Raw genomic sequence first — 72,089 nt, 5'->3', positions numbered from 1 at the left:
GCGGTTTGTAAGAATCCAAGGGAAAAAGACAAAGCCTAGCCATTCGCTCCTCTTTCGTGCAGATCAAGGTGCTGCTGTATTATTTATGTCCGGAAAGGTTAACACTCAACTGTGGTTAATGAGCAAAGTCAGCCTACATGAGAACACTTCATGATAGGGTCAGCATCACCTTATAAAACTTAACGACAGCAAAGCCAGCTTTATTGCTTTTCTTGAAAGGGGGAAAGCCCTCCACCACCTCAATGAAGTTGGTGGAATCTGCTCCTGGGCAAAAGAAAAAAATGTTCTCTCCAAAGCTTGTTTATGAGAGAAGATTACTGGACTGTGAAAGAGTTTAATTTAAAGAGTAGGGTGGGGAGACAGGAGTGTCTGCAAAAGTGAGGAAAAGACAGCTCTGGCTGATATCCATATTACACTTGGAAGGGCAAGAAATGAGCTTGTGGATCAATGAAGCCAGGTTTTCAAGGGCTAAACCACAAAGGTAGGGAACAGAATGTTGATTCTGTGATGGGGAGTGCTTTCCCCATATGCTTCAGACATTCCCCAAAGTTATCATCACCTGCCCTTCTCCCTCCTCTCTATTTTCAGGCAGAACCATTCTATAAATACTTCGCTTTGCTTCTGAAACACTAAAGCACAGCACTGCGAATTATAAACCTTCAGTGTACAGAGGTGTCTGTAGTTATCACCTGTGGATCTTGCACTTACATAAATCAGGGGTCTAGATGAGTTGCTCCCCCTTCTTTCAATTCAGTGTGTTGTGATGTATTCCCCGTCAGGGGCATTGATGGAATCTAGTGTCTAATTTTAACTAAAGTGTCAGAAAATGAACACACGACTTTGAAAGTTTCCTGCAAAGAAACAGCAGTTGGAAGATTTGCTGGTCTTGGACAGGAGAACAGACCTAGTGCCAGTTAACAACCACAAAGACCCAGGCAAGTACACCGATACATGTTGATGCTCCCACCACTGGAATCAACTGAGGGTTGGCTGAGGAGCTCCACTGATCTTGGCTGGACTCACCTGTCTGGGGCTCCACAGCGGTCAGCTTACCTGGGACTCCAGCAGCTGTCAGCTCATCTGCTACACAGGGCCTCGTACTGGGATCGGTCAACTTGCCCAGGCTTGTTTTCCTCACAGTGTTGGTGTAGATGCAAGAGAGTAAGCTCCAATGCCCAAGCCCATCTGCAGCCCCTTCTTGTGTCATGTCTGCTAATCTGCCACTGACCAAAAGCAACAGGGAAATGGGAAATGGCTGGGCTGATGAGCAGCCCACCACAAGAACAAGCTCTTGGTCAGCTACACTGCAAAGTGACACAGTGGTGAGGTGATGTGATCACTTCAGAGAAGTCAGCTAAAGGGGAAAAAAAATTGAAATGATGAAGAAGATTACTGTTTAAAATATGTATTTATATCCACTATCATTAACTATCATTAAATGGTCCCAAGTGCACATTGTACCTGAAGTTGTCATAACTAGCAGGACATGAAAACTTTAAGCATTCAGAACCCAGAAACAAACTTCTGCAATTGCCTCAGCAATAGCCTAGGTCATGTAGTACCCAATCCAGTGTTTTTAAAAATGCGACTAAACTACAATAAAGAAGGATCTTTAAAGCCTTCTTAGAGGAAGCAAAAGGCCACACATCTTTTTTCTAGTTCTTCCTTCTATTGTGAAAATAACTGAAATCAGATGTGGAAAAGAATATGGCCGCACACAGAAATGAATTACTTTGTCAGCCAATGATATTAAAAGATGCATAGAAAATATTGTTAAAGGTTAGAAGAAATGTGTCTGGAACAAGAGTGGGAGGTTTTAAGACTTGCGGATGAAAAGATGTTATCTAAATGAATGGTATTGCTAGGTTCTATTTCCATAATGGCTGTAGAAGAACTGATTTTGTGAGTCAATAAAAAAAAGAGGCATGAAAGAAAACAGATTCTCCACAGAAAATGACATCCTGAAAACTGAATATTACCTCCAGTGGAGCAGGTGGTTTGATTGGAGGAAAAAAAGGATTCCAAAGTCAGGCTGTAGAGTTGTCCCATGTGTGAAATTCATTTAGTTCATTTTTCCTTAACAAGCTACTGTGGCAGAGAAGTAGAAGGCAGAATTTCATAGGGCAGTACTTGCAAACCTGAAAGTGCGTATGGTTCACCTGGGGATGTTGTTAAAATGCAGATTGTAATTCAGGAGGGCTGGCCTGTACTGGGATTGTGCATTTCTAACAAGTTCCCAGGTGATCCGGCACTGCTGGTCCATGAACTACTCTTGGAATAGTGAGAGCGTAAAGAAATACAAAATGTTAGGGTTGGTATTTATTGTATAAAAATAAGACCATTGACAATATAATAAAATCTTCAGGTTATTTGGTATGGATCATGCAAATCATTTTCACAGAGAGGTTTGCTGGTCACATTGTGTCCATGTCCTAAAGAGCTGTCGTATATGAAGATGTGCTGCTAATTTTACCTTTACAAAAATACCATATTTTCCAATTTCTGACCTTTTAAATAATGACAAATAGTTGTTGGTAGAATTCTATCCAGCAGGAAATAAATAAATACATCTAATCTATTTCTTTATGCAAAAGTGGCAATTTAACAATGAATGGGAAAGTAACTGCTCTTCAGAAAGCTTTGTGCTGTGAAGAGAACATTGTGAAAACAGATGTTTTCATTATGATGAGTTTTTGTTGAAATGACAAAGTACCACCCACAAAAACTTTCTTATTTTCACACTAAAGAATTTGGAAACTGAATTTTCTAATATTTAAGTCATTTACGTAGTGAATTTTGAACACATTTGCTAAAAATGTAAAAACATCAACTTCTAATTTCTTTGCACGAAAACTAATTTGGTATCAGAGAATATCGAAAATGTTAGCTGAATTTTCACAAATACTTTTGCATAATTGGTGAATAAGACTGAATAATTGTAAGGAACATGGCTGTGCTTTGGTCAAGGACAGACCAAGGTTAACATCCAGAGTGACTTAGCGAGTTTAGAGCACAGGTGTGTAACTCCACTTGTTATCACAGCCATGTAGCCATAACATAGGAAAGCCATCCCTTGGCTCTAAGTCGCTATTGTCTGTAAAAGGTATAATTGCCCTGCTGACACTGCACAGGTGCACTGGCGCCCAGAGAAAGAGAGAGACAGTCAGAGCTGTCCATCTTTGCAGACAGAGCAGAGGCCAGGACACAGGTCAGCTCGCTAGTGCCCAGAGAAAGAGTTAAGTTGCTGACACTGAAGGCAAGGGAGAACCAGCCATGCAGTTGTGTGTGTGGGAGCCACTAAGCAGCTGAGACAGGACAGACAGAGTCAGAAAGCTGTTGACAACTGCTGCTGAATAAAATCATCTTTCACCTGCCTATGGCCCCCTGAGTGTTCTTTCTGCTCATCTACGCACTCCCTCAAACCTCAGCATGGGCTGGAACCTGACCCTGGCCATGACAATAATGAATACTATAATTTAGTAAGAGAGACCAATGGTGCATGCCTTCCATATGAATCTATGAAGGATCTTTTTTTCCCTCTGATAGAAATTAAAATCAAGCAAGCAAACAAACCCAACTTAGAACTGGACCCTCCAATGAGTATACTACAAAGTCCTAAACCAAGATTTGAAAACAAAGTATTTTCAAGTGCATTGTTCTCACTAATACTAGTAAAGTGTAAAAAGAGCTTAGTAAGAATAACATTTTATCATTAATAACACAATTACTTAAAAAGCATTGTTTCTTTTTTATCTTATACTTCATAATTTACATTTTGTATGTATTTTCACATATATAAAACATTGATACATCTGAATAACCTATGCAAATACACATATATTTTAGGGGGCTGTTTACTGTTTTTAACATACGGGTCATGTAACCCAAAAAGAGCAGAAGACACTGATGTAACTTAACACCTTTATAGACTGTAAACTCTGTGTGGCTATTTTCTTTTCTTTTTCTTTTTTTTTTTGAGACAGAGTCTTGCTCTGTCACCCATGCTGGAGTGCAGTGGTGTGATCTCGGCTCACTGTAAGCTCCACCTCCCAGGTTCATGCCATTCTTCTGCCTCAGCCTCCCCAGCAACTGGGACCCGCCACCACACCCGGCTAATTTGTTTGTATTTTTAGTAGAGACGGGGTTTCACCATGTTAGCCATGATGGTCTCGATCGCCTGACCTCGTGATCCACCCGCCTTGGCCTCCCATAGTGCTGGGACTACATGTGTGGCTATTTTCATTCATTCATTCAATGAATATTCACTACACACAAACATTGGCTTAATGAGTATTGATTGCATTTATATTCTAAAAGACATTTCAGCTAAGGGTGATTGGATTTTGTTAGCAATATGCAAAAAATACGAATGGGCTATTCTCATGGAAAGAAGAAAAAAGTTATCCTTTAGGTTGGATCAAGCAGCTGTGCCATGGAATGCCAAGAGTCTGTATCATCCCCGTAGCATTTATTGCATCCCTGACATGCCTGGTGAAGAAGTGTGAGCCAACGAAAGGATTTGTCCCTGGAGATCTTAAGATCTTAACACGATTCACAGCTGGATCCCTACTGCTGACTCATGAGATCCACCCTCTGGAGCTGGCATTCTTCAGCGGAGCTGTGCAGAAAAGCTGAAAGGCCCAGTCAGAAGATTTGTATAAATGTTGCTTCATTTTTCTGCTTAAGAGCTTATCTTTTCCTTTAGAAAAAGAGTTTCTGAGGAATTCTTATCATGAAAACAGTTTGTATAAGCTGCCTCTTGTGAAACCATTGCTGTGGTTTCGCTAAGATAAGTCCTATTGTACATGATCAGCAGTTTAAAGAATTCCCAATGAGAAAACTGAATGAAGGGAGATATTTGGCTCTTATTTAAGGAGAAGTAGAAATTACTTTCTTTGTATTAGAAAGAATCTGAGGCAGAACCATGCTTTCGGGATAAAGAAAAGGGTGTTTTTTCTCTCTCCTTCTAATTTTGATTTAGGGAAGAGAAGTAAAAGAGCTACTGTTGAAAAAAGGGAGTTGAAACCCAGGAGGAACTAAGTCATCAGCAGGCTCTAAATGAGGCTGGAGATAACAGCTGAGAGAAGCCACAAAGCTTTGCAATATAAATCTAGCCTGAAGGTCCAGCTCCCCACATCAGCCTCGAGGCATTCACGTCAAATTAGAACATTTCGATCAATACGGCTATGTGGGAGGATTTAGATTTAATGATGATTAATAACAAACATATACGGAGTTAACAAAATGTTTCTCTAAGTGTTGATTTTTAAAGAATAAGCCACTTTATTGTTTATTGTTCTTTCAAGTCAGCAATTTTCAAAGTATATTATGTAATTACTAATTAATTATACATTTGTTAGCATGGACTTGAGAAAACAACAAAATGTGAATCTCAGGAAAAAATCTTTCCTGATAGAGTGCCCAACAGGGCACTTACTGCCATTTGGTGGCAATGTATACTGATTGTAGGAAAAGAGCCTACAGGTTTTTTTTAATCCCAATTTTGTATACAGAGATTCATATTTCCACCCACTCTTGTCCTATTTTCTAAGATAATATGGGTTTTCAAAAGCTACAAAGATGAAGACAGCAATGTTAACTGATTCAACAAATCATTACGGAGCATCTACTCAGTGTCAGGCACTATTATAGGCACTGGGGATACAGAGATGGCCTAAAAAGTTGATGACCATGCTCTCATAGTATCCAATATCTGATAAGAAAATGGACAACGAATGAATGGATGAATAAAATAATTTCTGATGTTGTTAAGTGCTATATGAAAATAAAACAGGGTAAGCTGGTAAGGCGTGACTGGGAGAAGGGCTCAGGGAAGAAGATCTCTTTGAGGAGCTGACGTTTGGACTAAATTACAAAATGGAATTGAACTTTGCAAAGATCTGAGAGAAGAACATTCCAAGCAGAGGGAACAGAAAATATGAAGGCCCCAAACGGAGTGCAACTGTTTATTTTTAGTGAGCCAAGGAGAGATTGGTAACAGGTCAATTCAGATAGAAAGGCAGGTCCTAGATTGTGTAAGGCCAGTTTGAACTTTATTTCAAATTTTTGAATATTCATTTTAAATGTATTATGAAACTTTATTCTAAGGACAATGGAAAGCTGTGAGAAATGGAAAAAAGACACAATATTTTGCAGCGTTTCCCTTCAAGCATTGGACTCTGTTTTCCCAGCTCTGCCATCTGAACTAGACTTGTGGCTAGTTTTGACCTCAGAATGGCAAAAGCGATATGTTAATTCCAAAGTCTCAGCCTCAAGAGTTCCTGTAGCTTCTACTTTCACCTCTTGAAACAATTCTGCCATTATGTAAGAAATCCCCAGCCGAACTACTAAATGGTAAGTGACCACATGGAAGAACTGCCCAGCTAAGCCCAATCTATATTGCTGATCCACAGAATTATGATAAATAATAATTGGCTGTTTTAAGCATCTAAGCTTGGGGATGGTTTGCAATAGATAACAAACAGGAACCATAAGAGAATTTTAATCCTAGGAATGACATGATCTGATTTATATTTTAAAAGTTTACTTGGGTAGGTCACATTCAAAGAGAAACATTGAGAATCTAAAATATTGAGAGAGAAACACCAGGATTCCAAGGGAAATACTTGTCCAAATGGGATGGATACATTGTCTGGGGGCTGGATAGAATGTTCTCATTGAGAAATGATCACTGCGGAGTTTACTACAGCTAGGATACATGGCTCATAGCAACTGTTGTTGCAACATTAAAGTTGAACTGATAGAATCTAACCCTCTGTCTGAGCAGAGCAAGGTTTCCTAGGGCCCCTGAAAGCCTCACTTCTCTGAATGAAACTCCCTTTGCAGACAGGTTGCATTTTTGTAGACACTGATGAAGCCACTAGGAGAGGTAAGCACAAGAGTAGAGTTTAAAGTATAAGAATCAGCAATTTGTTTCTGGCTATGGTCATGATGGAGTAATGGATAGCGGTCTTACCCTCCTGCTTTAAATAGCTATAAAACTGAACAAACGTTGCTGAGAGAAACTAAAGAAGACATAGACAGAGAGAGAGTTATACAATGTTCATATTTTCCCCAAATTGATCTCTACATTCAACACAATCGCAGTGAAAATTCTACCAGGCATTTGTTTTTTAGAAATTGATAAGCCCATTCTAAAATGTGTATGGAAATACAAAAGTCTGGAATAGGATCAATCTTGCTAAAAAAAAAACAACAACAACAGTAGAGAATTTTATGCAATTTAATTTCAAACTGTAGTGTAAAGTTACAATAATCAAGTAGGTGTGGTATTAGCATAGGATAAATAAATAAATATATCAATAAAACACACTAAAGGGTCCAGAAATAAACTCACACTTATATAGGCAATTGATTTTTTAAAAATATGTCAAAGCTATTCAATGAGGAGAAACAAAGTTTTCTTTAACAAATGGTAATGCAACAACTAGATTTTCATGTGGAAAAATGAGTGTCTTGGCCTCTATTTCACCTTAAAGGAAACCAAAATATTTCTCCCCAAAATAGGGAGGATTGTTAAGTGAAAGACACTGTAAACACAGAGGGAACACTCTGCCTTAGCCTCTACTTGCCTGAAGGCAGAAGGGAAATCCTTCCTTGCTGAAGACAGCACTTGCTTATCAGCCCAGAGAAGACACCAGCAGGCACCAGATGAATCTGGGAACAGATTTTACTTCCAACATTGTCCTGCCTTTTAAAGATGGAAACTGTTCTCTCCTTTGTCTTGTCACTACAGAATTTGTGACTGTTTGTTGAAACACTGTTTAGGCAAGGCTTCTGAGATACTGCCTTGACAGGGATACTTTTGAACTGAGGCCTCTCCTACATGACGAGCACAGCATGTGTCAATAGACTTCTGCGGGTTTTTCTCTTGTTAATCTGACATTTGTTTTCAGAAGAATGTCTCAACTAAGAACATATGAGGGTTAACAATACATATATTTTTTCTTTCCTACAACATCACATATAAAAACCATCTAAATAGATAACTAACATAAACAGAAAAACTCAGATCATAAAGTTGCTAAGAGAAAACATGGGAGAAATCTTGACTTGGGATAAGCAAATCTTTTTACGTACAGAAAACAATGACCATATGAATTTCATCAGAATTAAAAACTTCAATATAAAGTTTATGTCTGTAAAAAAATACCGTTATGACAATTAAAAAGCAAAGCACAGACTAGGGTAAGATATTCACAATACATATGTTTGATAATGAGCTTTTACCCAAAATACATGAAGAACTCTTGCAACTCGACAATAAAGAGACAACCCAGAATTTTTAAAAATCGACAAAAGATGCAAATAGATACTTCACAAATGAAGATATTCAATAACAACATGAAAATCTGTCCAATATCCTTCATTATCAAGGCAATACAAATTAAAACCCCAATGAGATACTACTTCACACTCACCAGAATGGCTAAAATTTAAAAGGCTAACAACACCAAATGATGGCAAAGATATGAAGCAACTAGAACTCTCAAACATTGTTGGTAGGTATTTAAAATGGTTCAATCACTTTGGAAAACTGCTGAGAGTTTCTAATTAAGCACCTATCAATTATATGATCCAGAAATTCTTCTTCTAGGTATTTACACAAGAGAAATTGAAACATATATCCACAAAAAGAATTATAAAGTGTTCATCGCAATTTATTCATAGCTCTAAATTAGTAACAACCTAAATCTCTATCAAAAGGAGAATGAATAAGCAAAATGCAGTATAGTTGTACCTCAGTATCTATGAGGGTTTTGTTCCAGGGTCTCCTGCAGATACCAAAATCCACAGATGCCCAAGTCCCTGATATAAAATGACATCATATTTGTGTATAACCTATGCAAATCCTCTCAAATAAGTCATCTCTAGATTACTTATAATACCCAATACTTATAATACTTAATATAAATGCTACATAAATAGTTGTTATACTGTATCATTTAGGGAATCATGACAAAAAAGGTATGTATATGTTCATTACAGATGTAATTTTTTCCAAATATTTTCTATCACGGTTGGTTGAATCCATGAATGTGGAACCCACAAAGGGCCAACTGTATATTTATACAATAACATATTCTGAGATAAAAGGGGACAAACAACTGATCCGTCAACAACATGAATGACTTTCAAAAGCACTTTGCTCAGCAAAAGAAGCCAGGCACAGAGAGGATGTAAACTAAAACAGGTAGTGAACTATGGTGTTCAGAAATCAGAATTGTGTAGCTGATCTGTGGAGGGACAGAGCAGAGATTCACTGTGAAGGGGTATGTGGGTTAACTGGATCATGGTTTTTGTGGACTTTACAGGATGCATGCAGCTGGCATCTGCTAGGCTTCTAGGGAGGCCTCAGGAAGCTCACAATCATGGCAGAAGGTAAAAGAAGGAGCAGGCATGTCACATGGCAAAGCAGGAGAGAGAAAGGGAGTAGAGGAGAGAGAGGAAGAGGGAGAGAGAGAAAGGAGGGAGAGGAAGGGAGAGAGAGAGCATGAGAGTGAGAGGGCAAGAGAGGTGGGGAACGTGCCAAGCCCTTTTAAATGGCCAGATCTTGCAATAACTCATTATTGGGGAAAACAGCACCAAACCGTGAGGGATCTGCCCCCATGATCCAAACACCTCCCAGCAGGCCCTACTTCCATTGGGGATTACAGTTCAACATGAGATTTGAGTGGGGACAAATATCCAAACTATATCAGAAGGTATTTGTTAGGATTCCTTGAAAACAGAAAGGTTTTCTTAGGATTTAATGTTTTGATTTCTAAGAGGTTTTATCTGACCTTTACAGATGTGGGATACAGGGTTAATAGCCCTCAGGCAGCCTGCCCTACCTCATATAAATAGATTATTTATCTACTCTGGCTGGGCACTATGTTAAATACTGGATTATCTCATTCCACCTTCACAACAACCCTCTTCTTACAGATGAGGAGACTGGGGTTTAGTGAGGCGAATTAACTTCCCAGTGTCCTCCAGCTAGGCAGTGACAGGCGGTGACTTGAACCCATTCCACTATTCTACTTGCTCTACCAACCCCTGTCCCTCTCAGGAGTGACTGGGCCCAGACAGACAGGAAAAGCCACAGCACCAGTAGTAGAGAAACTGGAACAGTTGTTAGCAGAGGCGGCGTGTCAGGGAAGCAAAACCATACTGCAGAGAGAAAAAGGGTTGCAGATGCTGGGATTTAAAAGAGCTGACAATGGAAATGCTGTCAGGAGCATCACAATTGCTGGCCCAAGCCGGCTCCATGAGATGTGGTAACAGTAGGATCAGAGAGAGGTTTTCCTTGGCAGTTACTGGAGAATGAAGAGTTGGGGGCGGGGTGAAAGAGAGATTTGGAATTATAATAGAAAGGGGAAAATCACCTGCAGAAAATCCTTTTCTGCTCTGGAGCAAACTCTATAAGGAAGCTTGTGGCAGCCATGGAAATGGGGCAGGGCCATGTTTCTGAACAGAGCTAGTGCTCAATAAGAGCAATTTCCAGCAGGAGAACTGGGTGTGGGAAAAGCCCTTGAAAACCTCTGTGTCTGGTTTGTTTGTGAACCTGATGACACAGCTGAAGACTGCCCCAGGGCACAGAATTGTGGTGAAACCTGACCGTGTCTTAGAGACTCCAGGGGCGCTGAGCACTGAGGGATATTGAGTTGGGATTTTGGGGTTCAGAATGGAATGAATTTTTACATCTATCCACTTGTAAAATGATGTAGGGTACATATACCTACAACAGTCTTAGTAGGAACTGAGTGGAGAGGAGGGGATTCTGGGCTCCCCACCTAAGCTTTTGGGGTCTGAGAATTAGTGGTGTTTTTGCCCCGTGGTACTGTGAATTATCTTCTCTCTTAAATGATCTTATCTCTTAATTACCAGTGATGAGCTTGCTCTGCTTTTGGTAGAACATTCGCCTTTTCCCTAGTTGACATTCAGAGTCTGTAGAATTCCAGGCACTAATGAGCTGACTCAACACTCCTCGATATTGGAGAACCCACAACCAACATGTCTGGTAAAGCCCAGATTCTTCCATGCTCATTTGAAAATGGTAATGAGATGCCAAGAGCTCATCAGGGAACCTCCCTGGTAAACATCTCTGCGAGCAGAATGAGGGTCTCAGTGGTAGCTGACTCACCCCATCTCTCCTGCTAAGGCTCTCCCTTCCCTGTCACAGCAGAGATGGAGCAGTCAGCAGCTGCACTGCCTGTGAACATGAAGGTGGGGACTTTCCATCTTATTCTGTAAGCTTTGTTCACATAATGTCCTTTCTGAAGCTACAAGGGAAATTTCCATACTAGCTCTCTTGGTATGACAGTTGCCATTCCCTTCATAAATCCGCCCTAAGATTCCACAAGATGGTGCTTGGGTCTCGTTTTAAGTTGCCTCAACAACCCAAAGAATCACAACTGCTGAAAAGTGGGATCCTGGGATCATTAATAGTTGCAACTAGCTCCCCAGCCAGTCAACCCAGTCCATCCCAGAAGGATCTCTTGACTGCCTCCTGGGCTACACAGACTGTGTTTGGGCTAGAAAATGGCCACTGTATGGTTCCCCTGCCCCTCCTCCCATCCATCTCTCCACCCATGTCCAGTCTTGTCCTTCAGTGATACCATAATGACCTTCTCTTCTCCACCTATGTGGAAAATGTGAGGAGCAACCTCTACACCCAGGCCTGGCCTTGCGGCCTCTAGTTTTGACACTGATGTCTCTTTCTCCTCTCTCTAGGCATGTCTGTGTGTCTAGATCTGATTCCACCTGAGTGATTTCCAGCCTCCCTGTTGGCAGCATGGTTTATATTTAGGTTTAGCTGCAAATGGACAGACCGTTGATGCAAGGCCGCCTTCCCCTCTTGGGGTGTGCTCTGCTTTGTCTTCCTGACATTCCCTCTAGGAAGGACACCATGGGGAGCTTTCCCAGAGAAAAGTGTTGTCTTAATGGGCAGGAGAGAGAAAATCATGGCAAGAGGTGGGGGGAGTGATTAGTAGCTAAAGGAAAGGGTAGAGAAAATAGAAAATAGGGAAAGTAAGAAAAGAAGCATTAGGAGCTGCCTAAGCACAAACTACCCATCTCAAAAGGAAAAAAAAAAAAAAAAGATATACATAGGGGAAAAAAATTCCCCGTGTCTTTGGAATTTGAATTGTGATATAGACTCAATCATTCAAACTTAATTGAATATCTACTATGAATCTGCACAGTCCCTGCTCTTGAGAGTTTATGCTCAACAGAGGAAATACATTTAACTAAACATTACAATGCAGGAAAGAAGAGAGGGTTGTGTAAACTGCTGTGGAAGCCCAGAGCCAAACTGAAGGGGTTAAAGGGGAAGCACTCCAGGAACTCACATTAGAACTGGGTCTGCAAGGATTTTACCGAGTTGAGAAGAAGTGAAAATGTTTTGAGGTGAGGAAATAGCATGAGAAAAGCATGGAGGTACAATCAGGGAAAGGCAGGCAGTTTGTTGTGACTGGAGCACATAAGATTTGCTGGAAAGGTGGAAAGAAGAAAGGAATGGAAGGAGTATGAGGCAAGGAAGCCAACATCTGGAAACTGGAAAGCAGCATGCACCATATTAAGGGTTTGGGACTTTTATCTTGCAGGGAATGGGGATGTGGCAAAAGTTTGTAAGCAAAGGAGTGACAATGAATATATGTGTTTTGGAAAGATAAATGTGACAATATGGCTTGGAAGCAAGAGAAGTTTTAAGGCAGGGAACTTATATACTAAACATATACTAACATATATAATAATATAGATATACTAGGAGTTGGCAGGAGAAAATACCTCTTCAAAATTAAGACAGGGCCAGAGAGTCTGAACTGGAGGGAACTGATTCTTGAGGTTCAGCTGAGGAGCTAGTGTCATGATTTGTTGTCCAACCAGATGTGTGAGTAGTGAGGGAGAAAGAGGAAAGGAAACCTTGGGCACTTGTGTAGATCTCTGTGCCATGAATCAAAATCTGAAATACAGAAAGAGGAGTTGGTGTTTGGGGATATTACGAGTTGACTTTTGCCCATGAGAAAATAGCTCTGGAGTTCCAGAGTTGAGAAGCATTCCATTTTTGGTGAACAAACATGCCATACCTCACTCCCATTTCTGTGTCTTTTTTCCATCAGCCCCCACCCAAGAGCAAACTGAAGAACAGGCAAATGTGAATGTTCTTTGTCTCTAAATAATTCACTCCCCTAGTAGCTGAGAAGACATGTGTGTTTCAAGCCTCACCAGTTTTCCAAGGCATCATGCAGCCTTTGCTATATGAACACAATCCTTTCCTTTTTTGTCTTCCCCACACCACCTCCTCACCCCTAGATGTCAGGAGGAATTCCAAAAGGAAAAGAAAGAAAAGGAGGGTATACTGCCACAGCCTCATGCAAGAGCAATTAGGAAATGCGTCTACAAAGTAGAAAGTAGGGTTTTTTTAAAGTCTGTTTCTCTTGGAACAGTCAGCAGGGATGAAGCAGATTACCTTAAATTCAAGAAAGGCATCTCAGGAAGCCATTCTTCTTTCCAGGAATTTGGGAACTATGCTGCAAAGAGGTAATCTCCCCAACTGTACCCTGACACTGGGAAGGGATACTTTCTCTCTTGGAGCCATTTCCCTTCACTCCCATGGAGTCGTTGCCTTGAATAGGTTCCTTTAGGGCTTTGACCAATGCCTAGGAAATGAGAATCCAGGTGGAAAATTATACATTGCTAGTCTTTACCTCAAGATCAATGCCTCAGTATGGTTCATGCTGATTTTTGCTTATCTGTTGTTGTGGGAAACAGGAGGACCAGAGAGACCTTGGGGTGTATACAGGAGGATCTTTACTGAGTGCACTCAGACCCAAATTCCTTTGTGCCCTAGCTTCTTAGATAGTGTTTATCAAGGCTTTTCCTGGGTCTGGGCTGTGCCTGTTACTGCCTCTGCGATAAGTCAGCCTAATACAGGAAAGCTTATTTCTCTTTTTTTAATTTAATTTTTTTCTTTCTTTAATTTCCCACCTCACTGTAACAGAAGAGTCCTCACTTAGCTGACTTGTCTCTTTACCCATACTAACATCACATGTGTGGCATTTGATAGTACCTGGGATCAAGGAAGGAGTGAATTTAGTTTTTTCAAGTTGTATAGAAGTAATACTGTTTAAATATTAATGGATGATATTTTCCCTCACCTCCTACCACCCAACTGACTCTATCCCACCCTACATTCAGGCAGCCAGGCCATTCAACATCCATTTTCTTGGGAAAGAGAATTAATAGCAGAAAGCAGGAAGATGGGGGGCAAAAAACACCAGGACTCTTCTAAACTTTTGAGCTTTAAATGTGTAGGCCTTAGGAAATAAGATAAGATTCATGTCACAGATGAAATAAATAAATATATATATACATATATATATAATATTTCCCAGGCTAGAGAGGGGAGGTGTGCAAGAAAGGATAATGAAATGAGTAAATTATGGGTACATATTTGCTGGTGGATTCCTAAGAAAGAGGGAGGAGGGGCAATAACCTAGCTGAGCTCTGCTTGTTCAAAGAAATGGGAACTTTGCCCAGGATCCTGAAATTTAAGGGAGCAAAAGTATGAGATAGTGATGTTTAAATATTTTACCTGTTTCAAATCCCCCCTCCACTCTCAGCAAATGTGACCCCTTTCCCTTCACCTGTCTAGCCTGAGATCAGCTTAGTTCTGCCAGACTTGCCCCTTGCCACTCCCATCAGCCAGGCAGAAGAGATGGTTGAAATGGGAGACCCAAAGTAAGGAGGAGATAGAACTTGCTGTGCCTGAGACCTGTATCCTTTCCCTCCCATTCTTTCCTCACAACCCGTTACCTCTGTTGATTGGAGGGCAGGTCCATGCTGCTTGCCCACATCACTGTTTATGACTCTGTTCTCAGGTATTTTCATGGGTACCATGGCTGGAACTGACCCTGGGAGCTTTCTCTAGTTAGCCCAGATGATGAACTAACTATGCTGGGATAGGTGCCAACCCTCAGCTCAGCTTCCCATAAGACGATGGGTTTCCTTGCCCCAAGAGAGGTTCTGTGATATCCCAACAGTACCAGGTTTTTAGGTGTTAGGCAGTTGGTTTCCTAGACAACTCCTGCAAAGAGCTATACCCCAAACCCAGACTGTTTGTTTGTTCCCTAAGTTACAAGGTCATTTCTCACCCTTGATCTATGAAAAGGCTGAAATAGCAGAGGGCAGGGTGCCCTGGCACCAACATGCCTCTCATGGATTGATGGCTGATGGGGGCATGTCCTTTCTCTTCTTTTGTTGACCTGAAGCTCTTTTATTTCCTGCAAAAAGCTATTCCCTAACCCATGTTATTGGGGGAATCCGCCCCCAATAATTCTTCATGGGTTGTTTCCTATTTTCCCTAAGTGTCGGCTGGTCTGAGAAATAAAGGGAAAGCGCACAAAAGAGGGAAATTTTAAAGCTGGGTGTCTGGGGGAGACATCACCTGTCAGCAGGTTCGGTGATGCCCCCAAGCCACAAAACCAACAAGTTTTTATTCGTGATTTTAAAAAGGGGAGGGAGTGTATGAATAGGGTGTGGGTCACAGAGATCACATGCTTCACAAGGTAATAAAATATCACAAGGCAAATGGAGGCAGGGTGAGATCACAGGACCGGGGGGAAATTAAAATTGCTAATGAAGTTTCGGGCACACATTGTCATTGATAACATCTTATCAGGAGACAGGATTTGAGAGCAGACAACCAGTCTGACCAAAATTTATTAGGCGGGAATTTCCTCGTCCTAATAAGCCTGGGAGCACTATGGGAGATTGGGGCTTATTTCATCCCTTATCTACAACCATAAAAGACAGACATTCCCAAAGCAGCCATTTCAGAGACCTCCCCTTGGGAATGCATTCCCTTTCTCAGGGATGTTTCCTGCTGAGAGAAAGAATTCAGTGATATTTCTCCTATTTGCTTTTGAAAGAAGAGAAATATGGCTCTGTTCCGCCCAGCCCACAGGCAGCCAGACTTTAAGATTATCTCCCTTGTTCCCTGAAAATCACTGTTATCCTGTTCTTAAGGTGCCCAGGTTTCATATAGTTCAAATACACATGCTCTACAAACAATTTGTAAAGTTAACGCAATCATCACAGGGTCCTGAGGTGACATTCATCCTCAGCTTATGAAGATGATGGGATTAAGAGATTAAAGTAAAGACAGGCATAGGAAATCACAAGAGTATTGATTGGGGAAGTGATAAGTGTCCATGAAATCTTCACAATTTATGTTCAGAGATTGCAGTAAAGACAGGCGTAAGAAATTATGAAAGTATTAATTTGGGGAACTAATAAATGTCCATGAAATCTTCACAATTTATGTTCTGCCATGGCTTCAGCCAGTCCCTCTATTCGGGCTCCCTGACTTCCTGCAACACCATGTCAAGTAATGTTGAGCAATTTGTTGCAAGCCTGTTATATTGCTAATAATGACTGGGAGGTACTCAACTGGCAGGACTATGCACTTAAAAAATTAAGAAGTCATGAAATGTAGATGAAATAGCACAGGCTCTGAACCTGTATTTCCATGCTAGCTCTGGTCTTTATTACCTGTCTAATCAAATGTGGGCAAATTTACTTCCCAGTCTCCATTCTCACATCTACAAAATAAGCAAAATTATCATCACTAGGACTGTAGTGAAGGTCACATGAGATAATGTCCCTAGTATGTTTGGCACTATAACTGATGTCCTCAAAATTATTAAGTTGATGCTAGAGAAGCATGCTTCAATCTGTGCACAATTTCTCCCTCTCCCAGGGTGTCATGCAGTTTCTCTGCACTAATTAATTTCTGCCATGTGATGTGTAGAACTATGTAACTGGCCTCATCATGACCCACTTTACTCCTCTATAAAGCTGCATACTTTAAGGAACTGTTAGGAGTTATATATAATCATTTATCTGGGGACTTGATTCCTTATCTGGTAACCTTTCCCAGCCAGAACCCAACCCATATTCTGGGAGAAAGTGACAAAGGCCTATGAGCAGTAGGTGTTAGAAGGTCCAATCACCACAGCTCACATAGATTGGGAACAGAAGTTCTCTGGGTTTGGAGGGAAAAAAACGTTCATGGCTTTGAAACCAGAGATTATTTCAAATTTTAGTTCTACCACTTAGGAGTTGTGTGACCTTTGAAAAGTCACTTTCTTTGAGTCTCAGTTTCCTAAATTCAAATTAGGGTAACAGGGTATGGTGAAGATTAGAGATAACATTCCTGGCCCATAGGAGCTCCTTCATAACCAAGGCTATTATTATTTCTGTATAGGCCAGGCTCCTCTGACCCTTGTTGGGAGTCTGTTTGATGCTAACAGTCAGGAACACAGTTGCACAATTGTGAATAAGCTTGTTCTCTAATCACTGAACCAGCAAGTTCAAGCAAGTAAAAGGAAGTCACCAGATAGCAGTGGTTCTCAACCCTGGCTGCACATTAGAATCATCTAGGGAGCGCTTAAGCTCTGATGCCCTCACTACACCCCAGACTAATCATGTCAGGCTATAAAGAAGGAGGGGTCAGGCCCAGGAATCAGTATTTTTAATGTTCCCTGGCCAATACCAATGTGCAGTCAGGGTTGAAAATCACCAGGCTGCTTCTTCAACATTATTGTGCATATTTAACACCTAGGAAAATAATTAAAATGCAGAATCTGATTGAGAAGATCTGGGAGGGGGCCTAGATTCTCCATCTCTAATGGGCTCCCAGGTGATGCTGATGCTACTGAATGACAAGGGCTAAAGGAAGACTTGCTCTCATCATCAAAATAGAATGGCTGAGAGCCTGTCATTTTGGGAAGAGACAGAAAAACTATAAATTGTCCTCTTGCTCTCCAACAGTAGAGTGGCCTGGGAGCCATTTAAAGAAGAGGTGTGTAGCTCTATATCTACAAGTAGTCCATAGGAGTATTACTGTTATGACAAAGCCCAAGTTGATGGCCATAATTATGACCCTGAGTCTCTGAAAAAAAGTTACACTGGGTGTAGGAGCATTTGTTTAAGAGGACAAGGAAATGTATTTGTCTTAGTCAGTTCAGACTGCTGTAACAAAGTACCATAGACTAGGTGGCTTACAAACACCAGCAATTTTATTTCTCTTAGTTCTGAAGGCTGGAAGTCCAAGACCAGGGTGCCAGAATGGTGGGAATCTGGTGAGGGATGTTTTCCATGTTACAGACTGCTGACTGCTCCTTATATCCTCACATGGTGGAAAGAGGGTGAGAGAGTTCTTTGGAATCCCTTTTATAGGGATATTAATCCCAATCATGAGGGCTCCACCTCATGACCTAAGTATTTCCCCCAGATCCCACTTCCTGATACCATTACCTTGACAGTTAGGATTTCAACATATGAATTTGTGGGAGACAAAAACATTCAGTCCAATGCAGTATTACACATTGTAGAGACTCTTAAACAAAAACTTATCTCCAATTCTAAGAGGTAAGCTATAGACAAATCTTCCTCTGAGAAATAATTAATATCTCACTGATGCCAATTACTGAGCTTACCACTCAGGTGTCACTCAAAAGGCACCTGACTGTTCAACCCTAGTCAGTAACTGAGGTAGCAGCATTATTGTTCCCAATTATTCACTCTCTCTATAAAAGGATTATAGTTTCTACCCCATATGACTTTTTTTGGCCAATAGAATATGAGCAGATGAAACATGCTACATGCTACTTCCAACCAGAAGTTCCAAGGGCCATCACCTGGTTTCTTTTGTTGCTCTTTTCTCTCTACCATAAGATTCCTTCTCCCTGGACTCCTAGGTCCAAGAATGAGGAAGACACAGCAGGGGTTACAGCTGACATGTACAGGAGTGAAAAATAAGCATTGGTTATTATAAGCCATTGAGATGTTGGGGATATTTGTTACCACAGTGTAGCCTAGTGAAAACTGACTAACATGTGAGACATGGAGACAGGGCTGCAGAACACAGAGCAGGTCCACATGGGGGGTTATGGCACGAAACAGCTATGAATGTCATCAGTTGTGAAAGTGGCTCAACATATATAGATCCTGGAGGACTCTTCATATATAAATGGGGGCACAAGGAGAATACAGATACCTCTTGGTAGATCTGGGGAGGTTTCTTAGAGAAAACACTCTCCTTGAAATGAAGGGAGGATATAGCAGGACAATAAGAGGGAGCTTGAGGGTGGGTCTGGAAGCAATTAATATAGTGAATTATTCTAATTCACTATATTTGGTGAATAAGAGGGCTTGAGTAGATGTTAGATTTGAAGCCCAACTTCAGAATTAGATCGTGGGAGGGGACAGAGGGAGGACAAGAAGTGGCTGAGGGTGTTGATGAAGAGTGACAAGTTTGTTTCTTTAGTAACACCAGGTCTTCAGGATGTCTCTTTTCTGATCTCCATGGATAAGGCATCTGAGGCCACTTTCAACTTCTTCTCTTTAGGTATAGTTCAGACTGGGGAGGAGTCCAGGGGCCCGACTGGCCAGATTCTAGGGCATTGATTTGGCATTTCTTTGTTCTATCTCTGATTCCATTTTCTCTGGTGCTGATGGATGTGGTATGGAGAACAACAAGGACACTGAATTCTCTTGCCTAGAAAAGTTAGGCAGTCCAGGACCTACTCCAGCTCACTCAAGTTCTGCCTGGGTCCTAGGTAGAAACCCTAGCTGTCATGAAGTATCACTCTGCTTGGCCCACTATTGTCCTATGCGTGTATCTCCCTTGGAGACCTCCTCTGCAGAGAGAAGTCGTTAATGCAGGCAGGCTTCAAGTATTCCTGGATCCTCTCACCAAAACTCTTTAATACCATTTTAATTCCAAATCTCTCTCTGACCTCTAAGACTACTCATGCCTGCCATCCTTATAACTATCAGCTGATATTCTGATGCATTTTCAGCCAGAGTCGAGTCTTAAAGAATTGTGTGTGTGCATGTCTTTTAAGAGCACTACGGCATGCTCTAATTATGCCAATGTAGGGATTATTCCATAAACCCTCCTCACCAGTTTATCAGAATCCAAATGGGAACATAAGATCTGAAAACAGGTGAATGCAGCTCAGCTATTCTGGACATCTTATTTCACAAAAATAGTGAAACTAAAGTGGGCATGTAGGAAAGAGTAAATCCTACAGAAGTAGAAAAGGTGACAGAAAAAGATCAAGTACAAAGGAAAGGAAAGTTTTAAAATGAGAAAATCAGCCAGGGACCTAATGACTTTAGCATCTCTGTCTATGTCTTTAACCTCATCACTCCTTCATTTGATGAAGCAGCCAATTTTAGCTTGCTAAGGCGCTCAGGCTGAGGAGAATGTTTCTTTGTGTTTCAAGCTAACAGAAAAGAGTCTTGCAAAATCATTTTCTTTTCCTTCTCTGCATGTAAAATCCATTATAAAGCTGGAGGCCATCTTTCTACTCTAGAGAAAAGAAAGTATTTACAAAGAAGGCAGAAGAATGTCTTCACACATATCACAAAAGAACAGGCTAATTAAAGCCCTGAATGAGAGAGAGTTCTGTGAGCTTGTTTCTGTCAGGAACAAAAAAGCCTGGCCATTGACCAGCTTTCTTTAGACAAGGAACCAAACTAGAGTCACAGAGATAAGAAAATAGAAGGGCAGGGTCAGAATTCAACATCCACCAGCTTGTCCTCTGCCATCTTCCTCCAGGCCTCTGCCATGAGGGTGCCAGATAGAATAGCCATGGGAAGCAGGCAGCAGAATTCTCCGGGTACTGGCAAAGATGTTGGATCATCCAGAGCAATTAGAAAGAGAGACACAGCCAAATTCAGTCTCCATTTATACAGCCACTTACCTTTGCTTCTGTATTCCTCATTTGTTTTCTACTTGTTTTTTATTTTTTTTAATCCTCAAAAATACATTTCTCTTACTTCCTCCTAATCACTACTAACTTAAGATTAACAGGGAAGGCTCTTCTCCAATTTAACTACAGTCTCCAAAGGTCAGTACGTTGGGTACTATGTTAGTGATGCCTCGGGAGTGGAGGCAGCAGTGCTTTGGGCTGTGAGATGGGGAAGAGACTGCAGTTGAATGTGAGGAGAAGATCCTAAAGAGGCAAGATTTGCTGGGTGGCAGTGGGGCACTGGGTTGGGAAGTTAAAGGACATCTGAGTCACATGTCAAGGTAGAAAGCTGGCTTACCATCTCATACCAATGGAGAGGTCATTGTTATGGCAAAGGAATGTGTCTCGAGGAGTCTGATCCCATTTTTTGATGTTTGGCTCCTGACAACTTTTAAGCTACCCCTCCCTCTTCCCCATATACCTACATAAGAAGGCCTGGGCATTCCCTCCTTTGGTGAGGGTAAAAGATTCAGATCAAGCACTCTCATCTCTGCCTCGGAACTTTCAAGCCAGACCCACCCACTAACCACAATAAAAACGCTTTCCTGGCTCCCTCAAGCTATTTCAGACGTGCGTGAGAGGACTGCCCTGCTCTCCTCAGAGACCTCAGTTATGTCATCCAAACCTTTTCAAACCCCCTTGTTTTGTGTGGCATCATCTGTTTCAATACCCAAACCAAATTTTGGGCAGGCATCTACCTACCTCTGCAGGTAATCATTACAGAATAGACCTAGGAAATACCTGGTATTCTCATCATTTATTGTGGTATCTGGCAACACTTCAGAAAAGCTGGGCCAAGTTAATGAGTAAAAGACAAGGCTAGAAGTTGATATCATTTATAGGGGATAGACTGTAAATGGGAGTGGATTATAGTGGTCTTAATCCCAGTTTATTAGTCAGGGTCTATCGCCTAGGTCACTCTCATGAATCTGGGCTGTCTACAAAATCACATGCTATAAACATGTAAAATGTAAGCTTGGAATGTTGGCCATGGCTCTAGGATGACTCCTGGGCAACAACCACTGTTGTCTCACTTGTTCTGACCCACACTAGTTCTCCCTGCTTTTGAAGCCTCCATCTGGTTCTCTCTCTGCCTCCAATTTTTATTTTATATGGTCTTGATTTGATGACTTGCTGTCGATACAGTAGCCTGACTTCAGCCGGTATTCCCATTCATATTTCATCTAGAATTTGGTTTTTGCTGCCACTCATCAAGGCTCTAGGTAAGCAATACCTCTACACACACACACATACACACACACACACACACACACACACACACACACCCCAGGGATTGGGTATGAATGGATTAGATGGATAGGGAGCTAGTGAGAATGAAAAGATATTGAGATATATTCAGAATCTAAACTTACCAGATATCTTAAGTACCCCCACCCTAGCTAGGGTTTATAAATCAGGTTATACATTATGAGGAAATTACATGAGTACAGAATCTAGTAGTGCCATCTTGTTTTCTCTGAAGTTAGAGCAGGACAGCTGATATGGGTCGAATTTGTGTCTCCACACAAATCTCGTATCAAATTGTAATCCCCAGTGTTGGAGAAGGGGCCTGGTAGGAGGTGACTGGATCATGGGGGCAGATTTCCCCCTTGCTGTTCTCATGATAGTGAATGAGTTCTCACAAGATCTGGTTGTTTAAAAGTGTGTAGCACTTCCCCTTTCCTGTCTTCCTCCTGCTCTGGCCATGTGAAGATGTGCCTCCTTCCTCTTTGCTTTCTGCAATGATGGTAAGTTTTCTGAGACTTCCCCAGCCATGCCTCCTGTACAGCCTGTGGAAGTGTGAGTCAACTGAACCTCTTTTCTTTATAAATTACCCAGTCTCAGGTAGTTCTTTAGAGCTATGCAAAAATAGACTAATACAACAGCTAAGATCATTGATGAGAGAGTGGTTCTGTCAAAAAACAGGAGAAGAGCCCTTGGTTCAGTAGTGTCCACTTTTCAGTTAATCAAGAATTGTGGCTAACTGTGAAGTGTGGTTGAAAATATTAAATCCAAGTTATATATAAATCAGCACAAAATATGCTCTGTGATGGTAGAGACAGCTAAATTGGAAATTCCAGTTTGAGTGTTGCCTGTCTCTCTCTCCCTCTCTCTCTCTCTAGCACCTCATTTTTCTGTACCTTTGTTTCCTTATCTATAAATTGGTAAGTTTAGACCAATCTCTAAGGTTCTTCAAACTCTAAACCTTTAGTGGATATGTTAGTCAGGATAGTCTAGCCTATGTGACAGTAACAAAAACTGAGAATTCTTGTGACTTAAAACTTAAAGTTTATTTCTCATTCATATAAAATCCACTACGGTTCTTGGGACTGTCCAAGGAAGTTCACATACAAAGATGTGACAAAAAGCTGACAAAAGCTTCATTGTTTTTGACAGGCTTCCAAGGTCTTTGCAGCAAGCATAAGAGATAAACTGAAGGTCAAGCACTAGCTTTTAAATGCCCTGACTTAGGTATGACATATATCACTTCCACTCACAGCCTAGTAACAGCTGGCTCTGCCCAAGGGTGCGGCAGCGTGGAAGAGCACGTAGATATTCAATCTTTGCTGTGGTGGTTCTAGGACTCTCATTCATTATGGGCTCATATCACGTATGGCCCTGTTACCATGACACAGAGATATTCCAATGACCATAGGCGATACCTCCAAGAAGGAGCTGCCATCTTCCAGAAATGGCTCAGGACTCACAAACACACTAGCATGTCAATGGCCCCAAACAGCTAATCACCAACAGGGCAAAACCAGTCTAAACACGAGGTCTTCTAACAATGCGAGAGGAAATGCACAGATGATTTGTTTGACACCAGTAGGAGGTGGGAAGAGGATCCTGTGTGAAGCTAACAGACCACTGTGACCTAGTATGTTAGGCCAGAAAAGTGGACCAAAAATAAGTTGTTTGTAGAGTTCTTTCTGAGGCAACAAAACAGATTCCAGATGCAAACTAAACAAGCTGGAGGCAAAGACAGCGTCTGCACCCAACAAACATGTGTTTACTGGTTGACTACCTGGCTGGCTTTCTGAAACTCAGCAGTAAAGATATATTTCCTCCATACTCCAAGGTGAGTTGAAGAATCTCAGTTGTCTTCCACAGAGCTTGTAAAGCTTTGGTGAATTTCAGGGGATGAGGGGTTCTTTTCAGAATGAATCCAATTGCAGGAGAGGAAAAGGAGGGTTGGAATAAATCCATCTGGGACCTGGGGCTGCCATGAGTGGGTCATAGATTATGCAGGTGTCCTCCTTCCATACCCTGGAATAAATCTCACTGGTCACTGCCTTTATAATTAGAACAAATTTGGCTTCAGAAGGCATTAAAGGGCCCAAGAGATATGCAGAGGAAAGGAAGAAAAATGGAGTGATCATCCAGGTAGCAATTCTGTTTTTCTTTAGGCTGAGGGTTCAACCATCTCTTCATCTTCCAAAAGATCCACTGGGGAATGTTTTCAAAGGGTAACCTCCTCTTTGCTTTACCAAAGGGGCTATCTAGAAAAATAGCTGTCTCACTTGGTAACATCCAATTCATCTAGATGACTCCACATATAGCTTCTCTCAGGGAAGTCACTTTTACAAGGCAGGGGTAAGATTCTCAGATGCCAGGCCATTGAGTAGTATTTGCTGAGGCAGCAGGTTCCTATACTCTCTAATTTCCTTACCTCCCCCTGCCCGTTCTGTACCCCAACTCTTCAGAAGATCCCTCATCCACTGGAAGCACAGCTGGGAAGGCCTGAGGTTAAGCCATGCCTAATTCATGTGGACTACTTCTCGGAAGTCTGTTAAGAAGTGTCCTGGGTGATCATTCATTCTAGCAAATAAAAGGGCCAGCATTAACTAGCTTAATTCTCTAAGGAAACCTTGGTGGTCAGAGGAGTTTATCTTAGAAGTCACAACTCAATTTTTGTTTTCCAGACAGCCCTCTTGAACTCATGTCAGTCTGATAGTGTGAATAAGAACCATTTGCTGCACAAGTTAGATTTCAGTCACTATACTACATGCTTTCAATACTTTATGTGACTTAATCCTTCTAACAACCCTATATAGAAGGTAGATCCTTTTTTTTTTTTTTTTTTTTTTTTTTTTTTTTTTGAGATGGAGTCTCACTCTGTCTCCCAGGTTGGTGTGCAATGGTGCCATCTCGGCTCACTGCAACCAGGTAGGTCCTTCTTAAAGATAAGACACTGATGCTAGTGGAGGTGTTTGGAGGTATAGTGACTGGCTTGGGTTGCAGGGCTGGCATTACAGAGGAGCCCTCCTTCCTACTAAGAAGTGGAGCTGGGATTTGAACTCACCTCTGCCTGATTCCAAGACCAGTGCTCTTTATACCATATTATTTGCCAAAAATAGTAAGACAGAGTGTAACGCAAGAGGGTTGCTAGGCCTTCTCAACTTTCCCACAGAGCGTCAGGCAGCCATGAATTCACAAGTGCTCCAGCTGAGATAGGAGAATAAAGAGGTTGAGAGCCAGGATGTTGCCCAGCAAATGGCTGGCATGAGAAGATGCAGTGGCAGCAATGCCTTTCAGGAGCAGACTGGTTAACAAGCCTATGAGAAGTACCCCAGGCCCCTACAGAAACCTGGGGACCACTTACAGGATGGAGACCCTGCATAAGCAAGTGAGGCAAGAGCCCATGAAATCTAGGTTAGTGTCCTTACTGCAATACCACTAATTCTTATGGGAGAGTAATTCCCAGGGAAATTGGGGCCATGAAAACAAACAAACACACTTAGAACCGTCTAACTGGAAGAAGCTTACAAATTCTTTAGTTCAGGGGTTTTTGGGAGGCCAAGGCAGGTAGACCGCCTGAGGTCAGGAATTCGACACCAGCCTGGCCAACATAGTGAAACCCTGTCTCTACTAAAAATAAAAAAAAAAGTACCTGGGCATGGTGGCAGGTGCCTGTAATCCCAGCTACTTGGGAGGCTGAGGCAGAAGAATCACTTGAACCTGAGAGGCAGAGGTTGCAGTGAGCCAAGATCGCACCATTGCACTCCAGCCTGGGCAACAAGAATGAAACTCCATCTCAAAAAAAAAAAAAAAAATAGCGCCTTTATTATTTTTCTAATAAGTTTTAAGTGGAACCTCAGTATATTAAAAAAATTTAAAAACCTGAAGCCTGCTTCACCCCCCTTTATTCCTCCATGGGGGCCACTGAACTAATCTGATCCTCTCATTTTGCAGGTGAGGAACCAGGCCCTGGGAGAAGAACAGCGAGGTGCTCCAGGTCACGGTGCCAGCCAGATCAGGTCTTTTTACTCCTAGGTAAGGAGTCTTTTCTATGCACTACACAGGCCACTGAGCCAATGGCTGTTCGCTATGAGAGGCTGTCCTGTGGGCCTGGGAGGAGTTTCCTAACTATACCTGGCCTGTCCTCTAGAGCCATGTTTCTCAAAGTGTGGTTCATGGTCAAGGATGGTCCACAGTCAAGTGGTGGGCTATGAAGATGGCAAAGAGATGGGAAAATACGAGTGCTCTTGGCAATTCTGATGAGAAATGATGCAGAGCTCTATAGACTTTCATTTTTGTGTATGAATATTAGCTGGTTCTTAATAACACACCAAGCATGCAACTAGATTTCAGAAAGCTAAAGGTATGTATTTACGAACTAAAATGAGTCTCCTGGGGACTCTGATTCAGTAGATCCCCAGAGTCTGGCATTCTCACTCTATCTGGCACGTAGCTGAAGCTCCTATTACGCGGGTAGATACACAGGGAGCTGGGATTCCTGGAACTTTGAGGAATATCTGTGTTATCAACATGGCATCATTTGTCATCTTGAGCGGGTCATAATTTCAACTGCTGATCTTCTTGAATGAATGAAGATATTTGCAGACTCACACTTGTTAATCATTTTGTGTTTAACTTGTCTAGTATTACTTATTTGTTGTTATTATGTTCTCCAACACCTTGTTATCACCAAGTATTTTTTCCACTTGAGATGGGACCAAATCAGACAGATGGTCTTGTCTCCATTTTGGGGGCTGGGCTCCAGAGAGAAAAGAACTCCAACTACAAATACCTGTGTAAACAGCCAGTAGTCTGGTTTGACAAAAAAAAACAAAAACAAAAACAAAAACAAAAAAACACACACACAAAAAAAACAAGAAAAACAAGGAAGTCATTTGAACCAAAATGGAAACCCATTTCAGCCACTGAAGTCCTGAGAAAAGAAGCTCTGATGTCAAGAGCCACAGCCTTGCCAGGCCAGCAGCCTATACTCCTGGGGAAGGATGATGGAGTCACAGAGTGAATCTTGGTGGCTTCAAAGTATAACTTTCTGCAGAGCACACAACCATGCCTGTACCTGCAGAAAGAAAGAATCAGTCACACGCGGGAAGAGCCCTCCTCCCACTCTTTGCAATGCTTTCTGTCCCCAACTCTATCCCCTGCCCATACTTCGCTCATTACCCCCATGCCATCTGGTTTCCATTCCCATGTTTTGAGCCAAATGGCGTTCTTGCAAACCTTACCACTCACCTCTTGACTGCTAAACACAACCGTCTGTACTAGGTCCCTGTTATAAGGGTTGAGTCATGTGCTCCAAAAAGAAATGTTGAAGTTCTAACCCCTAGTACCTCAGAATGTGACCTGATTTGCAGATGTAATTAGTTAAGATGAGGTCATACTTGAGCATGGTGGGCCCTTAATCCAATATGACTGATGTCCTTATAAGAGAACTCCATGTAAAGACATGGAAACATATGGGGAGAAGACTCATGTGAAGAGATTGGAGTTCTGCTGGCTGTTACAGCCAAGGAACACCTGGGGTCACCAGAAGCCAAGAAGAGGCAAGGGAATCACCTTTCCTACGGGTTTTGGAGGGAATGTGGTCCTGCCAACACCTTTATATTGGACTTTCAGGTTGCAGAACTGTGAGAGAATAAATTTCTGTTGCTTTAGGCCATCCAGTTTATGGTACTTTTTGAAGGCAGCCCTGAGAAACTAATACAAGTCCTCATTTTGTATTTTCAACCTTTTCTATTTACTGCTCCTTTATCAAAACTTGCCTTCATCTTGACCTCCTCACCCCGGCATTATCTCACTTCGCAATTATTCTGTTCGTTTCTCCTCTCTGACTCATATCTCCAGATGTCTCATTCCTAAATGCATACATATGCTCCCTATACTTCTGCACTCAAACTTTGCTCTTTTTGTGCAAAGCTTCTCCTAGGTTTCACCTGTCACACTCATGGAGATGACTCTCCAATTGAGATCATTCATTTATTGGGCACCTGCTGTATGTGAAGCATAGAGTTAGATGTCACAATGACTCAGCTATAGGGCCAGTGGAATATTTAGTTTCAGTTTCCAGTCCTCCAGCTCCATATTACCTACAGCTCTATCTGGCACCTCCACCCTAATTCACCAGCCTCCCGGAACTGTCCGTCTACTTGCTTTACTCTTTTGCTTAATTGCTGCATTAGTGTCCTATCCCTTCAGGCTGGTGACCTTGGATTCATCTTTTATTGTTCCTTTTCCCATAACACTCAATCAATTATCATGTCCCCTAGATTCTACCATTACCTTCTCCCTCCATAACCACTCTTGTTTAAACCCACATCAATCCTCATCTGAAATATTCTGGCAATTTACTCTTCAGTATCCCTCCCTCCCATCTTTCTCCCTTCTGAGTCATCTTATGAGAATAATTACTCTTCCACAAGCACAGCTGTGATTAGACATTCCTTTACCAAACCCCCAATGACTCCCCACTGACTGACAAATTAAGTGTAAATTGCTCACCCAGTTCTTAAGGTCTTTTATGACAAAGCCCTGCTCGACCTTATCCCCTGATCCTTCCCTCCTGGACCTCATATATCAATCAGATTAGATGACTTCTGGCCCTTCTCCATCTTCATATTTCTGTTTATGCCATTCCCTTTACCTAAAAAGTGTAGAATTCTTTTCCCCATTCCTCTAACCCAAATGGATGAAATTCTATCTATCATTCTTCATGGCTCCCTTGAAAACCATCATGGCCCTTCCACCAGGTGAGATCTCTACCCTCTTTGACCTCCTATCTTTCATGGTTTGTACCTCTCTTGGGCTGACTGTATTCGTATCACTTGTATTCTTGTCTTGTCCCCACAGTTGGACTGTGGGGTCCATCCAGCATGATAGATGCATGGAGAACATACCAGAAATGGGCAGTGTGGGTTCTGTTCCAATTTTATTGAGTTGCTAACACTCTAGGAATGGCAACACCCTGGGACATAATAATATTCCCAAAGGTGTTATTGAACCAAACTGCGGTTCGCTTGCCCAGAGTAAGGACAAATGTTTATAATGAGGTTTGTAGTGGGAAAAAGGAAGGCACTTGTTTGTGGGGCACCAAGCAAGGAGAATCCAGCAGCTCATGCTTAACACCTGACATCCCTGATGGCTTGTAAGTAGGAGCTTTAAACGACAGGGGTAAACTTTAGGAAAGCAGAAGTTATAGGCAAAATTGTAAATCAATATATGGTGGTTACACATTAGTTCTGCTTAAAAAGGGCAGGATATCTTAAAGCAGGGTCTTACAGATCATCAGTAGATTGAAATATTTTCTGATTGTAGTTGGTTAAGGAAGAGAAGTTTTGTTTAAAATTTGGAGTCAGCAGAAAAGAATTTAGCTGTGGCTCATAGGTGTGACTTTCTCTAGGCACCTCAGGAAAAAATTTAGAACAAAGAATGGAGTTCAGGGTTTAGTCTTCAGTTTCTTGCTAACACATAAACCTCCTTTTCTGATGTCTATGTGTTAGCGGGTCTATTTGGCAGGGGTCTGGGTTTTTGAAGAACAACTCAGGGACTTATGTTAAGATGTTATGTTTAGTTTTTATAAGGAACCAGACATTCCATGATTTTAATTTTTTTAGCTATTGTTTTAATCTTTTTTTTTAATTGTTAAGTTGTTTATTTATATTTTTAGGGCCAGTTACATGCCTGGAAGGAGTTTAAGATTTTTAAGAAGTTTTATGGGAACGTCAGGACCTTAAGTGAGCTCCCTGCTGTGTTTTAAAAGCTCTTCGTTAAAACGCAGAAGACTTGACATGGACCTGAGATGCTACAGTGACCTGTCCTTTTGAGATTTAGTGGTACTTGAAAGGAAAGGAGAATCTAATTTTTAAAAAAAAAAGTTATCTTACAGGTAACTGACATCTTCACAGCATAAAATCATAAAAATAACAGCCAATATGTGTATACCACATACTATATGCCAGACATTGTTCTAAATGTGCCACATATATCAATTCATTTGCTCCTCATAAAACCCCTTTGCTGATGAGGAAACTGAGTGCAAAAGGGTTACATATCTTGCCTGAAATCACAGCTAATTAGTGAATGAACCAGCCCCAGTAGACTGACTTCACATGCTTGTTCCAAACCACTGCTTTATCATTGCTGTGCTGTAGGGACAGGAAGGGAATCCCCTCCCCGGAGCTGTGCTGAGGCCCCAGGACACATCCTGCCTTTGACCTTGCATGGTTCCATCTAAGAAGCCACCTCACATGTAGAATAGTGTCCCTGAACAGAGGATGAACATGATGGGAATGACCACTCAGGAAGTGTGTAAAGGGTATGGGGCTCAGATGCTCTGAAGAAACATCCCCAGCATGTCTTGAGGCTGAGGTGGCAGCCTCACCTGGGTCTATTCCTCTACACCTACCACCTGGCCCTCCCTTTTCCACCCCCTTCCAAAGGGCCACAGTGAGTACTAGGATGTAACATTGTGCTAAAGCCACACATCTGGCTCTTTGGCCCCATCCCTTCTCCATTTCCCACTCATGATCTCCTCTACTTAAGAAATGCCATGTCAGAAGATGAAGCATGGCAGGGTGGAGTATACAGATACCAGGATGGGTAGGCAGGCTGGCATTGGGGAGTACTCTACTCCACTCACCCCTTAGACCACACCAGCTAGTGTGAACTGAGCTCCCATTTGGTGCCAAACACTAGTCTAAGTACTTTGTATGCATTAACTTATTAACCTTCACAGTAACCACTTACCGAGTTGGTGCTCTCTCTCTCTCTCTCTTTCTTTTTCTTTCTCATTTTACATATCAGAAACCTGGGGCACAGGAAAGTACAGTGATTTTTACAAGATCACACAGTTAGTTAGTGGAAGAGTCAGGATTTGAACACTTTCAGAGTCCTTGCTCTTAACCACTAACCTGACTGAATGCCCTCCCCAAAAAGGATGTGGTTGGAGGTATGTGAAATCACCCTGTAGAGCAGTCGTTCTCAACCTGGCTGTACTTTAGAATCAGTTAAACCGCTTTCCAAAATACCAGCGGCCAGCCACTGCCTCCAGAAATTTTGATCCCCTTGGTCCAGAATGGTATCTGAATGTCAATATTTTTTACAGCTACCCTGTGGATGCTAATGCATTGGACTGGGAGTTGTTTGGTCATCCATGTAAAGTGCATTCATTCTCTCGTTCATCCCTTTGGTCATCAAGTGTCATATGTGCCAACATGCAAGAAAACTAAATCCACCGCTGAAAAGAGTGCCACAGAGTTTTAGCCAACATAGACATATGAGCTTCCAGAAGTATAGACAATATAATCAAAACATATTTAACATTAATTTAGTTATACGTTTACATACATTTAAAATCATACATTACACAGAGTAGTGATTTGTTTTAGATATGTTGCTTTTTCTATTCTCATACTCCACAAAATGATTGGGTTTTTTTGTTTTTGCTTTTGTTTTTGTTTTTTAATTTTGAGATGGAGTTTCACTCTTGTTGCCCAGACCAGAGTGCAGTGGTGCAATCTCAACTCACTGCAACCTCTGCCTCCTGGGTTCAAGTGATTCTCCTGCCTCAGCCTCCCGAGTAGCTGGGATTACAGGTGCCCGTCACCATGTCCGGCTAATTTTTTGTATTTTTAATAGAGATGGGGTTTCACCATATTGGCTAGGCCAGTCTAGAACTCCTGACCTCCGGTAATCGCCCACCTTGGTCTCCCAAAGTGCTAGGATTACAGGCGTGAACTAATGCGCCCAGCCCCACGAAACAATTTTATTCAAACTTCTCATACGTGTCTACCACATTCGTGTCTTCACATCACTGAAGTCATGTTTAGTGTCATCTCCAAAGTGTTCTGGTACACATCATCCACAATTCTGTTTATTGATTGAAATCAGCAGTTCTTTAATATATGTGTGATGTGGTCACTGGAAATTTCATCCCCATGTCACAAAAATATACATTTGTATAACATCAGGACAGTTGGTTGGTTGTGTGTGTTGTGGGTAGGGCAGGAGTCACCTGGGTGGGTAGGTTTACCTCAGCTGCCTTCTGATTGATCTGCACTTTGTTCTGATCAGTTGTTAGATATTTCAAATGTTACCACTGCTTTTGATCATATTCTTGATTTTTACAATTTAGCAACTCCTTGCCATATTGCCCTTTAAAGTGAACCTCAAATGGCTTATTTACGGCCACACTTGCAAGTGTGAGGTCACACGCGTGGCAATGATTGCAAAAATTGTACTGAATGTCCTTACCTCTAACTTCTTTTTATTTTTTTAAATGATTCTATCAGAGGTGACCTCTAAGATGTTGTTTGGGGCAGTTGCTCCAGTGTTCTGGATTCAAAATAAGGTAACTGAAGATATGTTCCAGCATGTGAAAGACTCTGTAAGGATTCCATTATAAGATGACTGATTTATTCCAAAAGGTCATTCAGAGAATGAGGGATCTCACCTTTCATCCAAGGTAGAGTTTTATTGAACGCCAAATGATGAGGAAGTCATTGTTATTTACATTTCTACCTGCAAGGTGCTAACAGGCATCGCACTTAGGCCTCCGCTTTGAGTTCCTTTCCCTTCTTTTGGTATCCTCAGACTCCGAAAAGTGGCAGAGGCACAAGATATGTCCTCCTCCTCCTCCTCACACCTTCGCCCCTGCTCCTTTCTGCCAGGTGTCTGCATTCTGCCAGCTCCCTGTCTCAGCGGGACTGAGAGGCAGCCAGGCAACTTCTGGAAGGCACCGTGTTTGAACAGGGATGAGACAAACCTCCTTAAGCTGCTTATTCTAAGTTGGGGATTGTTCCTCCTAGTCAATTGATACTGGAAATAATTACTTCTTAGAATCTTTGAAAACTGAATGTGTAAAGAGAAATTAAAATCTAATTAAATGGATGTAGGCAGTTCTGTCTGAGCTGACAACTCTAAAGCCACTGCAGTTTGTTGAAGGTTACATTATCTCTCTGTCCCTGGATACTTCGGGCTCTGCTTGGCTCTGAGCCCAGTGCTCCCTCTCCCACACCCTTTTGTCTGCCCTGTCCTGGGCCCAGGAGTCTCATTGTTCTTGGGCAGAAATGCTGGCTAAAATAGGCCATCTGGGCGGGAGTTGCTGAAGGGCTTCCTGCAGAGGATGGGGGTTCTCTCTGATCTCGAAGCTTCAGATCAATGCTTTGCAACAGGGGTGCTTCTGGCATTGCAGCAGGATAGTTCTGTTTCATGCATCTCTGGCAGGAGGAGGGGGCCATGCCACCCCAGGTTGAGAGCCACTGCCTTGAGCCAGCTCTATTCAGCCACCAGCATGTAGCTGGCAGCCAATAACAATGAGCCTTAGACCCTCAGCTTCAGTGTGACAATCTCATAGACAGTGCTGCCCCAAGTGTGGTCTTTACCAATCTTCCATGAGACACATTACCAATCTTCCATGAGACCTCTGAGTAAGTGGCTAGAAGTTTTTATTGCAATTTGACATTGCCACATTTCCATTGCATCTTAAGGATTAGAAAATCAGTTTGTAATGGATTGGAGGAAAAAAACATGGGCCATCACCACAGATTGTTTGAGAAGTTCTGTCCTAGAACCTTCTGGCCTATTCTGGATGCTATTCTTTCTAACTCCAACTTCTCCACACTCATGATGACAGGCTTTGTTTTGACATTTGAACATGGTTTCTCTGGCTTTATTTGGTATGTGGTTCTTTCCTCCTGTATTAGTCTGTTTTCACACTGCTGATAAAGACATACCCAAGACTAGACAATTTACAAAAGAAAGAGGTTTATTGGACTTACAGTTCCACGTGGCTGGGGAGGTCTCACAATCATGGGGGAAGGCAAAAGGCATGTCTCACATGGCGGCAGACAAGAAAAGAATGCTTATGCAGGGAAACTCCCATTTATGAAACAATCAGATCTTGTGAGACTTACTCACTATCACAAGAACAGCATGAGAAAGACCCACCCCCATAATTCAGTTATCTCCCAGTGGGTCCCTCAAACAACACGTGGGAATTACGGGAGCTACAAGATGAGATTTGGGTGGAGACACAGCCAAACCATATCATTTTACCCCGGCCCCTCCCAAATCTCTTATCTTCACATTTCAAAACCAATCATGCCTTCTCAACAGTCCCCCAAAGTCTTAACTCATTTCAGCATTAACTCAAAAGTCAAAAGTCCAAAGTCCAAAGTCTCATCTGAAACAAGGCAAGTCCCTTCTGCCTATAAGCGAGTAAAATCAAAAGCAAGTTAGTTACTTCCTAGGTACAATGGGGGTACAGGCATTTGGTAAATACAGCCATTCCAAATGGGAGAAATTGGCCAAAACAAAGGGACTACAGGCCCCATGCAAGTCTGAAATCCAGTGGGGCAGTCAAATCTTAAAACTCCAAAATGATCTCCTTTGACTCCAGGTCTCACATCCAGGTCATGCTGATGCAAGAGGTGGGTTTCTATAGTCTTGGGAAGCCCCACCCCTGTGGCTTTGCAGGGTACAACCTCCCTCCCAGCTGCTTTCACAGGCTTGCATTGAGTGTCTGGCTTTTCCAGATGAAAGATACAAGCTGTTGAAAGAGCTACCATTTTGGGGTCTGGAGGATGGTGGCCCTCTTCTCACAGCTCCACTAGGTGGTGCCTAAGTAGGGACTCTGTGTGGGGGCTCCAACCCCACATTTCCCTTCCACACTGCCCTAGCAGAGGTTCTCCATGAGGGCCCCACCCTTGCAGTAAACTTCTGCCTGGGCACCAGGCATTTCCATACATCCTCTGAAATCTAGGTGGAGGTTCCCAAACCCCAGTTCTTGAATTCTGGGCACTTGCAGGCTCAAGACCATGTGGAAGCTGCCAAGGCTTGCGGCTTGCAACCTGTGAGGTCATGGCCTGAGCTCTATGTTGGCCCCTTTCAGCCAAGGCTGGAGCAGCTGGGATGCAGGGCACCAAGTCCCTACGCTGCATACAGTATGGGAACCCTGGACCCAGCCCATGAAACCACTTTTTACTCCTAGGCCTGTGATGGGAAGGGCTGCTGTGAAGACCTCTGACCTGCCCTGGAGAGAGACATTTTCCCCATTGTGTTGGTGATTAACATTTGGCTCCTCATTACTTATGCAAATTTTTGCAGCTGGCTTGAATTTCTCCTTAGAAAATGGGATTTTCTTTCTTATTGCATTGTCGATCTACAAATATTCTAAAGTTTATGCTCTGCTTCCCTTATAAAGCTGAATGAATGCCTTTAACAGCACCCAAGTCATCTCTCGAATGCTTTGCTCCTTAGAAATTTCTTTTGTGAGATACCCTAAATCATCTCTCTCAAGTTCAAAGTTCCACAAATCTCTAGGGCAGGAGCAAAATGCTGCCAGTCTCTTTGCTAAAACATAACAAGAGTCACCTTTGCTCTAGTTCCCAACAACTTCCTCATTTCCATCTGAGACCAACTCAGCCTGTACTTTATTGTCCATATCATTATCAGCATTTTGGGTAAAACCATTCGACAATTCTCTAGGAAGTTCCAAGCTTTCCCACATTTTCCTGTCTTCTTCTGAGCCTTCCAAACTGTTCCAACCCCTACCTGCTACCCAGTTCCAAAGTGGCTTCCACATTTTCAGGTATCTTTTCGGCAGCACCCTACTCGGCTGGTACCAATTTACTGTATTAGTCTATTTTCACACTGCTAATAAAGACATACCCGAAACTGGTCAATTAACAAAAGAAGGAGGTTTTTTGGACTTATAGTTCCACATGGCTGGGGAGGAATCATGGCGGAAGGTGAAAGGCACATATCATATGGCAGCAGATAAGAGAATAACACTTGTGCAGGGAAATTTACTCTTTTTAAAACCATCAGATCTCGTGAGACTTATTCACTATCACGAGAACAGCACAGGAAAGACCGGCCCTCATGATTCAATTATCTCCCACCAGGTCCTCCCACAACAAGTGGGAATTATGGGAGCTACAAGATGAGATTTGGGTGGGGACAGAGAGCCAAACCGTATCACCTCCCCTGGGCACATTCTTCCACTGAGGCATTTTTGATGACGAGAAAGAGACTCATTCACATCACCTGGAGAAAAGGTGGGGTGGGATGGGGACTGTCGTCACTCATGTGGAGAGAAGCTGAGTGTATGTATTAGTCAAGGTTCTCTAGAGGGACAGAACTAATGGAATATATATATATAAAAAATATATATAATAATGATTTTATATATATATATATATATATAATCACAAGGTCTCAAAATAGGTCGTCTGCAGGCTGAGGAGTAAGGAGAGCCAGTCCGAATTCCAAAACTGAAAAACTTAGAGTCTGATGTTCGAGGGCAGGAAGCATCCAGCACAGGAGAAAGATGTAGGCTGGGAGGCCAGGCCAGTCTCTCTTTTCACATTTTTCTGCCTGTTTATATTCTAGCCATGCTGGCAGCTGACTAAATGATGCCCACACAGATTAAGGGTGGGTCTGCCTTTCCCAGCCCACTGAGTCAAATGTTAATCTCCTTTGGCAACACCCTCACAGACACGCCCAGGATCGATACTTTGTATCCTTCAATCCAATCAAGTTAACACTCAGTATTAACCATCACAGTGTGTCTCTATGAGTGTTGACCAGGGAGGTGAGAGCAGAGAGCAGCTGCTGGCCTCAGCTCTCTCCTCTAAGCATCCCTGTGCTCTGTCCTCCACCGCTTCACGCCCCAGCTGCCTCCTTGTATGCTCTGCGCGTGGTTTCTACTCTTCCCCACTCTGCCCTGCCTTGACACTTCTTGGCCTTTTCCAACCTCATGACCTCAGCTCTACCTGCCAACAACTCCAGCTCTGACATCATCTAGGTGAAGGTAACAGGAGAGGGAATCTGATGGGCTCTGGTCACCTTTCCCTGCCAGGCCTCAGTCTGGACAGATTCATGGATTGACTGTGCTTGAGCCAGGTGCCCTTGTCTGGGCCCATTGGTTTTCTCAGAATAGGGAGGGGAACAGAGCCACTTGGTCAAATACAGACCCCTAAGCAGCAGGGGCTGCAGAGGTGCAGTTTCTCTTGAAAACATCCTGGGCTCAGTCTGTTGAAAACACTCTTGCTTCATCTCCTAGTACCCAAACTGGGTGATGTCAGATAGTCTGACTGACTCCTGGCCCACCCCAGTCCTTGTGAGAGGAAGACTGGACTGGTAGGTACTGGACTCCTGCAGGGGCATCATCTATCAGATTTTGTAACTCCATGAAAGGCACACTTGTGGACATTTCTGTCATTGGAACCATCCCAGCTCTAAGGCTTAGCTGGTGAAAGGGGTGTAGGAGACGCCGGCAGCATTCCCCACTACCCAGCCATAGTGTGGTAGATGACTCCACAGGGGTTAATTGGTTTCTGGCTGATGAAATCACAGCAGAGTTATCCATTGTTGAAGCTCTTCAACAGCATAACAGTTATTACTCCCTGGGCACTTCCCCATTCCCTTCTGAGCCATTTCATTTTCTCGGTCTTGTCGGAAATGAGCATTTGCATCAACATGTCGGTGCCCCCTTGTAATAATGCAATAATATTATTGTTTTCACATGACTGTTAGGAGCAGTGCTGCAGAGGCTGCCACACAGGCCTACCCACTCACTGGCCAAGCCCTGTCTGGGGCCCAGGGCCTCACTTAGTGGTACGCCTGGGTGGAGAGGTCATTCTACCACCACGGACCTCTCCAGTGGCTGGCGGGTGACCTCTCCACCGGCATGGGTGCTTCCATCCCCACGACCAGGCCCTAAGCATCTAGATCTCAACCCATGCCCTTCTGTTGAGCCTGGACAAAGCACATAGTGGGTAGAAGACTGGAAAGAAGGTGATCTCTTCCACACTGTTCAAGCACATTCTGGCCCTTAGTGGAAGCTCAAGGGCTCCTGCAGTCCATTTCTGGAGTAGGGCACTGCAGCTTCTAGCCCCTGGAGATAAGACTGAGGATCCAGGTCGGACTTAGAGCCTAGGGACAAAAGTAGAAGGACTCCTGTACTATGTCTGGGTTGCAGGGACCTGCAGAAAGCTCTGGCTACCAGCCAAGTGTGGTAGGTGTGGTCTGCTCGCTGGCCTTGTCCCCTGTGCATAGACAGACACCTCAGAGGAGGGTGTCCTGCTGTAGAAGCCGGATTGCCACAGATAAAGAAGTCCAAGATCCTGGCTCCTGCATCCCATGCCTTTCTCTCCTCCTCCTTCTCCCTCTCCTCCCCCTCTTCTCCCTCCTCCTTCTCTCCCCCTTTCCCCTCCTCCTCCTCCCCCCTTCTCCTCTCCCTGTCCTTCTCCTCCCCCTCCTCCTCCCTCCCTCCTCCTCCCCATACTCCTCTTCCTCCCCCTCCTCTTCATCCCCCTCCTACCCCTCCTTCTCCTCCCTCTTCTCTCTCTCTGTATCTTTCCACATTACGGATAGTTAGCAACCACTTCTTGCCCCACCTCCCTTCTCCTGGCTTGGACAGAGTTAAAAACTAGATTACTTTTGCCATTTCTTGGACCAGTATCTTCCATTCTTATTCCTTCCCACTAGAAGGACATTAGTCCTGGGACAATCTCTTAGAAACTACCATCTCCTCAAATCATGCCCTTATGAAATTCAATGCCTGACCTTCATATAATGACCTGCACTTTCCCTGATTTTCCTCATACAGAAGTGAAATAGGTACTAAGAGATGGCTGGAGAGAATGCTGTTGCTATAAATTGCCAACCTGAAATGAGGCCATCTAGGTAGCTTCTCTAAAACTGTGAGGCAGAGAGGAGTGAAGGGGCCTGAGCATCCAGGGGCGCTATTCCCGGACATGCAGCCTTACTGTCAAGCAGTTGCTCTCTGTCTTGCCACATGGGAGGCACATTGGAGGGTTCATACAACTCTGCCAAGTACTTAATAAAGCAGCCAGTGTCAAGGGCTAGTGGCTGGAAGTACACCGCGGCTCTGTGGTGGTATTTTTTTAGCCCAGCCCTCTGCTCTTTCGCATCAGACTAACAGAGACGGGAAGGTCACAGTGCTCTGCAAGGGAGCCGTCTCCAAGGACAGGAGCTAGTCAAGGACACTTGGGCCAGGTAATCTGTTACCTCTGAGCAGCACAGAACAGTGACTAATCACCTCTATGGTTATGGATACATTTATAAATTCGATATTAACACCCAATACATTATTTATGACCCCAAATATGAATAATTCAGTGTGTCCACATTTAGCAGGTTTCTGCTTAAAAACCAGCTTTGCTTTGGGTCTTGGCTCGTTACATTGATCCAGAAAAAAAGGACTAGGAAAGAAGCAGCCTAGCTCATGTTCGGTGTGCAGGGAGGCTGGGGCTCACCATGGGAAGTGTTTTCAGCCCAGACTCGCGCTGACATAGGGAATTGACTTAGCACCTCCACTACCTTCCTTCAGCTTATTCATCCACATAATGAAGACAGTTGGGCTAGATGATCTCTCAGGCTCATTTCAGCCTTAAGATTCTGAGAAGGGGGAGAAAATAAAACTAATGAAAGTGGCAGAAAAAATGTAATATCCATGCTCCAGAAATGGTTGCACTTCACTGCCTCAATCTTGCCAGTTGTCCGACGGATGAGGCTGGGACTGCTTGATGGCCTGGTTTCCTGGGTGTCTACATGCTTCCGTCACCTAGCAATAGGTCCCACCTGCCTGTAAGCTGCTTGAGGTAGGGACTTACGTATCTTTGGGTTTACTGCAGCACTGAGCACAGTGACCAGCATTTAGTAGGTCCTTCTCTATGAATGTTAAGTGAAATAACTAATGAGGCAGATGTGAGGTGGACATAATTCCTACCTCTTTGCCAGTTTAGTCCATCTCTGTAATGGGGAAGGAGAAAATTGCCCAGTGTGGTCTTCCCAGAAGTTCAGAACTCAGTTTTTCACTCCAATAGGGCCATTCCATTCCTTTTTAGCCCAGCAAACTTATGGGAAAAAAATATTGACCATGAAGCTCTCCAAAACTCATTCATCTTTTGCCTTTGGTTGAAGTTGAGCTGATCTCCGCTCTTCCTAAGAGTTAATCTTCTGTTCTTTGGCTATTGAAACAGTGGCCTGGGTAGCAGCAGGAACCTACCAGTGTGTGGCCTTGGGCAGATCAGTTCCCTAAGCCTCAGTTTGCTTATCTGCAAAATGAAAGGGTCAGACTCAGAGATTTATAGGGGAATTTCCAATCCAAAATTCATTATAAAAAGTGGGTGGGGAGAGAGGCAATGGGACCTGCCTTGCATAACCCAGAGTTTAGTGGCACTCAGATAGTAAAAAGTAGAATTGTCCATAATGGTTTAAATGATAGAAGCACCATGATATGACCCCCAGACTCAGTGAGCCAATTGCTCTGTCCCAGGGCCAGACCCCAGCAGCCAGCAGCCTCAGATTTGGGCTGATCATCTGTGAACCCAGCAAGTGGCTGCTAAATCACACCTGCTCCTATAAAAATAACTCCAGGTGCACTCCTGTGGGAGAAGGGGAGGGAGGCTGAAAGGCTCCCTTTGGATGATATGTAAGCTCTAGGAAAGAGACATTAGGAGTGATGGGAGTTAAAGTTGGAAGTCTCCTGGTCCAGCCAAATGTTCCCAAGTGCACCTGTTCATGTAGGAGAAATGGGGAATTTTTCTATTTTAAAAGATATGAGCCAATGGAGGCTCAATTACCTCTTTTGAGAGCCTGTTCTGCGTTGTGATCATGGGCACAGTTTTCTCCAAATTGAACTCTCTCTTCATGAGGCCCATTTCTTCCTCTTTAATCTTCTGAGTTGATAGAGAGGCACTGGCTATGGCTAGAAACTGAATTTAGATTTCCCCATTTCACTTTCCTGCTCTTATTTACCAGCCTTCCTAATAGGGTCTCCTCTTTCTCCAAGAGAAAATACCCTTGTAAGCTTAAGGCTAGAAGCCATTCCTCTATTTTCCATGTCTCCTCTCAGGATCATTGCAGGTGCTGCACCTTCTTCTCAAAATACAGTCACCCAAGATTAAGTGTACTCACCCCCTCCAATAGTATAGGTATGTTTTCTGTCACCCTGCCCCAAATTTCATGTTTGCTTTTACATAACTCCACTTCTAATTTAATTCAGCTGCTGTTTCACTGTGATTCTCAGATCGTTTTCTCCCCAGAAATGCCTGTTTTTGTTGTGTGACACTGAGCTCATTTACATGCATACGATGACACTGAGAAATAGCAGACAATGATGACTGTGATGATGATAATGAAAATGAAAAGCAGATGATGATGACATAGTGTTGGTAAGAGTGAATAGTGTTCTTGGAATGCACTAATCCCAGAAAGCATATCATTTCATAGGAACGTACTTCAATATGTGTTTCTAAAAGATAAAGACTTAATTTTAATATAAGCACAATATAATTATTACATCTAAAAAATTCTTCAATATCATCAAATTTCCAATCAGTACCCAATTGTCTCATAAATATTTTTCATAGCTGGTTTGTTCAAACCAGGATACAAACTAGATTGATGGGTCTCTTAAATAGTTTTCTACTCCTTTTTTTTCCTTGCAATTTTGTTGTTGTTGAAGAAACTACGTCATCTGTCCTATAGAATTTGCCAAGTTTGGATTTTGCTGATTGCATCTCAAGAACATTTAATGTGTGCCTCTGCTCCCTGTAGTTTGTATAAACTGCAGTTCAATCTAGAGCTTCATCAGATTTGGGTTTAACGTTTTTTCCAAGACTGCTTTGTAGGTGGAGTTGGGCATTTCCATCAAGGGGTTCATAATGCCTAATGGCCTCTCTCTATGAGGTCAGCAGATGCTAATGTTCATCTTCCAGACACAATGCTCTATTGCTTGATCTGGATTACCATAGGAATGCAGATGGTTGCTTTGGAGTTATTTGACAACCCGAATGTGTATGTCTCATGAAATTTCTTGTGTGTGTTATATCACAGTTTTAAAATGTTTAAAAGAAAGAATATGGGCATTTTAATAGGTGGCAGGAAGCCCCAAGGGCTGTGTGCAGGGCAGTCATATCCATGAGATAAAGCAGAGTGCCTAGCAGATTAAAGGTAGGCCTTAACAGCTGACATCCTAATTTCTGAAACCAAGAGGCCAATTAAGCTGCTGATTCTATTGAGGCAAATGCCCATGGGCCTATGCTTTGGGGTGCTTTCTCCCTAGAGTAGATTATGCTTCTGCCTCCCACAAGGACTATTTAGAGGATTCCAAGCAACCCTAATCAAGAGATCTGTGAAAGAGGCTTCTCTGCCGGTGTTTATACTAAACAAGAGGGTATTCTTAAGTGGCTGTTTCCAGCAGCTAATCAGGTAGGAGTGAGCCTCAGCCAGGGAAGTTTCCACATTTTGACCAATTAATGTGTGGCCCTAGGGAGACTCCCAGACAGAAGAGAGGGAGGAGTCTTGCGGAGTCAACTACCCTCAGTGCCCTGAACTATAAAATGGGAGTAATAATAGTACCTATCTCCTAGTGTTGTTTTGATGATTAAATGAGCCTTTGCTTGCAAATGACCTGGCACACAGTAAGGAACCAATAAATGTTGGCTATTCTTGTTATGCAGTTCCTGAAACCTGTGACATTTGCTTCTACAGCCACAGAATAGCCAGTCTTGACGTAGAGTGTTAAGAAATATCAATTGATGAAGACCGTATTTAAAATATGCCACTTTCTTAGATCTATGAAGGGACTTGGCTATGACATCAATGTGAGTCAAGTGGTTTCTTTCCTTTTCCTTTTTCTAGTAAGGAGATTTTGTGTATTCGGGAAACCAGTGAACTTTCTGAGAGTCAAAGCAGGACATAAATTATGATGATAACACTGATTGCCAGCCTGTGCCTTTGACCCTTAGCCAGAACCCTGCCAATGCCCCATGGGAATTGTAAAGTCATTAGAAACAAAGATATAATTAACATCCAAAACAGGCAGGCAGACGAGTTGTCAAACTTTGTGATCTCCAAATGACCGCAAGGCTAAAATCACTAAAGAGAAAATTAAAACACAAAAGCCAAATGTGCCTGACTTTGTCCTTTACTTTGGTTTAATGAGGGTCTGGCTTGAAGCTCACTGATGGAGATGGGACGGCATGATGGGCTGAGGGCATCTCTAAAATTAGCTTACTCTTTCAGTTTAGAAGTGATTTCCAAATGAGGAATTTTCCAGGACTCAACACTGCTATATAGGCAATGATCCATCCAACAAACATGTATTGAGCATATACGGTATAGACGTAGTGTGAGATCATGAAAAGCCAATAATAAGCAAGACAGACTTGAGCCTGGCCTTAGGAGACTTACATTCTAGTGGTAGAGACAAATAAATGAGCAATTACAACAGGTGGAGAAGTCATGTAACTCAAAGACAGTCTAATTAATAATATCCAAAAAGTAGTTCCTGGGCCACCAAAGATTCACAAGAATGGATACCATTTCTGCTCCTAACTGCTGTTGCCTTCCTCTAGTTTCTCATCACTTTGTACCTAGACTCTTCTCCCTAATAGGAGAGTCTCCCTAATAGTAGAGTCCTCTTCCCAGAAGACCACTTTTATCAAGTCAGATCCCTGCTCAAAAATATCTGGGGACTTTCCACACTGACAAGGTTATGTGTAAATTCTTTAGGCTGGGTCTTGAAACCTGAGTACAGTTTTACAAGTAGATAAGGGAGATGGGGTTACGGGAGTAGATTCATTGCAAATGGTTGGAGCAGGGAGTACGTGGGGAAGGAACATTACCAAATGAGACAGGTGGAGTCAGTGACTTTCTTTTCCATTCCGTCTTTTCTTGGTGAGCTGTTGGCATCTTCTGAGCTTCTACACCTGCCTCAAAAGTCTGAAGGGACTAGGGCTGCACTATGATATCCCAGAACTAAGATTGGTTGGTTGCTCCTTCATGTTGATACTCACAGCTCAGATGAATATCAGAATTCATCTGCATGTCAGACATGACAGAGCCTGCATGTCAGTTGTGAACAATAATGGTGGCCCCGGTTAATGAATGTCATGCAAGGACTGAAGGATGATTAATGCTAAGAAACCAAAGAAAAGAAATTTTAGCCAGAGTAGGTTAAATCTGTCCTAAGCAGGAAATATAACTCCACAATTCCAATGGCTTTTTTATGTTTTATGTCAAATTCTCCAAACTTAAAATATCAACTTTTGGAGCACTTATCACACTGTATTTTAATTACATGTCTCCTTACTGTCTCTCATCTACCAGACTGTGGCATCTTCTTCAGGAACCATCTTTTACTCATTTCCTAAACAAAGCACCTGGCATAAATTTCAGTACACAATAGACACTCAATAAATAGTAAGTGAATTCTGTCCCATTGCCTTACAAAGTCATTTCTAAGAACCTGAGGCCATGGTAATTTGTCTTTTCTCTGAAGTTTCAGGGTACCAATCTGTCCTATTCATATATTTTCTGAAATTGCCTTCCAACTTTCAAATGAATTCTAAAAGTTCATTGGAATATTCTCTGGTCACAGAAAAAAAAATGTTATAAAGGCTGTCATTGCCTATACTAGTCCACAAATCTTATTTTTAAACCATCATATTTGACTCAGCCAACACTCATTAAAAACTTACTATGTGCTGGGTGCTAGAATAGACACTGGAAATAAAACAGCAATTAGGCCCTGTCTTTAAGGAAACTCAAGATCCAGAACAGATAAATGATGGTAGCACAGGATGAGGCAGAGGAGGAAATTTTTACCCTGATGGTAGTCACAAAACCTTCCCAGGGAAAGTGACATTTGAGCAAGGTTTTAAAAGATAAATAACTTTTTTTTTTTTTTTTTTTGAGACAGGTTCTCACTCTGTTGCTCAGGCTGGAGTGCAGTGTTGCAATCATAGCTTACTGCAACCTCAAACTCCCAGACTCAAATGAACCTCCCACCTCAGCCTTGTGAGTAGCTGGGACTACAGACATTTGCCACCACACCTAACGTTTAAAAATATTTTTGTAGAGACAGGTCTCACTCTGTTGCCGAGGTTGGTCTCGAACTCCTGGGCTCCAGTGATCCTCCAGCCTCAAGCTCCCAAAGCACTAGGACTACAGGTGTGAGCCACCACACTTGGCCCTTGAAAGATGAATTAGAGTTCAGCCAGGCAGCAAGATTGGAAAGGAAGAAACTCTGGCAGAAGCATGAGAAACAGAGAGGCCTGAGGTGCTGCACAGTCTAGATGGCAGAGAAGGGAAGTGCCTGGGGACCAGGGAGCTGAGTGAAGCTTCTGGCCTTAGGTAGAGGGGAGCCAGAGCCTCAGGTTCTGCTCTGTGAGCAATCACCGAGAGCCTTCAAGGCATGAAAGACCTGGGACTTTATTCGGTAGGTAATGGAGGCACTTCAGGCAGAGAAACGCTGAGATTAATCCAGTCCAGTTGCAGACCAGAGGGCATGGATTGGGGATGCAGCAGCCAGAGGCAGAGTCCAGGCAGAGGACACTGCATAGCCTTGGTGAGACATAGTGAACATCAGAACCAAGGTCATCCAAGCTTTCCTAAGCCTTTCTATTTCCCCCAATTGCCTTTTTCTCCACTTCTGTGCTCTCATATTCTCCAAAAGAATGGGCAGTGGGTCATGGGCTCCAGCAATGTAAGGAGTGTTTGTGTTGAAGTATAGACGGGGACATTTGCAAGCCTGCTATTTATTAGTGGAGCTCCCTTGAATGCATCTTATCTTCCACTAACACCATAAAGCACTGAGGGTAAATGTTGCATCTTACAGATCTCTCTACCGCTCTTCCATTCAGCCTCAAGAACAGTGTCCTGCATTGTGTTTAAGCCATTGAAGATTGGTGAATTCAAATGTATTGATTAATCTATACATTTTGCCTAAAATATATACTTGGGGGGCAGCCAGTATCATGTGAACATTTTGTTTACTCCTAATATGTTGTAGACACACAAACACCAATTAAAATCACACAAGTGAACAATTCTAATCTAAAGATGATATGGCATTAAATCATAGAGTTTAGCCTAGACTTGATGCTGATCCTTACCTTGGTCCTGATTCAATTCCACTGCCCAACCATGGGCTCAGTTAATTTCCTCAAGATTTAGATGAGGCTCTGGCTCTTCTCTACCTAAGTAGCACCTCCTGTGAATCCGCAGCATAAGAAACAAGTGATGGGCAAGTTTTGATTAATAACTCATGGCTGACAATCACACAATATTTTTCCTTTTTTGAAATTCAGTGAGAATTTCCCAATATATTATCCAGGATTTGCAATCACCAGAAATTTGCAAAATAGCAAATCAAATTGAAATTCATTGACTCTGAGAATTTAGGAGCACTTTGGGGTCCTCCAGGGCCCTCAAATAGGGGCCCAGTTTTCATTCTTCTGTGGGTGGGTGGGTGTGACAAATCTGCACTCCCTGCAGAATCTTGCAATTGAAAGCTCTATGAACCGGGGATTCACTGGGCGTTGGACAGAACTGTTAAAGAGCATTTTCTTGAATTTATTCATTTGACCCACATTTATTGGGTGGCAATGTGTTTTAGGCACCAAAAGGCAAACCAAATAAATAATAAAAAGAATGCTGCCTGAGTCAATCAGACCTGGGTTGACTATGTAGCCAAGTGTTAAGTTGCTTAACCTTTTTGAGCCTCAGTTACTTATCTGCAAAATGTGGACAATAAAATTCTTCTCTGCGTTGTGATCAGAATTAGGAATCATGATATGTAAATGACCTTGCATAGCACCAATATCATAGGTGTTCATATAAACTGAGATCTCCTCTCCTTCCTTGTAAGGATCTTAAAATCCACAAGTGAATACAAATATCAAATAACTAGAGAATTACCTAAAAGCAGAGTAAAATGTTGCATTAATTTACAGCAAACTGCTCAGCATCAAACAACAGAGCCTGCAGCTGTCTAGAGAGAAGCTGCTCAGATATTCAAGGTAATTTTGCAAAAATCCACTCTAAACAAGAGTTGACATAAACTCATCTTTAGCTGAGCTGTAGCTTTGTGGCACTTTAAAAAATCTGTAATATTAAAAGTAAATTAAACAGTGCATATGACTAGGCATTGAAGGTGTTTAGGGAGTAATTTCACAGTTGACGACTCAAGCCTTCCTGTCTGATGAAAAGTCACATTTTCCCATGGGTGGAGGAGCAGGGTTGCACGAATTGGAGAGGAGGAGACAAGGACACAGGAAGTGTGACCTGGTTGGGGAAGGTGAGAATGTGGGCTGGGGGCTTTGACACATGCCTTCCTTTGAAGACCCTTACATGAGGATGGATGTCATTTTCTGAGCCTTCATTCAGCCAAGTGAACAGATACTCTTGGCTACAGAATCTGGGTCAGGAAATGTGGGTTAGCCTCCTAGTTTCATTGCAGTCCTGCAGGGTAACTCATTTGGAGGTACAGGTGGTCGTGGTGCTCCCCAGGATGCCAGGGACCTTCCTCTTATCCTCCCACTCCACCACCATGTTGCTATCCTCTTCACCACCACCACCCCCTCCCACCCCTGTTCCCATCACCTCCCCTCTTGTGTCCTTGGGGTCATTACTGTACATATGGTAGGCTTTGGAGTGAATGTCAGAAGACGGAGCTTCTGTTTCTCCACAGAGAGATGAACAATGAGCTACCTCTCTAGCCGCAAGGAGGGTTCAGGTCTGGCCGAGCTTTCCACGTGCTCTTGTCTGTCCATACATAGGATGGGACTTGGCAGAAACAGAGTCCAGGGCTCTTCTGGGTTATCAGTGAGAGGCTGGCCACTGGACATGGTTCTCGTCCAAGGGACAGAATTGAGTCAGGCTGTATGTCAGCCATCCTGAGGAGAGAGCCAGAAACCCAAAGTCAAGGTGGAGTGGATCAGAAACCAAATGGGACCAGCCCAGAGCCAGGGGAGGACAGAATGAAACCACAGTTGATGATGAGAAGTGAGCCAAGTCACAGCAGACGGGAGTCATCAACCTAGAGCAGCTTTGACAAATCTCACCAAGTTGCTGTTGACCCAGCTACAAGGGCTGTCACTCTACTGCCATGCCTGCAGGAGGCAAGCCAAGGCAACACAGGCAGCCTGTGTCTGTGGTCAGAGCAAACCCACCTGGCCACAGGAACAAGCTTAACAGTCTTTCTGTGCTTAGGACCTGAGAATTCACAAAGCATTTGACCTCCACTATGATACTCAAGCCTTGTGAAAACCTACTGTTCGTATCCATTTTGTAGCCGCAGGATAATAAAGATAAGAGACTTGCCTGAGGCCACTCAGCTCTTAAGTTGTGGAGCCTGGTCTTGTCCTATCCCTTCCTATATATCCCACATTGGATCTGTGGGCTTGGTTGTATCCATACCATGTTCCATTCAATCTAGCTTCAGTGGAAAGCTGGAACTATTCATTACCCTTGGTTCACAGGCTGAAGGAGAGTCTTGCTCGGTAGTGATCTAATGATTAGCCATTACCCTATTTCTGATCTCACCTATCCCACCCAGATCTGGGAGGCCACAGTGTCTCTGAGGATAGGATATAGCCCATTCTGGCCACTCATCCTCCACCTGTGCCATGACCTAACTACAGGTGGTGATTTCCTCCACATATATCCAAACCTCATTTTATTTTCCTCATTTGACTGTGCCTTAACATAGCTGTTCATTTCCTGCTTAATAACACTTGGCTCTGAGAGGAATCATGGCACGAGTTTTAACAGCTCTCCTATTATTGGATAATCACCTGTATGAAATCTCACCAAATCTAGGTAGCAATCAATCTGTAGTTAATTAATATAAAGCAACCAGTCCCATTAAATCCAAATGTTGCAACTGACACGGTTGGTTGACTAAATATTGGTGCCATTTATAAGTACATGCTTCTTGGATCATCCTGGACTTAAAAATATTTTTCATTAACTAGCTGGTATTTAACAGAAATTAATTGTTGGCCATGCATCATCAATTCCATCTTATAGAATTAAGACCTAGGGCTGCCTTGGAGCAGCGGTGTGCATAGAGGAGCTTCCTGGGTAGTTCTCTGAGACACATGATGTTCTCACCTTATTCACTGATTGTTACCTCACTTCTACATCTCCCTACCCTGCATGGTAATGAGGCTTCTTGTAATCAGGCTGCAACTTTGCAAATTCTTCTTTAATTTGTGTCTTTGGGCTTGGCTCACATTCCAAAACATTTTATTACTTGTTAATGTCACAGTGGGCATGGAGGCTCACAGAGTAAGAGAACTGGAATCAAGAGAGAAGAGTGGGAGTAAAGCGCTGGTGTAACTCTGAATGAGGCATCCCTGAGTTCATCTTGCAGTGTTAGGACTTTCATTTAAAAAACAGCAATAAAAACATTTGCCACCAACCTGCCCCATCTGTACTAGTCAGGATTCCTTTATGTGACAGAAGTGACAGAAACCCACTCAAAAAAATAATAATAATAATAGAAGCAAATAAATGACATTTATTGCCTCCTATCAGTGAGTCAAGGGAATTCAGGCATGATTGGACCCATGGATTCAAACTATTGTTTAGGACTTTCTTGCTACATCTCTTTGTCAGTTTCCTTGGGCTGCTGTAACAAAGGACTACAAACTTGGGATGCTTTAAAACAATAGAAATTTTTGCACAACAATGTAATTGTACTTAATGCCACTGAACTGTACATATGAAAAGAATCCAAATGGTAAATTTTGTGTTACGTATGTTTTATAGTAATTTTAAACATTGAAACAACAACAAAACCCAGACATTTATTCTCACAATTCTGGAGGCTAGAAGCCTAAAATCAAGGTGTCAGTAGAGCCACACTTTCTCTGGAGGCTCCAGGGGAGGATCCTTCCCAGCTTCTTCCTAGATTCAGGCTGTTGCCAGCATTCTTTGGCTTCCCTTGGCTTGTTGAGGCATTGCTCCAACACTCTGTTTCCAAATAAGTTTGTGTTCTGAGGTTTCAGGTGGACATGGATGTGTGTGTGTGTGTGTGTGTGTGTGTGTGTGTGTGTGTGTCCATTCAACCAGGTACAATCTCTTGGCTCCCTTTGCTTGTTCAGCTTTTTTTCATTCAGGCTTCCTGTAAGTGGCAGCAATATAACTTCAGGAAACCCTAGCAATTTCCCAGAAAAGAGGTGAAAGCCCTCCCCAAACAACTGGATTCTGAGTGGGCTGTGCTTGGATCAATCCACCCCTGGACCAATCACCCATCCTATCTGAGCCTGCAGAGTCAGGCCATGTCTGGGGCAGGGATGGCAGAGCAAGGTGACTGGCACACACCTTTCCAGAATTCCATGGAGATACTGGACAGACACAGAGAGCAGGTATCTCCACAACATTTCTCTAGCTTTCCATAAATGCAACTACGTTTCTATTTTCAAAGAAAAGAAATATGTTTCTATTATTAAAGAAAATAACACTTTTTAAGGTGCTATTTCCACCTACAGAAACTTGATCATCCAAACGTGATGGCTTTGATTTTGAAGACATTAAATTAGGAGTTCCTTCGGGCTAGGAATTAATCATATATATATATAATGTATATATTAGAAGAAAGTGCATTCAAATAGGGTTTATAGGAAGACTATACTTAAGAATTCCGACTCCTTTTTATTCACATATCTAAGTCAGAAATGTAGAGGACAAGACCCTTAGATGACACAAAAAAGTGATATGTGTCACATTCAGGTGTATTTAGAACTATGGGGTATTCTGAGTAATTTGTTAAAGGAAGACCTAAAGTGTATTTCAAAGTCCACCCCGCTCCCACCACCAACCCTGGCTGAATTTCATTTTGTAGCTCTTTTCTGTTCTCAATAAGGTGTCATGTTTGTCCGTGGAAGTGCCACCTTCAAACCCAGACTTGCAGAATGAACTCTCAGTCACAGATTATTGGGTCTGTCCAACATCTTTGCCTTTCTCTCTTATTTCTGACATATAAATAGGGCAAGAACTATCATTCGCCTTTCCCTGAAGGGCAAGGTCAAATACTTCTTTGAAAAGATTCTGATATCCTGGGTGGGGAAAGCAAAATAGATTTCATCCTCTCCAGGGTATGACATTTTGGGGCAGAGACTAGTAATGTTCTCTGGAAACTTGCACCTTAAATGGCTTTTCTAAATGTTTGCTTATCTCAGCAAGAAGATTTGCTAGACAGACATGCCTGCTGTCATTTCATTAATTTGCTTAGTCAGCAAATGGGTATGCCAGCCCATCAGTAACACTGGGCAGAACTTGAGCTTCCTCTGTGGGGCTGCATTTGCCTGGCCCTACTTATGCATCAGTTAACAACCTGCTTTTCCAGAACTCTGACAGTGTGAATGATGGTTTAGACTTAAGCACCACACAAACACTTAGAGAAGCTGTTCCCTGCCTCTGCCTGACCTCACATCATAGGAAAAAGGACTACGAAATAGCCTTTTCTTGCCTCATCTGAGTTGGCAGCAGTTTTGATGCGTCCCAAACTAATTTAGTTGCAAGATCCTCAGCAGTAACTAAGCACCCAGCAGGCACATTCCATTCATCAGTCACCAACCCAGATGGTGTCAAAGTGTGCTGCCTGAGACACCTGGAGAGACAGAACAGTTCCATGAATCAGAGACGCAAGTCTGAAAGCAAAAGAAAGGTAAAAGGAGGCTGAGGGATCAGGGAAGAAATAAATAATAAATAATAAAAATAACTAATACAGCCAAATGAGAGAAGGATGGATCAAAAGCTCTGGCAATGCAGGTAACCTAGTGACCAACTCATCCTGGTTTGCCCAAGACTTTCCCAGTTTTGAAACTGGAAGTCCCATGTCCCGGGAACCCTCCTTAGTCCTAGGCAAACCAGAATGGTTGATCACCGTAAGTAGTCCAAGGTGGGCTTTAATAATGCAAGGCAGGTGGGGAAGAATCTGAAGAGCAACCTGACATCACGTTGGGGCCGATTACGTTTAAAATTTGAAAATGCCTCTTTTGACTCTGCCACCCTGGTCCCAGGAAGCAGATCCCACAGCATGCCATAGATGCGGCCCAGGCTGCTCAGCTTTGAAGGCTGTCACGGTCTCACTCTTCATACTTCTCTGAAGTGCCATTAAAGGGAACATTTTGTTTTCACAGATCAAGCTCCCAGCATACTCCAAAGGTTGACCAATATGTATCTCTGACTGACTGGACTAGAACTTTTTTATAGGCAGTTCTTCCTAGCTGTTCATTCTTGGATTATATAGAAATCTAGTTGACAAAGTGGTACCCCTAACTGAATGAGGCCATGAGGCTAACACTAAAAGCAAATCACAAAATTACAGTAGGAGTCTGAATCAGAAATCTCACCCTAGAGTCAACACAGGCTCACCTGCAAGGGAGAGCGTGGCCTTCAAAGTTTCTCAGGCACAGACACTCACTGTCCCAGGAGGTTGTCCTGCCCATCCCAAAGCTAAAGTGCTTTAGCACTTTCTCATTTATCACTCTCGTCTGTCTTGAGCCTCAGACTGTCCTGCTGCTGGTCTCGGCATTGCCCTCACTGGAGTGGGCATCTCATGTTAGAACCATGCCTTCCATTCTCTCCGCTGCCATGCTTCGGGACCTCGCCCACTCCTCCCTGCCCACTGGTCCTTGGCCTTGGCTTTCTGGCTAGGCATTGGCAGCCTACCTTGGCTCCGGCAGGACTCAGCCCAGATTACACAAAGGGTATCTATTTTTCCAGCAAAGAAATTCTCCTGTGGTTGGTTTCCCCATGCTGCTTACTACCCACCTTGCAAAAGTGGAATAGACCATTTAATCAAGATGCTGTTTCAGGAGTAGAAGGCAACACCTAGGCCCTAGTTTTTCTACAATGCCCATTTCTCAATACCAAATAGCTTCACACAAACATTAACTTACTTTTTAAAATATTTATTAAGAAATTAGCACATGCCAGGCCCTAATGCAGGCATTTAGAACACAGGAGAGGACAAAACAGGCAAGAGTGAAATGGCCTTTACCGGTGCAGTTTATGTCCTGGAGAGGCAGAGAGAGATGATAAGAGTATAGAAACTGACTAATAACACTTAAGAAAGTAATAAGCACTGTGAAGACAACGAAAAGAGGGTGCAGCCTTCCTGCAGAGGGTGCTTTCCCCTTATGGACCTTCCCACCCAGAGTGTAGTCTAACAACTCCTCCAAGAGCTCTGCACTGCCTCCTGCTGGCCAAGGTCAGCAGAACATGCTGTACTCTCCCCGGGTTGCTTCCATCTCTCCATGAGTAACTGTTTTGGTTTTCGCCTCTATCCCTCCCCGTCTTGCCATTTGTGGAACACACAGTCTTAGTACTTTTCAAGGAGATGGGGGCTTTAGGAACGGAGGTTCTCTTGGTAAAATCCCTTCTTGAGATGCTCTCTGTCAAAACAGAAAATGTCTTCTGCAAGGTTACGCAGCTTGGCAGTTATGAGCATGGGCTTTGGCATCAGCCAACCTGAGTTCTTTTCCTTCACCCCCATCTGTCTTGCTAACTGGTATTGGTTCTTCAAAGCCTGGTGCAAGTGTCTCCCCCTGAGAAAGCATTTCCTGTTCCCCTGCAATATGGGTACCCAGCAGTGTCAGCTTATAAATGCCATGTGGGCATGGTCAAGTCTTATTAATTTGATACCAAATCACAGCATCTGAGGCATTGATGGGATTCAATAAACATTATTGAGTGCATGCATGAATAAATGAATAAGTCTGGAGCTCAGCAGGCCAGCCTGGATCTGATAAACTTGGTCCCCTAGCTAACTGCATAACCCAGGTGTCTACAATGAAAGGCACAGTAAACTTGTTTTCCCTCAAATCACATTATGCACAATGGAAAAGTTGGCAAAGCATCTCTTGGGTGGTTCAGATCAGCTCTCCCCAAAGCAAGACGCACAACTGTTCTTGTCAAAGCCACACAATGACCTCCTCAGTGGACTTCTTTGAAGCATCCATTGATCTTTAAGAAAAGTATAATTGAACAAAAGTGCTTCTTCCAGCTTCTTGTCTTGTTCCCTGAATTCCCTCTATGTGTTTCCAGCTGTAATGTGAAATTCAACTGTGTGTCAGCCCCGATGACGGTGAACTCCCTAGCTCAGACACTGGCTTGTTTGGGGAAAGCTGTTTTCACAGCTTTCTCTGGACAAGGTGCTAATCTCTGACAGATTGGAATGAAAAGTTATCCCAGCAGCTCAGACCACCCCCTGGCTGTGCTGGAGTGAAGGCATCAGTGAAAGCTAACCCCTAGGAGCCCTCTTTGGCATCTCCTATGATCTCTGCCTGCTGAGCAGAGGGGGCTTAGTTGTTTGAGGAATAATGGAAATGTCATAGAGTCGCTCTGTTGCTAAATGCTATGTTACGGATAGTAAGCAATCAGCACAAATCCCTGATATTGAAGGATGGATCACGATACCCTTCTAGAAACTTCCCATCCATTATCTTGGCCTGGCAACACTAAGGGAAGGTCATCATCAAGGTTCCAGTTTGCTGAAGTGTAACTTCTCTGTTGATTTTCTGCTGAACCCTCATTGTGGTTGATAGCAGATGGCTCTAATATGACACAGCACTGGACTAGACGGACAGCTAGGGCAAGTCAATGATTATAAGAGTCTCCATTGCTAATAGAGGCCACAGGAAATTGTGTGTGAACATGCTCTGGAGACTGTAAAGCACTGTACAAATACGAGAAGTTATTATTATGGACCACCCATAAATTACTAATTTTGAAGAAAACGATGCTGAATATCATTTAATATCCTTTTAATGTCTCAGAAAGCATTTTCAAACCTCCCAATGCCTTGGTGGTATAATTCTGAACTTCCCTTGTTTCAGTAGGCAGAGTTCGCAAGCTCCTAAACTTAGATGACTTCGGTACTGTTTTCAGGGGAGCAAGACAGTTTAAAGATGATCATGGTAGATCTCACCACAAGATGGCACTATTTATGACATTTATTTGCCTTGATTAAAACCGACCTGACATTTGAGGGGTCCAGGTCAAGAGGGAAAAAGAAGGCCTAAATACCACATGTTTAATTATTTAAAAGTTAAGTCAATCTAACACACAAAGTAAATAAAATAGGTTTCCTATCTGGAAAAACATACCTTCCTAATGAATTGGAAGGCGAGGTACAAACTGCAAAAGCTGAGGCTCATGTTGCAGGCAGAACAGATGGCTGAGGGAGGGTCAGCATCCAGCACCCTCGTCAGCCCATCGTGCACTGTGATGGCCTTGCATGCGTGCCTCTGAACCCCATCCACATCCCTGTGCCCCTCAGCCTTGGGCCATCCTCGAAGGCCAGACCAGGGGAAAGGTCCTGCACGATCTGGAAGTATGCTCAGGATTGCTTGCGCAGGCACTTGTGAGGGGAAGTCACCTAGAGCAAGGATTAGCTGACTTTTCTATAAAGGGTCAGATGGTAACTATTTTAGGCTTCGTGAGCAATGCGGTCTCTGTCAGCCTTATTCAACTTTGCCACCGTATCACGAAAGCAGCCATAGACAATACATAAAATGAACAGGTGTGGCTGTGTTCCAATAAAACTTTAAGTACAAACATACATGGATTTGGACCACAGGCCATGGTTTGTAGGTATGTAGTCTAAAAGCTGGGGCTAAGACTGCCAAATAAAATACAGGACACAGAGTTAAACTTGAATTCCAGATAAACTGAATACTTGTATAAGTAGGTCCCAAATATTGCATGGGGCATACTCATACTAAGAAAAAAAATGGTTTATCTGAAATTCAAATTTAACTGTCCATCATGTATTTTTACTTGCTAAATCCACCCATGCTAGCTGGGGTGGGAGCAGAGGGTAGGACTGTCCCATTGGCCCTGGGCACTCCTTACCCATGGGGAGGGCCACAGGCTGAGCGGGGCCAGAGCGGGGCCTCTAAAGCACAAGCTGTAAGGTCAGGGCTACATTGCCCAGGGCCTGAGGACAGTTATGGTTTTTAAATGACAATTACATGCTCTCAAATAATAAATAGAATATTATATTTCCAATTTATATAGTTGATTTTCTGGAGTCTGGGCATTTATATAGTCAACAAATATTTGTCAAGTTCCTGTATGTGCTGGCACTAAAGGATACAAAATGGTGCCAGAAAAAAAGGGAAAAAAGGCATAATCCCTGTCTCCATGGGGCTTGTGCAGGGGAGGCAGACATCGCACCAATGTGCAACTTCACACATAAATAATCGTTACAAAGCAGAGGGGCCATGAAGAAAAGGAGAGTAACAGCAGAGAAAAATCAATCGAGGGGCAAGGAGGCAGACTGAGAAGTGAGGTTTGAGCTGAGATGCAAAGGAGCACTAGGAGTTGCCAGGTGAAGCAGAGAGGAGAGGAACTTCCTGAGGGAAGACCCTGAGCTGGGGCAGGAGAGGGGCCGGTGGTGAGTAGGAGGGGGGCTCGGCCAGGCCTGTGAGCAGCTCCCATTCATTTCAAATGCAGCAGGAAGCTCCCACAGGGTTTTTAAAGGGAGGGAATATGACCCAATTCTCATTTTAAAAGCTCACACTTGCTGATTCTTCCTGCAGAGTGGATGGGGCAAGAGGAAGAGGAAGAGAGAGGAGTCTTCGGAAGGCAGTGCGGTCATTCTGGGAACAGGGAATGGTGAGAAGAGCACAGCTTGGAGAAGCGTGTGCAAGGGCTAGGGGATGGGGCAGGGACAAGAGATAGGGGTGTCTGGACCAGCGCTGGGGTTTCTGGCTTTGCTGAGCAGAGAAAATATGAAGGAGACGCAGGCTTGGGGAGAAGATGGACATTTCAGTTGTTGACGTGTTAAGTGGGAGGTGCTGTTTATACCACTGAGTGGACATCTCAAGGGAGCAAGGAGATACACAGTTGGCCCTCCATATCCACAGGTTCCATACCTATGAATTCAGCCAACGTCAGATCACACAAATAAAAAACAACACAACAACTATTTACATAGTAGCATTTACATTGTATTAGGTATTGTAAGTAATCTAGAGATGATTTAAAGTATATGGGAGGAGGTATACAGCTTGTATGCAAATACGATGCCATTTTGTATAGGGGACTTGTGCATTCGCAGGTTTTAGTACTCACGAGGGTCCTGGAACCAGAAGATATAACTGTACTTGTCATATCTGCAGCTCAGAAGAGAGGCCAGGGCTACAAATGGAAGGCAGCAGGTGGTCGAAGTCCTATGGGAGGTATTTGTAGCCATGAGAGTAGCTGGGACCTTCGTGGTGAAAAGAGAAAGGGGTCTGAGGTGGACCCCTGAGGCCCTTCAGTGTTAGAAGAGGAGGCAACAAAGAAGGAAAACAAGCAAGAACAGTGCTGTGCAAGCCAAAAGATGGGAATGCGTTAAAAAGTTCTAGTTCTGACAATTACCAAATACATCCTTTTTCCTTGAGAGCTTGTAAGGCCCCTCCTCATCACAGCCTCTCTTACCTTATCTTATTCCTATACATATGATGATAGAAAGATAAAGCAGATGAGCGAAAGATAAAAACACATCCATCAACAGCCATTACAGTCACTCTCATTAGTATTCACATACTCAGTGTTAAAGGAGTAAGTAAAAAGATGAATGGGTGACTTTTGAATAAGTGAAGGAGGATATTCATTTCCCTTGACTTCTTGGTTAGGAAATAGATTTTGAATCTTCTTTAAAGAATTTTCCTTAACAAAATGGCAGCCAGTAAAGGTAGAGGCTCCTTGAACAAATCTAATGTGCGCTGGCACTTCCCAGCCTAGGAGGGCTGCCCTCCCATGGAAACTCAGTCAAGCACACTGGGCTCAGGAGCCTAGAAGAGTCAGTCCCATGCTCAACTCACTGGGATGACGGGTGCCATGTGCTGTTCTGACTACCTATGGGGAACTCATGGAGCTCCTGTGACTCAGATTAGTGACATTTCTTAGTTCCTAGTAAATAACCTTGTGTTTTGACCTGTAACAATGTGAAATGTTAACAAAGCCATGAGGAAATTAAAATCCCTTGATGTAGGTTGGAGGCTGCCTAAGTGGATCCTGTCCAGGTGACAAAAGGTCTGCTAGACCCTGAGAAGAAACAAAGAAAGAAAAAGGTCACCGAGTAAATAGCCATGTGGTGAAATGCCAAAGTACAAGAGTTTATTGAGACCAAAGAGGTGCCTTTTACATGAAAGAATTCCAGCTAAAGGTCACTAACAGGTCCAAACACCAACTAATACAGGTAAAATGGAAGTTGATGGTTAAAAGAAGACCTGGGGCTCTGATTGCTGTATTGGAATAAAATCTAGTGAGCAGCAGTACTTTAGTTATTATTTTTCTGTAGAACTTTACAGTTTTCAAAATGTTTTTCCATATATAACCACCTTATTTTTTCAGAAACCTGACAACCGGTCTTAGCAGGGGTTAGGATTTACATTTGGCAGATGAGCAGGAGAAAGGCTCAGAGAAGTTAAGTAATTTGCCTAAGGTCACAGAGCAACCTGGTCAGGTGGTTGTCAGAACCCAGGTCGTTGATCAACCAGTTCATTGATCGTTCTAGCACAATATCTTTCAGAACAATATCAGATCACAAAATGAGACCAACACAAGGCCTCAGTGATTCCACAAAGAATTTTCTGCCCAGCCGTTAGCCAACTTCTATGGCTGATACATGTCTGTGTCTAACAATACCAGGGGTCTGTATAAATAGAAGCCATCAGTGAAGACACAGCAATAGAATTCCAAAAGAGGCACCACATAGAAAGCTCATGTTTTCCAAGCCAAACAAAGTACTGGCTATTACTGGAAGCCATGAAGTAAGGCAACATTAATATCAGTTTGTTGCTACTTACTGTTGCTGTCCCCTCCTAAGAAAGGAGACACAGCCAGACTGCTCCACAGAGTGGCTCCCTGCTGGGATCTGTGGAGTTAGACAAAGTCAATCATACCTCATCTCTCTCAAATCATTTGACCACCTCTCTTGGTTCCTTTTATGAAAACCTGCAGAAGAGTTAACCACCGACCTTCCAGAAATGCAATCTGACTCCTGCCCCCATCTGGCCAAGTGTGGATAGGATGGGAGTGAGAGAAGAGGCTGAGGTGCAGCTAAGAATTCTGGCCAGCACAGGGACATAAGATTCCAAAATCCTCAAGGGCAAGGATCAAGCTTGAGGGCAGACTGACTTTTGGGCTTCACTCCTCTTGTCATCTCAATTACCAAATATGGTCATGCAAATAGCACTCAGGGTAAATTGAATTACCCTGAAAGGATGTGAGATGGACAAAGTGGAGAGGATGATTACTCAGAAAGACATGGCTTCCCCTACAAATCAATAAGAAGAAGGCAACCCACAGAAAAACAAGCAAAACATCTGGATAGGAACCTCATAAAAACAATATCCAAATGGACAATAAGCATATCAATAGGTGCTCAACATTGGTAATGCCAGGGAAGTTCTAATTAAAACCACCTGAGTTACCATCTCATACCTTTGGAATGGCTAAAACAGAGGACACTGAGTTCACACTCTAGAAGCTGGTACAATTCATACATGTCAGAAAACCATTTGACAGTCCCTACTGCTGCCGAATATATACATATCCCATCACTCAATAGTGCTATATCTGGGTACATACCCACCGTAAATGCATACATGTGTTCACTAAAAGGCGTGAACTAGAATGCTGAGAACACCATTATTTAGAACATCCCCAAAATGGAAACTGCCCAAATGTCTATTAACAGTAAGCTAAATAAGTAATGGCATATTCGCAAAATTAAATATTATACAACAATGAAAATGAACAAACTACCTGTACATAGGTGAATCTTACCAATGTAATGTTGAGCAAAAGAAGCTGAAAGGGGATATACTATATAACTACACTTACAGGAAGTTCAAAAGTGGGCAAACATACTCTAGGGTGTCAGAAGTTAATATGGTAACCCTTAAGGGATAACGACTATGAGGAGGATTTTTGAGGTGCCCATCATGTCTTGTTTCTTGATCTGGGTGCTAGTTACATGAGTGTGTTCAGTTTATAAACATTATTTCAGCTGTACATTTGTGATTTGAGCATATTTCTGAATGCATTTTATACTTCCAAAACAGCCTTTTAAAATGTATTTTATTTTATTATATTTAGAGATTTGTTCTTGTTCTGTCATCCAGGCTGGAGTGCAATGGCACTTCATAGCTCACAGGAACCCTAAACTCCTGATCATTTTAAAAACACATTTTGTTTTTCCAGAGGAGTTTGGTCTTTATTCCTTAAGCAAACAGTGATTTATTTCCTCCTTTCTCGGCATCAACAACCAACTCAAAAACCTTTTTTAAGGGAAAAAAATAATTTGCCCGCATTTCTAATTCCACCACTGCTGTCATCCAACTAGGTGTAGCCTGGGAAGTGAAGAAGAAAAGGAAAATTTCTTCTCCCCTCCATTACTTCCCATTGCACATCCTTTCTTGGTTACTTTTTCTCTTTTCCCTTTTTTATTTACTTTCGGACTTAGACCTTACCCCTTTTGGAAGGCCTAATTAGAGGGTAGTTTTGAGACTGGCATGGTGTTGGAAACCTGGGTCCATGGAGGAAGTCCACATCACACTGGATGTTTTGGTGGTGGATCACATGGCAGGAACAAGAGGCAGGGTGAAATCCTGGAGGCTCTGCATGGACAATGATGCCACTTATTGTAGTAAGCACCAAACAGGCTCAAATCTCCTCTTCAGAGAAGTATTAGGACCAATAGCTGGTTGGTTGAGAGCTGCCGTTTTAATGGTTGAAGGAAGAAATGATATATATCATGTTATTCAATGCAACATGAACATATGTCTTGAAAATGAGGCTTCATTGTTTCCTCCTTTTCCCTCCACTGTACCCATATATAAGTGATAATACAGTAGCCAATGCAAATGTCATAAAAGCATAAAGATTAAAATGGAGCAAGCGACTGGGGTTAGCTGGGAAGAAGATGTCGCCAAGGGGAAGAGAGGAATCCGGCATCGGCAATTAATCATGGCCAAATAAATCTGGTATTTAACAGCAAGGATACCATCAGGCGCCCACTGAGAGCTTCAAGGAGTTCAGTTCCCTCAGTGATTACTAAAGCCAGCTTTGATCATTTAAAAATCACATTTTGTTTTTTCAGAGGAGTTTGGTCTTTATTCCTTAAGCAAACATTGATTTATCTCCTCTTTTCTGGGCAGAGATTCCTGTCATATAACCGCTCTGGCTAAAACAACTCTTTCTGTGCTCCAAAGTCTCAGTAGACTGCTTGTAGGAAGAGAATATTTTAATCTCTTGGAGCTGCCAACAGGCAAATGGAAGGTAAAGAAAAGACTGCCACCCCCACCCCCTAGGTTTGGAACCATCAAAAACCAGAGCTCAAACTTTATAAATAGAGGCAGCAGCAGGGACGTCACACTCACAAAAACCACTGGATGCTACAGCCTTCGGAAATCCTTGTTTGGATAACCTCAGTCAATAAGTATCTTCAAGGTCAAAACCCAGACCTTGAAGGTGCAGTGGAGCCAAACCGTCTTCATTTGAAACTGCTGAAGGCAGGCTCCTCAAGTGTGGGAAACCAGGAGTCCAGGCCTTGAGATCTCAGATCTGGGAAACTCCTGCGGAAAGAGAGAAAAGGAAGCCAGACCGAGGAGGGAGTGTCCCTGAGCTGAATCTTGAGTGTTGCAACTGACATCTCTGCTTCTCCAAGCAAGACTCCTGGACCCACTCCTCCCACGACCCCCACAGACGGGACATGTGAGCAGCTGGAAAACCACCGGACCAGGCATGGTCTGGAGGCTGAGTAGATTCCTTCCCCATCACCCCCACCCCTACCCCCCATGAAGGATGGTAAAATTGCCAGAGAGCCACAATCCTCCCCTGGAAGGGGGACGGCATCTCAATGGTAGATCACTCTGTATGTCTTTGAAAGACACTTGCTTCCTCCCAGCTTCTGGCTTTTGGTATATATTTGGCAGCAGAGGTGTGTTTAATTAGGATTAGAGGAAAGGTTCTGATACTGCCTGAGAACATCCTCAGCCTGAGTAAAGGCAAGAGTGGGAGGCTTTACCCAAGCCAACCCGGTGATTTTGCTGTTGAGAGGTGACAATGTGCTAGCAGCCCTCCCTTGCTCACAGCGCCTCCTCTGCCTCGGCGGCAGCTCTGGCCGCCCTCAAGGAGCCCTTCAGCCCACCGCTGCACTGTGGGAGCCCCTCTCTGTGCTGGCCGAGGCCGGAGCCAGCTCCCTCTGCTTGCAGCGAGGTGTGGAGTGAGAGGTGTGGGCGGAAACTGGGGCTACGTGCGGGGCTAGCCAGCCAGCGCCAATTCCGGGTGGGCGCGGGCTCGGGGGTCCTGCACTGGGAGCGACCGGCCCACACCACTGGCCCCAGGCAGTGAGGGGCTTAGCACCAGGGCCAGCAGCTGCAGAATGTGTGAAGGGTTCCCCAGCAGTGCCGGCCTGCTGGGGCCGTGCTCCAATTCTCGCCAGGCCTCAGCTGCCTCCCTGCTGGGCAGAGCTCGGGACCTACAGTTCACCATGCCCGAGCCTCCCCGTCAACCCTGCGGTGGACTCCCGCACCGCCGGAGCCTCCCCAAGGAGCGCCACCCCCTGCTCCGTGGTGCCTGATCCCATCTACCACCCAAGGGCTGAGGAGTGTGGCATGGGGCACAGGACTGGCAGGCAGCTCCACCCACTCCCCTGGCGCAGGATCCACTAGGCAAGCCAGCTGGGCTCTTGAGTCCAGTGGGGACTTGGAGAACTTTTATGTCTAGCTGGAGGATCGTAAATGCACCAATCAGCACCCTGTGTCTAGCTCAAGGCTTGTAAATCCAATCAGTACTCTGTGTCTAGCCAATCTAGTGGGGACTTGGAGAACTTTTGTGTCTAGCTAAGGGATTGTAAATGCACCAATCAGCACTCTGTGTCTAGTTCAAGGTTCGTAAATGCACCAATCAGCATCCTGTCAAAACAGACCAATCAGCACTCTGTAAATGGGCCAATCAACTCTCTGTAAAATGGACCAATTAGCAGGATGTGGGTGGGGCCAGATAAGGGAATAAAAGCAGGCTGCCCAAGCTAGCAGAGGCCGTCTGTGGAGATCTGTTTCCACTTAGTGGTGGCGTTGTTCTGTTTTTTTTTTTTTTTTTTTTTGCAGTACACTTTGCTAGTGCTCGGTTTTTGGATCTGTGCGGCGTTTATGAGCTGTAACACTCAGAGCGGTAGCACTAACGGCAAAGGTTTGCAGCTTCCCTTCTGAAGTCAGTGAGACCACAAACCCACCAGAAGGAAGAAACTCTGGACACATCTTAACATCTAAATGGGAACAAACTCCAGACACGCCATATTTAAGAATTATAATACTCACCGTGAGGGTCTGTGGCTTCATTCTTGAAGTGAGTGAGACCAAGAACCCATGAATTCCAAACACACAGTGATTCAGGTGAATCTCGTCACCATCAGAGTTCAACAGCACACATTCAAAACTTTACTGGCCTCATCCTCTGTGGTGAAAAGAGCTGCTACTACGTGCCAGGTACTGTAATGGGCTCCGAAGAGTAAAATTAAGATTGTGTTTTGCTTTTGCCTTTGCAGCACTAGTAGAGTAGACAGACAGACATATACAAAGTAAGTTTTAACACCGTGGGAGAAGAACCACAATGGAGGTATTACAAAATGCTATGGAAATACTAGGAAAGCTGAGTCAGTTATCACGGGAGTTGTGGGGCCAGGCAGGCTAGCAGGAAGAGTGTCTGATGAACTCTTTACTGAAATAAGCAGTTGATGAATTTTAAATAAGGAGGTAGCGTTGAAGCTGGATCTTGAAGTATAAATAGGAATTCTTCAGGTCAAAAAGAGAATGGTACCCTAGCAGAGAGAAAATTGGAGCTACAGCTACCATTTAAGATGGTGCTTCCCAAATTAGATGTGCTCAAGAAACCACTGCTGGGGGTCAAGGCACACTCAAAGCCACGAAATAAGGATGATGTGCCTTTTCAGGGATGTTAATTTTGCTTAAATATTTGGGTAAAATAAGCTATACAAGAAGTGAAGTAAAGACATTTTTAAATTAAAACAAGCGTGAATGTTACATAATAGAAGACAAAATTGACAACTTTTTTATTTGGTTTGGTTTTGGGTTTTCTGTTTGATGGGGTTTTTTTTAGAGACAAGGTCTCACTCTGACACCAGGGTTGGAGTGCACTGGCATAATCCTAATTCACTGCATCTTCAAACTCCGGGGCTCAAAGGATGCTCCCACCTCAGCCTCCAAAGTAGCTAGGACTACCGGCGTGTGCCACCATGCCCAGCTAATTGAAAAAACAAAAATTTTTTTGTGGAGATAGTGTCTTGCTATGTTGCCCACACTAGTATGCGGCCTGAAGGAATCCTCCTGCCTCAGCCTCTCAAAATGCTGGGATTACAAGTGTGAGTCACTGCACCTAGCTGACATTAATTTTTAAGATAAAGCATTAGCCCTCAAAAAAAAAAAATACTGTATGCGAGCAGGGTGGTGGGGGTTCTGCCTTCTGCTACAGACCCACATCCCGAGGTCTGTGTCTCTTTCATCTGTCATTTGGGGTATTCTGAAGGAAAGGAAGAGAAGCCTGGTTTACATATAATCTGGGGATCAGGGTGTTGTGTGGGATAGTTCAGTGGCTGATCAGGGCCGGGCAGCCAGAGCCACACAGTGATGAGCTTCACAGAGCCTGTGAATGAGTTTGGACTGTACTCAGTGGGTAGAGGAGAGTCCCTGGCAGCCTGCCCAGACAAGGTGACTATGCTGCTTAAGCTGCACTGTGATCCTCACTACACGGACTTGCTGTCTGGATAACATAACTAAAGCGCAGTGCTGACCTAGTCATTCCCCTGCTCAAGACTTTCAGGGGCTTCTTGTGGCTGCTGAATGAAGTCCAAATTATATGCAAACCTGGGCCGCAATGTGGAGAATGGATTGCAAGCAACAAGACTGACGGTGAGGAGATGGGTGAGCAACCTGGGGAGCTGTTGGAGGCTGAGGCAAGGAAGCACACTGGGAGTGGAGAGAAGTAGATGGCATTTGAGGTCCTCATTGTTCTCTAACTTGCCATTGCAGCCTCCATCTCTCATGTACGTTTTTCTACATTTGAATAAAGCTAAATGACTCACTACTACTTGTGGTTTCTTGCAAACACATTTTTTGCTCATTCTGTTCTCTCTACCTGAAATGTCCTTTCTTGACCCCATCTCCTCCTGATGAAAAGGGCACCTGTCCTTCAGGGTCCAGCTCAGATAATCCTGGAAGCCTTATACTAAGCATCTGCTATGTGCCAGGCACCATGCCACATGCTTTGCATACTCTCTAATCTCTCTTCCCTGCAAAGTGAGTAGCACTATCTCCATTTGCAGATGAGGGAATGGAGCATCAAGGAGGTTGGGTAACACACTCAAGTCCACTTTGCTTGCAGGAGATTGAACCAGAATTTGAATCCTGATCTATGTGGTGCTAAAACCTGTATTTTTTCTACAACCCCATACTACCTGCTCCTTCGACTGACTTTCCCTCATAACCAAGCCTATGCATGAGTTGAATTCCTCCCATATTTTCTCAATATAGACTGGCACCTCTCTGGATGTATAGCATTATTAGAAGTGTGGGGTATGATGAAGGAGATGTGGGTAGACGGAAGACCTCTACCTTTTTCATTCAATTTCTTTTGAATCGAGATGGGGTCTCACTCTCTCACCCAAGCTGCAGTGCAGTGGCACGATCTCAGCTCACTGCACCTTCTGCCTGCCAGGCTCAAGTGATCCTCTCCCCTCAGCCTCCCGAGTAGCTGGAATTACAGGCACATGCCACTACGCCCAGCTAAAGACCACCTTTAAGAACAACAGTGTTTTCATACTCTGGCTTCAACTCTGGTGGCTGTGTGGCTTTAGGCAAGTCACAAAACCAAGTTACACTTCATGGGATCATTGGAAAACAAAATGAAATAAAACAAATGAAGCTTGCAAATGAGTATGCGCTCAATGATTGTTCCTCCTCCCTTGCACATGACGGTTGGTCAATAAATGTTTTAAAGGCTGAAGGAACAAAATGAAGGAAGGACATCACTTGATTGCTGCATCTACATAAAGCTTTGAAAAAGTGGAAACCCTATGTTTGGGTCCCAACCCTCCACCCCCAACACACACACACACACGCAGAGCTTTCAAATACTCTACAACATACACTTTCAAGTAAATTAAAACCCATTTTGGGAGCTTCTCAGACCTGCCAATACCAGAGCCCAGTCTCTGAGCTGAGTTCAATCCCAGAGCTCACAGTGCACTGTGCCTGTGGGGGCTGCCCTGCCTCAGGGCTGGAGTCTGTACTTCACCAGGTGCTTGCTGAAGAAAGGGCCCTGAGATCCCCTTTATCCTGACTACTCCTCCCTCCTACCCGGCTCAACCAATCACCAAGCCTGTGGGTTCTACCATCCGCTTCTCTCCCTCCCCTCTGCCCTCTGTGGGTAGAGCTCTTCCATTTCCCTGCCTCCTGCCTCTAGCCTCCAGCATCATTGATTGCCCTGAATTCTTGACATTGCAGCCAGGGTGATACAGTGGTGAACAAAATGAAGCCTGCCCTCGTGAAGATCAAACTCTTCAAGTGCTGTTTAGAAAGTTCACCAGTGTCTGGGCCCTCCTTGCTTCCCAGCCTTGTTTATTCCCCCCATTCCCCTGGCATTCTCCACTCCAGACACTGCGTCTCACGTCTCACCAACACAGCTTGCTCTTCCTCCCCTCTGGTACTTTGCATATGCCCTTCCCTCTGCACGGAGCATCTTTTCCCTATGCATCATCCCCGCCACTTGACTGCCAGCTCCTCTTTACCCTCCCAGTCTCAGCCTCAAGGTCACCTCCTCCAGGGAGTCTTCCTTAACCCCCAAAGGCACTGGGTGCCCCTGCTATGTGCACCCTTAGCACTATGGGTTTTTTTTTTTAACTCTCCTTGAAGTCAAAGACCATGTTTTATATTAACTTTATATATTTCTGTCTTTCAAGGGTATAAGTATCTGAGGCCACTATACCACTTGTTGATGAAATGAATAGTTGAAGCAGCCACTTCAGCCTGTGACGTAAAGTGTGCTGAGACCTCCCCAGGTATAAATACCCTTAGGCAGTCCACCCTGGGCACCTAAAACTTTGGAGGGGCTGATGGGGAAGAGGAAAGGAGCAGAGAGGCTGAACAAACAGGTGTTTGGCGGCCATCCTGCCTCCCTCCCTCTGTCCCCCAATACAGCGCAAATCCAACTTCAGTGTGAATCTATTCAGTATCTGGATGATGAAAATGACATTTTCTTTCTTGCCAGACCATTTTGCTAGCCCTCAGGATCCATTGTTTCTATTAACTTTGAATGAACCTTTTTTTTTCTTTTTTTTTTTAAAGATGGAGTCTTACTCTGTCGCCCAGGCTGGAGTGCGATGGCGTGATCTCAGCTCACTGCAGCCTCTGCCTCTGGGATTCCAGCGATTCTCCTCCCAGGAAGCTGGGATTACAGGTGTCTGTCACCACGCCCAGCTAATTTTTGTATTTTTAGTAGAGACGGGGTTTCACCATGTTGGCCAGGCTGGTCTCAAACTCCTGACCTCAGGTGATTCACCCGCCTCGGCCTCCCAAAGTGCTGGGATTACAGGCATGAGCCACCGCGCCTGGACAACTTTTAATGAACTTTTTACAAGAATTTGTGTTAATAAGGAGCGTCTGGTAGACCTGGTTGGGAAAGGGTTTTTTTCAAGGGTCTCTGTGCCTTGAGATGTGTTCTCGGAGAGAGAAGGGAACCATCAGAGAGAGTGGGTGTAGCCTTGAGTCATGTTGGGAAGCCGGCGTCCTTCAGTTTTCTCGTCCTGGTAAGCGTTTTTCAGGTCTGCTGGGTTTTGGCACCTATCAGCAAGGCTATTTTAAAGCATATAAAATCTGAAAATAAATGGAGAAAGGCTGTGGCAGAGGAAGGCTGGTTTGGCAAGGACTGCTGCTTGTGAGTTAGCGTTGACACTGCAGGACACTGCAGCAGAGAGCGAAGACAAGGTTAGAGAGAAGGGCTTCACATGGGGGTCACACTCACACCCTCAGGCCTCCTCCGTCCTCACTGGAGGAGACACTGATGTCACACACCCCGGAACCTTCTTCTGCTTCTCCTGGAATCTGAAGGTTGGGGTTGCGGGGAGAGGAGCAGTAAGAAGCAGCTAATTTCACTATCGGGAAGAGGTGCTAACATTCTACCTACCCCTCAGCCTTTCCCCATGCCAGGCCCCTACCAGTATCTGTAAGCCAGGTGACTGCTCCCCGACTCACATGGCCTCTCTTTGACCCAGGTGGCCAAAACTCAATAACAGAGAGTGTCTAACCTCCTGCCTTACTACTCTCAGCTATATCCTGCCCTCTCCCGCCCCATTCTGTCCCACATACCTTGCACTCCATTAGTCTAACCTGTTCCTGGTCACCCTGGAAGCTGACCTCTGATCTCACGCTCTGTGTCCAGCTCTACCGCTTGTCTGGTGTAGCTGACACATGATACTAATCAGCTGGTCCCTCCCAGACTACTCCCCTCACTGAAGATCATTTGCATCTGTGACAGAGACTGCCTGCTTTAGAATGCCGGGGATGCACCTGAGGCAGCAGGAAAGGAGGAGGCGCCTGGGTGAGACTCCTCGGGTCTGAATCCTAGTCCTGGAGTTTATCTGCTATGAACTGGATTACCAGGGTGAGTTCCTGAATCTCCCCCAGCCTATACCTCTTCATCTGTAAAATGGGGATTATAATAGCACCAGCCTCACAAGGTAGCTGAGAGAATTCCCTGAGCTGATTTACAATGTAAGTGCTTAGCAAAGCACCTGACCCACAGTAAGTGGTCAACAGATGTTGGATAAAAAAGTCAGCCCCCCAAGACCCTACTGATCTTCATGAATGAGAAATGGATGCTTACTCCCCACACCTCCAAAAATACAAAATCAAAATGGTTAGAATAATAGTGCCTTTCTCTGTCCTGGGCACCCAGGTTCAGAAAGGAGGAGCAGAGCTCCATAGAGGGTCCATGAATTGAATGGCTGCAGTGTGGCTGAGGAGTAAGCAGGGATCCTTGGGGAAGGAGTCTGAGGAATGGGGGTTCATTGGGTAGAGATTGGAGAGTAAGGACCTCTGGGGCAGGGGTCTGTGGGGCAGGGACCCATGAAGTAGGGTCTATGGCTTCCCTTGAGAACCCAGAGCAGGGAAGAAATCAGGATGAGCTACAGCTGTCACCCCCAGGGCATCAGGGCTGTGGAGGCTGCATGAGGGCTAGAAGTCGATGGGCCGTGTGCTGATAAAGCCATAAGAATCATTAGAGGCCAAGCAAACAGCGCTTTTCAGGTGTCCTGTGTGGCGTGTCCTGGCAAATGCAGAGGATGGAGAAGGAGCATTTTCAGTGGCACCTGCCAGAGTGAAGCAGGCCCAGGTACTGCTCAACCCCTTTCACTGAAGTTCAGACTTGATTCTAGGGCAGCAAATGCATGTTCTGTGGGTCCTGCTCCTTTCTGAGATGCCTGCCTTTCCCTTGACCTTCAAGTTCAGGAATGATAAAAATGCCAGACCTCCCACAGGTCTTTAGGGAGGGCAGGCCCACTCATCCCAGAAAGGCACAATCATTAGTGTCATCTCATTAAACTGAAAACTGTTGCCGACTCAGGCTGGAGCTGCAAAGGGTGCTGCCTCCTGGCTTCTGTGCAGCCTTCCCTGGGAGTTCCCCATGGTGGGATGAAAACATGAAAGTGAACAGGACAGGAAGGGGTCCTGAGCCACGGTGGCCTGCTGCTGGCAGGCACTGGGCTGCGGGCAATGAGGGTACCAAGATGAAGGTATTATTCGGGATTAAGATTTGGCTGCTCTCATAGAGACAGCAAGTACAGTGGCTTAAATAAGGTAGAAGTGATTTCTCTTGCACCCAACAGCCTGGATCCAACATGGAAGACCCAAAGTGCTGGGGACCCAGCCTCCTCCTCTCTTGTTGCTCTACTATTCCTAGGGTGTTCCTCTCAAGGACAAGGGGAATTTGGTCAAGGACAAATTCCCATCACATCTGCACCCTAGTCAGTGGGCGTAAGGAATCCCATGAGCTGTGTCCATCACTGCTGCTGGTATCTGTTCCGCCAGAACTTAGTCATGTGACCTTTCAAGAAAGCCTGGAAAACACTGTCTCTGTAAGAGTGCCCAGCTAAAATTCACGGGCTCTATGAAAGAGAAAACAGGTGTGGGAACAGTTGACAGTCTGTTAGAGTGATTAAGACAGAGCCCTGCCCATGAGCAATGCAGTGTGCAGACCAACAAACCACGACAACGCACTGGGCAGGAAAAGTAGCAGTATTCAATCATTTACTCAAGGAACACTTATTAAGGCCTACACGCATTAAGGAAATAGATGTAATAGTACCATCCTCTCCCTCATGGTCAGGTCTTAGGGGAAGGTCATGGTCTTAGGGGAAAAAGCCATCAAATGTACTAGGTGCTTGCGATGGTTTAAATGTTTGTCCCCTCTAAAACTCATGTTAAAATGTAACAGGTTGAGTAGGACCTTTAAGAGGTGGTTAAGCCGTGAAAGTTCTACCTTCCCTCATGGGCGGCATGAACGCCATTATAAAAGGGGGAGTTCAGCCTTCTTTTGCCTGTTTGCACTCCCTCCTTCTGCCATGTGAAGATGAAGCATTCGTCTCCTCACTGGGGACAAAACATTCAGGGTGCGATCTTGGAATCAGAATCACTAAACCTGCCCGCACCTTGATCTTGAATTTCCCAGCATCTGGAACTGTGAGTCACTAAATTTCTTTTTATAAATTGCCCCATTTGTGGTATTTTTTTACAGTAGCACATAATGGACTAACTCCTATAAAGGAAACATTTGTTCATTCACCACACCCTGCTACCTAATAGTCCATGAACCAGTCCCAGGGATCTGGGACTGGTTCATGATAAAAGACACCACCCTTTCCCTCAAAGTGACTGACTCTTTAAAAGGAGAGACAGACACCTGACCAGACAACTGCAATCTGCATGGTTAATACTGTGATTGTGATAAGGCCAGGGACCCGTAACACAGCCTGGAGGTTTTGCAGGACCAGAGAGCCTTCCCAGTGCTTTAACACCAGGTGGAACCCCAGAGTCTTGGTGCAACCCTGGGGAGCAGCCTGTAAATGACTGAAACTGAGTTTCTCACAAGCCCGGCCAGGAGGATCAGAGTTGGATTTAGATTTATTTTTTTTAAATACAGAAAAAAGATATTATTTTCACACTGGGTTATACACTAAGATTTATTTCCACCACACAAATGTAACTCCAGGAAACTGTGGGCTTAGGAGGCAGAACTTGGAAGATTCCCAGAGGCAGGAAATAGGTTTAGAGTGTCCAGAGGATGCACAGTGAGTGATTCATTCACCTCCTCTGCATCCCAGAACTTCACAATGTTATTCCCGCCAGCCAGGAATGTTATAGCAGTTGGGTGGGGGTGAAATCAAGGCTGCGTGCCCTGAGACACCCACTCCCTTTTGAATCTCCCCCAAGGACAGAGTCCACAGCCCCCAGAAAACTTGTTCTTGAGTTTTATTATCTCCATGGCCAAAAAATGTTCTTTGTCTAACCAAAATCAGTGTTACCTTGAATTAAAATCCACTTCCTCTTATTTGGGCTTTGAAGGGCTAGGACAGTGTTTGTCACCCTAAATTATGAGAAAGTGCTTTCTAAGCTATCAAGTCTCATAAAAATATTAGGTGGTTTTGTTTTCATCATAGGTAATAATATCATGTAGCAGGTGAGGTGGAAGCTAAATTTTATTGAATAACACAGCCTGTACCAGGAACTGTGCTAAGCACATTACATACATTACATACTGTAAACCTACCACAGCCCTCCCAGGTAAGCATTACATTACTTATTTTCCAGATGGGAAACTGAAGCACAGAGAGGTCAAGTAACTTGTCCATGGTCATACAGCTAGTTTGTGGCAGAGCCAGGACTAGAACCCAAGTCTGTGTGACTCTTTTCAATCTTCCATAATTCAAGAAGACTGTAGTTAGGTCACCCATAGTCTTTTCTTCTCTACATTAAGCAACTCCAGCTCTATTTAACTTTTTATTCTTTTTATGATGGGCACTTCACCTGGTAGAATATCTGACAGTTTTTGAAGTTTAAAAGCTGTTCTTGAGAGGTACAAATAGGTGGAGTTGTCTTAGGAGCTTAGTAC

General features: G+C 43.7%; 1 long non-coding RNA gene across 1 annotated transcript; it reads left to right on the top strand.

Annotated features, from left to right (window-relative positions):
- Window positions 1-24,931: 24,931 nt before the first annotated feature.
- On the top strand, window positions 24,932-56,934 carry LOC105549610. Its single transcript, XR_001007575.1, has 3 exons — window positions 24,932-24,995; window positions 26,022-26,102; window positions 56,456-56,934. It is a non-coding gene; the product is annotated as an uncharacterized LOC105549610 (long non-coding RNA).
- Window positions 56,935-72,089: the final 15,155 nt, after the last annotated feature.

This window comes from Mandrillus leucophaeus, unplaced genomic scaffold, assembly GCF_000951045.1.
Source record: "Mandrillus leucophaeus isolate KB7577 unplaced genomic scaffold, Mleu.le_1.0 Scaffold448, whole genome shotgun sequence".
Taxonomy (NCBI): domain Eukaryota; kingdom Metazoa; phylum Chordata; class Mammalia; order Primates; family Cercopithecidae; genus Mandrillus; species Mandrillus leucophaeus.
Note: the sequence above shows the minus strand (reverse complement) of the source record. Positions and strands in the feature narration are given on the sequence as shown.